Source organism: Plasmodium malariae (assembly GCF_900090045.1).
Source record: "Plasmodium malariae genome assembly, chromosome: 3".
NCBI lineage: Eukaryota > Apicomplexa > Aconoidasida > Haemosporida > Plasmodiidae > Plasmodium > Plasmodium malariae.
The window spans coordinates 1,234,291-1,306,379 of record NC_041777.1 but is presented as its reverse complement, the minus strand read 5'-3'; the positions used below and the strand labels follow the sequence as shown (position 1 = coordinate 1,306,379).

At 18.8% G+C, this 72,089-nt stretch overlaps 10 protein-coding genes and 3 pseudogenes across 10 annotated transcripts, besides 3 other annotated features; 3 read left to right on the top strand and 10 right to left on the bottom strand.

The window, feature by feature from the left end:
• Window positions 1-7,276: 7,276 nt before the first annotated feature.
• Window positions 7,277-9,005, top strand: PmUG01_03035600 (PIR protein; the record flags this gene model as incomplete). The annotated part of the gene is made up of 3 exons (XM_029003093.1): window positions 7,277-7,303; window positions 7,445-8,716; window positions 8,841-9,005. 3 exons carry the CDS (start codon window positions 7,277-7,279, stop codon window positions 9,003-9,005), a joined length of 1,464 nt encoding a protein of 487 aa, XP_028859561.1.
• Window positions 9,006-9,886: 881 nt separating this feature from the next.
• Window positions 9,887-10,876, top strand: PmUG01_03035550 (annotated as a pseudogene).
• Window positions 9,887-10,876: a sequence feature (tryptophan-rich protein, pseudogene).
• Window positions 10,877-14,834: 3,958 nt separating this feature from the next.
• Window positions 14,835-15,740, bottom strand: PmUG01_03035500 (fam-m protein; the record flags this gene model as incomplete). The annotated part of the gene is made up of 2 exons (XM_029003092.1): window positions 14,835-15,515; window positions 15,654-15,740. The coding sequence occupies 2 exons, from the start codon at window positions 15,738-15,740 to the stop codon at window positions 14,835-14,837; spliced, it is 768 nt and encodes a 255-aa protein (XP_028859560.1).
• A 3,229-nt stretch (window positions 15,741-18,969) lies between these two features.
• Window positions 18,970-19,983, bottom strand: PmUG01_03035400 (fam-l protein; the record flags this gene model as incomplete). The annotated part of the gene is made up of 2 exons (XM_029003091.1): window positions 18,970-19,767; window positions 19,897-19,983. 2 exons carry the CDS (start codon window positions 19,981-19,983, stop codon window positions 18,970-18,972), a joined length of 885 nt encoding a protein of 294 aa, XP_028859559.1.
• A 9,995-nt stretch (window positions 19,984-29,978) lies between these two features.
• Window positions 29,979-30,818, bottom strand: PmUG01_03035300 (fam-l protein; the record flags this gene model as incomplete). Its single annotated transcript, XM_029003090.1, has 2 exons — window positions 29,979-30,560; window positions 30,699-30,818. 2 exons carry the CDS (start codon window positions 30,816-30,818, stop codon window positions 29,979-29,981), a joined length of 702 nt encoding a protein of 233 aa, XP_028859558.1.
• A 4,467-nt stretch (window positions 30,819-35,285) lies between these two features.
• Window positions 35,286-36,171, bottom strand: PmUG01_03035200 (fam-m protein; the record flags this gene model as incomplete). Its single annotated transcript, XM_029003088.1, has 2 exons — window positions 35,286-35,963; window positions 36,088-36,171. 2 exons carry the CDS (start codon window positions 36,169-36,171, stop codon window positions 35,286-35,288), a joined length of 762 nt encoding a protein of 253 aa, XP_028859557.1.
• An 8,264-nt stretch (window positions 36,172-44,435) lies between these two features.
• PmUG01_03035100 (fam-l protein) lies at window positions 44,436-45,420 on the bottom strand (the record flags this gene model as incomplete). Its single annotated transcript, XM_029003087.1, has 2 exons — window positions 44,436-45,206; window positions 45,334-45,420. 2 exons carry the CDS (start codon window positions 45,418-45,420, stop codon window positions 44,436-44,438), a joined length of 858 nt encoding a protein of 285 aa, XP_028859556.1.
• Window positions 45,421-48,006: 2,586 nt separating this feature from the next.
• Window positions 48,007-48,894, bottom strand: PmUG01_03035000 (annotated as a pseudogene).
• Window positions 48,007-48,894: a sequence feature (fam-m protein, pseudogene).
• Window positions 48,895-52,381: 3,487 nt separating this feature from the next.
• On the bottom strand, window positions 52,382-53,359 carry PmUG01_03034900 (fam-l protein; the record flags this gene model as incomplete). Its single annotated transcript, XM_029003086.1, has 2 exons — window positions 52,382-53,146; window positions 53,273-53,359. 2 exons carry the CDS (start codon window positions 53,357-53,359, stop codon window positions 52,382-52,384), a joined length of 852 nt encoding a protein of 283 aa, XP_028859555.1.
• A 2,723-nt stretch (window positions 53,360-56,082) lies between these two features.
• On the top strand, window positions 56,083-57,220 carry PmUG01_03034800 (annotated as a pseudogene).
• Window positions 56,083-57,220: a sequence feature (PIR protein, pseudogene).
• A 2,735-nt stretch (window positions 57,221-59,955) lies between these two features.
• PmUG01_03034700 (Plasmodium exported protein, unknown function) lies at window positions 59,956-60,833 on the bottom strand (the record flags this gene model as incomplete). Its single annotated transcript, XM_029003085.1, has 2 exons — window positions 59,956-60,627; window positions 60,747-60,833. The coding sequence occupies 2 exons, from the start codon at window positions 60,831-60,833 to the stop codon at window positions 59,956-59,958; spliced, it is 759 nt and encodes a 252-aa protein (XP_028859554.1).
• A 2,966-nt stretch (window positions 60,834-63,799) lies between these two features.
• Window positions 63,800-64,787, bottom strand: PmUG01_03034600 (fam-l protein; the record flags this gene model as incomplete). Its single annotated transcript, XM_029003084.1, has 2 exons — window positions 63,800-64,573; window positions 64,701-64,787. 2 exons carry the CDS (start codon window positions 64,785-64,787, stop codon window positions 63,800-63,802), a joined length of 861 nt encoding a protein of 286 aa, XP_028859553.1.
• A 4,434-nt stretch (window positions 64,788-69,221) lies between these two features.
• On the bottom strand, window positions 69,222-69,989 carry PmUG01_03034500 (fam-m protein; the record flags this gene model as incomplete). The annotated part of the gene is made up of 2 exons (XM_029003083.1): window positions 69,222-69,758; window positions 69,894-69,989. 2 exons carry the CDS (start codon window positions 69,987-69,989, stop codon window positions 69,222-69,224), a joined length of 633 nt encoding a protein of 210 aa, XP_028859552.1.
• Between the last annotated feature and the right edge of the window lie 2,100 nt (window positions 69,990-72,089).

Below are 72,089 nucleotides of genomic sequence, written 5' to 3'. Positions count from 1 at the left end.
ACTTAGTCAAAAGTAAAATATTCTTACAAGTATATAAAACAAGAAGAAGCAATATATATGAGGAAAACTCTCTCCTATTTTAATATACCGTATTCATAATATAAGAACTATGATTAATTAAAAAAAAAGTATACAAAAATAAATGAAGCAAAAAACATCTTTATTAATTATTATAATTAAAAAAAAAAACTTACAATAAAAAAATTATTTTAAATAATATAATTTAAAACACAAAAGGATATAGATAAAAAATACTAAACCATAATATATAAAATAACATATAATATAATTTAGGAAAATTATTGATACTTTATATTACTTTTTGACAACTGTATTGAGAAGGTAATAATACATGTATTTTCTGTTAATATGTAAATAATAAATATTCCAATTTATACATTTGGTGTTAACTCTTATATAACAAAAATAAAATATATATAGATGAAATATATCTATAAGTGTAGAAATATTTATATTTCATATTATTTGTTGAATATAGTGAAAATAGATAATTATAAAAATATAACACTCTAAATGTATTATAATAACTATATGACAATAAATTGATGTTAAATTGTGTAAGCAAATTGATTTTTTAAAATATAATTTATTAGAAAAGAATATGTAAAATCTTTAAATTTTTATTATGCTGTATAATACCCAATATCCTAACGTATATCAAAAAATTAATATAATTATTTTTGTATTTTCAGTTTTCACATTCATATAGTATAGATATTTATATATATATTAATACATATATATTTAAAAAGATTTTTCGCTCTTGACTTATAATTTATTAAATATAGCTGTTACTTTTCAGCGTTTGTTACTAATCAAATGAAAAAAAATTAAAGCGTTTTTCTATTTGTTTAATACATTAAATGTATTTCTAATACATTAATATAATTTTAAATTTTACTATATTTAAAGCATCAATAGAAAATATGAATATACACAATAATCCTTTATAAACTTCTGAGCAACATAAAAAATTTACAAACAAATAATACATGTACATTTCAAAAGAAAAAAAAGCATTATTTATATAAAATTCATCTCGTTCAATTATCTATTAAAAAATGCATAAGCAAACTAGAATTTTAAATATATATTTCAATCGCTTATATATTTCAAAATATTTCTTAAATTCATTTTTGTTTATATATTCGGTTAGTTATAATACATTAAATATTCCTAGGTAAAACAGAAGTCACCTTTTATATATTAATTGTAATTTTATGATATATTTCTAATATATATCAAATCTTTCGAATTATAATTTATATATAAATTATGTTAAGTGTACTCTGCTTTATCTTTTTATATTATTATTATTTTTTCACTGTATAAAGAAAAATACATATCTACGAATGCCCTTTTTTATTTTTAAGATCATATAACCTATTTTTATTCAATTTATATATATATAATATTGTTTTATTCCACTTATTTAAAATAATTTTCTTCTTATATTCAAAGCGTTTCCTCTATTTTTAGCACCATTTTTAGATGGTTATATGGGAATTAATACAGTAAAACAGCTGTAAATGTAAGAGTAAAAACTGAAATAAAAGACATAAATCATATATCCATTATATATTATACATTAAGTTTGAATTCAGATTGATTTTTACAAGTTAATCCTTAAAGAATATTTCTGTACTTCACATCATTCATTTAAAATTGATATTCCATAAAAAAACGATCTACTCAACAAGCTATAATTTAGATATATGTAAAATGCATTCAGATATCGAAAAATATTTAATAAAAAATAATCATGAGATTAACAGTTATCTAAAATTATTTACACATTTATGACAACTTATATCTATGGAAAATTCAACTTATTCTGTATATTATATATTTAATACATTTTTACAAAATTATACATGCAATTCTTAAGTTATATTAAAAATTCTAAATAATAATAAAATGTTTATAATTTCAATTATTCTTCTATTTCCATTATTTGTATTCCTAATAATGAGCTTGTAGAACACATAAAAACGTAAAATGCATTAGTTTTCTTACTTCATTAATATAACATAATTTGTAATTATATATACTTTATATTTTTTTATGATTTATAGGTTATTAGAATAACAACATATATTTAAATGCAGAAAATCTTATTTATTTTTATACATATAAAATATAACTTTTGTATATTATTAAAAAAAACAATCAAAAAAAAAATTAATGGAAAAATCTAATTACTTTACAAAATAAAAAACAAAGTAAATATAGATGATTCTCCATTATTAAAAAACAGAATATGAAAGTTGAACTTGAAATAGAAAAAATAAAAATTATTCATTTTTTATTTATATTCTTTTTTTTTCCTTTACATACTAAAGATAATTAAGAATTATTCAATTTTTGCATTATTCTTAACATATTTCTAATACTTCTGATATATTTTTTTCTATGTCCATAGGGAGTTACGTGGAATAACAGGATATATATATTTGACTTATTCTAGAATTACTATGAAATATATTTTTAACATCCTTTAATATTTTTTCTGTTGTACTTATTGAATATTATATATACTTTTTTCTTTTGCGAAAAGTCTACTACTAAACCAATTTTCAAATAAATTAAACTGACATATATATTAACAATAAAATATATATATATTTTAATTTGTTTCTAAAGTACAAATTATTAAGAAAAATAGCACGCAAATATTTGAACAATTTATTTGTAATTATAAAGGTATATTATTTTTTAGAGAAAAGGAAAAACATAAAAAAATTTTAAGCAATGAAAAACCACCTAAACCGACTGTGTAAAAAGGACCTCTAGCTAATCTTTCTTTTTTTACTAATGTTCTTATTATAAACAATTAAAAATTTTATTTTTTATTTCTTATATCATCAATCTCAATAAGTATAGCTTCATATATTTTTTCTTTGCTTTCAATGGGTTTTTTATATATATGTACAAATTTATATAAGATATTATATGGATAATATATTTCATTATATTTGAAATAATTTTAACATTTTTATTTACAAAGTTAATTGTGTCTCTCAAAACAAGCACATTATACCCATAAATTATTTCTATATAATATGTTAATATATATAAAGTACGTGAAATTCATATTACAATTATTATTCTTACTATTCCTAGTAGTACATTTAATTCTATCGTAAGAATTTTAAAAATGTTCGTGCAAATATTTCTCTTCTTTTTATCCTTTAATGCTAATTATATCAATGTAACAATGATATGATGCACCTTATAAATGTTTTATATTAATATAATTTATTTCTGTACAAAATGTCTTAATATCAGCTTAATTACCAATTTTTTTTCCATTAATACAAAAAGTTTCCATTATCATATATAAGAAACAATACGTTGAAAAATAATAATGGTTTAGAAACATTCCTTTTTATCCGCTGTATATCATTTTTTAAAGTCTGTTGATACTTTTTTACAAAAACTCCTAATGTTTTTATTAGTTATATGCAACTCAGTATATTAACCATTAATATTACTTATATTTTGTTGTTATTATCCTTTTCTTTTTGTTTTATATATGAAGACAGTTCTGTTAATATATATAAATGAAAAGTAAATATAAAAAATGAATTGTATAAACATATAAATTCTTTCGTTCATGAAAGGATTTATATATTTCACTTCATTAGTAATATAATACATAAATGATGAAACATATATAATATTTATGATACAAAATGTACTCACTCATTCCCTAATGAACTGTCCTATATACTTAAAAATATAATAATTGTGTAAAGCTTAATACTTGTTACAGAATTATGAATATATGTAATATATAATGAGGTCTAAATTGTACAAATAAATTTCATTTTCCCATATTACAAGTTGCAAACAAATACATATTATTATGAATAACTTATTAATTATTCTTTAATATATAATTGTAGTAGTACTAGCGTTATCACACAAAATAAGCATTTTCCATAATGAAAGAAATTAAATGAAAATCAGGAGTCAAATTTCCTTATATAGCGAAGCATTATACGACAATTTATTTGTCTATAAAATTATAATTTATTTTAAGTATTTTATAAAAGACTATTAATAATATATAATTGAACAAAATGTTTATATATTATATAATAACAATATGTATTTTGTATTAAAATGTTTATCTAGTAATACTATTTAATTATTTAAAAAAACATGGACACAAATTTGTATCATGCATAAAAAATATAATTAATATATTTATCTAGAACTAAAAATTGCCCAATTTCAAATATATAGAATTATAACCATTCTATTTAGTTATATTTTAATTTTATAAGAATATATATATATCATTATACAATTTTGACTTTATTTTTATAGAAAAAGAAAATAAAGAGTAAATATTATTATAAATTTGTAAACATAGTATAATATAAATAACTGCTATCTGATTACATAAAAAAATATTTATTAATATGGAAAATTATTAATTATATAGTTACTATTTAGAATGTATACTATATTTTATTGCAATAAAAATGTTTTTTCTATTTATATTAATGTTAACATATCGCTAAATCAGTAAAATTACTTTATTATGTAATACTATAGTCTCCATTTAATATATGAACTTGAAATGTTAGTATTATCAAATATGTATATTCAAAATAAGTTCGTACTATGAATTAATGGGAGTAAAGTAATATTTTAAATTAATCCCCAAATTATTCTTTTATAAAATTAAAAATAATGATAATGAAATTTTATCCTTATACTTCATATAATAAAGATATATTGTGAAATATGTATATAACATAATAAAATAATTTATGAAAAACGTATATTAAAATTTATTACAATTATTTTTTTTTCATTGACTAAATAGATATAATGAATAATTATTTTATTATATTCTTTAATAATATATTTTCACATATTTTATTCGTTAATGTTACACGCTATAATAATAAAAGTAAATAATATTATATCATTCAAAAAAAAAATGGAATAATATTTTTAAGATTATATTATTTTTTTTAACTATGTTTCAGATGAAAAAATACCAGTTGACATTGTACAATAAATATTTATAATATAATAAGACGGCTTTTATTCCATCTTAATTGTTATCCTAATTATAATAAAAAATTAAATATATTTTTTATGAATTATTCAGAATTATATCTATTAAAAGTATCATTATCTTCATTTTATCATTCAACAGAATAATATAAAAAAAAAAAAAAAAGTATCAATATACGAATTAACGATCTTATTTTATATACATATATTATACAGAAAAATTTAACATATTAATCACCGAAACATTTCACTAATTATAAAAAGAATTAATCACATTATAACACTTAAATAGTAGTTATGATTAAAATTAGTTAATAATGTTGTTAGAAGTTATTAAAATAATCATTCAAATTTCATATAAAAAAGATAAGTAAAATGAAATTCTTTCTAAAATCAATAAAACAACTTTTTAACGAAAATATTTAATAAATAAAAGATCTAAAATGTAATACTAGTACAACTTGGTCTGCATTATTATCAATTAAATGATTTATAAAAATTCTCTTAAATTATTTAAATAAATAATGGCCTCAAATACAAAAATCATTGTCTTAGTCTAATATACATTATAAAAAAAATAATGGTAATGAAAATATAACACAATATACTTGAAAAAGTATATATAATAATAGTAATTTCAAGTTTGATACATACTATTTGTTAATTACAATATATTTTACTTATCACAATATTTTATCAGAAATCATTTATTTGTAAATTTTCATAATATACTAGTAATCTGTATTATAACAAAATAAACAGTAAAATATAATGTTTAAGAAAAAAAAAAAAAAAAATTACATAAAATTAAATATACATTATCCTATTACTTATTTTGAAAAATCATTTAATGTCATTATGTCATGAGCAAAACTCCAATAAGATAGAAATTCATGCTGTTTACATACATAATGCTGATGGTATCTTACATAATATTTTTATTCCAAAATATTTTAAGATATTATGTGATTATTATACGAAACATATCTTATTTTAATGCACTCAAAACGAAAAATTTCTATTGCAAAAAATTACCTACAAAAAAATGAAAAAATAAAATTTACTATAATTCTATTATATTTTGGGATTAATACAATTTTAAGTAGCAGAAGGTGTATAAATAAGATATCATAAAACTTTTGTGAATTTCACAATTCCATTATAACTCTTTTCATAATTATTTTATATCCTGAACACAATAAAAATAATATTTGGCATATTTTAAATCTTTAATTTATATGATATCAGTTCATTTTAATATCATTATAAAATACCATTATTATTATGATAAAAATATAAAAGTGTTTATTCTTTCCTTTATAAATAATAACTTTTTACCTCATAATATAATGTAATATACATTCTTGTTATGCTCATATTTTTAACACTTTAGATATAAAAAATTTTATATGTTATTTAAAGTAAATAAAAAAAAAAAAATAATTAAAATAATAATTAATATAATGTATAGAAATTCAAAGAACCATTTTCTTACAATAAATTCATGTACAATTCTTTAAGTAGAGCAATGATAACTGCTAATATTATAGGGATAATTATTTTTTTATCTAATTTTAAATCAATTGTTTTTTATGATTCATATGTATATTCTTATGTGATAATTCTGTCACATTTATAAATGAAAAATTTTATGTAGTTATTCAAATAATTTTGACGAAAAATTTATTTATAATACTCTAGAATCCAGAAGAGTTTCTACAAAATAATTATATTAAAATAGTAATAAACGTAAAATCCATAAAATTATTCATACTGAAGATATAGTTATTACGTGGAAATTTGTATATTGACAAAATATTTAAAGTACAAAATTGATAAATACTATTATTAAAAGACTAAAATAATGAAATAATTTTGTATTATGTAACATATTAATAAAATAAATAAAATATTTACAAATAATACATTAACTTTTAATTCTATAGTTTTTACAGTATAATTTTAAACTCATTATTTATTTTATTTGATTGAAAATTAAAAATTAATATTTTATTAAATGTTAGAAGCGTTACGGAAAATTAATCCTTAACCAGAATTATCGAATATGTCCTCTTAAAAAATATTTATTTATTTTATATAATTAATACAAAACAATATATAATGTACCATTAATAGGTATGCCTTTATTTTTTATATTTGGATAAATTAATATTTAATGTTATGATTTATTTTTATATTTTACTTTTGTCAAACAAAAATGTCAATTTCAGGCGATATCTCATGGGTATATATTAAATCAAAATTAAAAAGTTTATTAATTTCTTATAGTTAAAGTACTATATTCTACGGAAACATGTGTTGAATCATTTATATAAAAACAGCTTATAAATTTATATCTAATTCACTGTGTCCTCTTAATTTTCAGGAAAATATTTTAGTAGGATCATCTTCACATCATATATATAAAGAACTCAATAATGATGTTGAGGGAACGAGTTACAATAATTACTGTAGTGAATTCAACAATTCAAAAGATAATACTGACAATGCAAATTATAATCTCTGTAAAAAAATTGCAAGAAATGCAGATAGATTATCTAATTACTTTAATACAATTGAGTATATTACTCAGTGTGCACATTATAAATACTGGACATATCTTAATATAAAAAAAAATTTAGGAGATAATACAAATGATGATAAAGCCAAACCTATAACTGAAAAATTCTTGCAATCTCAAAATAAATTTAAAGATAATTTTAATGCATATTATTGTCAATATGACTTTAAGACTGATATTGTACAAAGATTAAATAATATGGTAGAAGAGAAATATTTATATGATTATTTTCATAATTATGACAGTATTAAAACATCTGACACATGTAAAGTTGTTACACCTGATAAATATGAAAATTACCTTAAATATATTATTACATTATATAATAAGCGTAAAGAGGAGGATGAATGTTGCTATGGTTCATTCTTGATAGACTGCGAAGATTATTTTAAATGCGATGAAGAATTTGATCCTAACCAACTTCTGTCTACATTAAAGTCTAACGAAAGTAAAAAGTGCGATAACTTAATAAAAGCTCAGAAACCTCCAACATCAGGTAGTATAACGCATTGGGGCCATTCCCTAACAAATATTACAGGATCAATTTATTATATCAAGTGCACAGATATACCAAATGAAGAAATTACACATGCAACACAAGAAGGTGGAATACGTAATTGTCATGTGTTTCGTACATCTGATAATTCTCATATTATGCCACTATCACCTTCTCTTCAAGCTACTTCTGTAATTGGTCCTTTTACAACCTATGGACAAAGAGGAATTTCTGTATCTACAAAATTACTACGTGATAATTCAATATCAAGAGGAAACAAAGAACAATCAAGCCAATCATCCTCTTTACAACAATCACATGTACCTGAAGATAACAGCAGTGATAAAAATTCGCCTTGTAAAAATCCACTATTATCAAGAGATACATCAGGGAAATGTATAGAACCAGATGTACGTAAAACTAATACTATAGGAGTAAAATTGGACGTGTTTGCTCCAGGAAAAAAAATTAAAATCAGATTAAATCCTAATTCTTATATGTTCAAAAACAAAATTTTTCGCGGTGGAATCGCATTTACTCTGATAATGGGAATAATGTTCACTATTTTCCTTTTTTATAAAGTAAATGAATGTTCCTCAATAAAATCAAAAAATGTATTAATTTACTATTTTTAATTTCCATAAAATTTCATAATTACAAAAAAAATATATTCATTATATTTATTATTATTTATTTTTATAATAGTTTACTCCTTTTGGAAGATGTTTTCATAAAAAAGTATCAAGGAAAAAAAGAATTGACGATTATTATGAAGATCCCTATATGCGGCAGTTTATTATCCGCGCTCCAAAATCGGATAAAAGAAGAACTGGGAATAGGGGATTACAATTTTCTTATTATACTAGGTGAAATATTGTTTAATAACTTCAAATAAAATGAAAAAGTGTTTAAAAAAAGCATATTGAAAAGTGGACCTAAGTAGGTAATACTCGCACTTACACTTATAAAAAAAATTAAAAAAAATGAAATATATTCAAATAATACATAAAACAATTTTACTAAGCATACAATGAGTAAGTGAAGAATTTTCCAACCATAGATATTATATATAATTATAACTCTGTAGTAGGATATATAAACTGAAAAAAAAATTAAATACAGAAAATGTGTATATAACATGATACACATAAAAATGTACTATAATACATATAGTTAACGAAAAAATAGTAAATATTGCCTCACATATAATAATTAAAAAAGAAATTATATATTACATGTTAAACAAAGTAATATATATATTAGTAAAATTTGAAAATATAAAATGTATTTTTACATATAAACGCAAATGCAAAAATTATTATGCTATATTTAACTATATAAAAAGCTCATTTTAAAAGAAAAGTAAAATATTAAAAAACAACTACTTACATACATATCAAGAAAATTTAATAATCAATAAAGACAAAAATTTGTCTAATATAAAGAAAAACTAAGATACCTTTGTCAAATTTACATGGGAATATTTTATTAAAGAAAATAACTATATTTAGGAATTATTTTTATATTTTTAAGTTTCTTTATATACCTAATTTCTTATTTAAACTTAATAAATAATATTCATTAATTTATTTTAATATTCTTTTTTATATAATAATTTAAATATATTTTATAAGACTTTATCTATAGTACGTATTATATTTGCACTTTTTATTTTAGAGCGTTTGCTTTTGTAATATAATATATTTTATTGAAAAATATATATTATAAAATAAAACTATATATTATTAAATATGAAAGCAATAATCCTTTTCATATCAGCATCTTCCGTTATATTTAAATTATGTTCTGCCACTGAAAATGATAATTGTTACTTTAAGGGGGTAGTATAAAATATTTCAAATAAATAAATTTAGGTTTTAGTTAATTCTATTTAAAAATTATATTACTATAAAAAATATGTTTTTTTTTTAATATGTTATTTAGTTATATACTGGAAAAATAAAGACTCCACTTTGTAAATCTTATAATGGTCGTGAAATTATGCCAAAAGTGTACTTAAGGCAAAAAATATGTTAATTTATAGTGTTAGTAGAAAATAAAAATAATAAATGGAAATTATGGTTAATGAAACAGAAAAAAGAAATGATAAAGATTTTAAACAGTAAAAGAATACTAGGATTAGAAACAGAAATGAGAAATTTAATAATTTTGCGTACATTTTAGAGGAAAAATGGTCATATTATGTTCCTGGTATGAAAGAAGATTATCAATCAAATTTTTATGATGTATTCTCCAATTGCAGTGACTACGATTGGATACGATGGTTCAATACACACGGATTATATTATATAATATCATATTTTTAAAGGTGGTTCAATGAAAATATATTCTTCTACAATAAAATTGTGATGTCTAAATTGAATAAATTGAATAATTGGAATGAAAAGAAGAAACATTAATGGGATTCACATTCGTATATTTTATACGAGGTTAATTGCTGGACACGTTTCTTTAAAAAATTATTACTTGGAGATTCAGATATTTATATAAAAGTCGAAGCGTATCAACAATGAGACGAAAGATTAAAAAATGAAAAGTATTTGTGGAACTCTTTAATTAAGCGTATTAATAAAAAATATATAGATAACATAATCACGACCGTGACGAAGTGATATAAAGAAACTATGGCAGACTATAACAACTTGATAATATACTTTTATAGAGATTGGATAGAAAATAAACAATGGAAAGTATGGCTTAAAGAAAATGTAATAGACTAATGAATAAAAACAATAAATATCATATTCAAATGAACGGAATGTAATTAGAAATTTTTCATCTATTTAATTTCCAAGGTAGATATTTCATCATGTATAAATGAAGACTAAGGAACATAAAAATATGTATAGTAAAAAACACATAAAATAGAGATAAATAAGTTAATTATTTTTCTATATAGATCTACGTGAAATAAACGTATTATATTTTTCTTAAAAGAAGAGTATGATTATTGGAAAAATAAAAATAATAATAGAAAAAAAATGAAGCTTGATCACTAAAAAAAAAACTGAAGAGATCAGTATTTACAACTTAAAACTCACCTTAACTCAAATCATAGAATAGTTATATAATGGTGACCCTAATCTTCCACTAATAATTAAAAATTTACAATTGATTTTTCAATTTATTTGAATACATTACATTAGTGTTTAAATAATGTTTTCGTATACACATTATTTTTTGCTATAGAATTTATATAATATATGAAGAATATTATATATTAATAAAGTACTTTTGTTTTTTTCTTGTAATACATAAAAATATTTTATTATTTTAAACAGAAAGACATTTCTTAGTTGTTACTACATTTATTTTTATTTATCATAATAATAATTCTATAATTAGGATAACTAATATAATTAAATATTTTTATTTAGATTTTAATTTATTAGTGAATATATGAACAATTCATTCTTCAATTAAAATTACACTATAAATATAAAATTCTTTATTAGGGTAAATTTTTTAAAGTTTTTAATATTATATAATAACTGAGTATAAAGTGTACTTGATTTCATTACATAACTCGAGCTTCATTTGTTTAATATATAACAGTAGAGATATGATATTGCCCTTAATTTATTGTCTTAAGAGTTATTATATTGTTACCACTCAAAAATGAGTTAATAATAATTTTTTATCTTAATGTTTAACATTATCCCATTTAGTAATATTATTCATAAATATATATTTGTAATTTTTGTATTATTTATTTCATATAAATTGAAATGATAGCACTCTATATATTTAACTATTATTATAAAAATTTAAAATATTTAAATATTTTCTAGTGAGTTTTTATACTATTATATATATTTTTTTTTTCTCAGGAGATTCTCAAATGAATCTATATTTATTTTTACCTTCTACATTTCTTTTATGTATATTATCTAAAATTTTATAATTCCTTTTCTTTTTATTTCTTCTAAGTGTTCTTGTAAAAATATTTTTTATTGTTTTACCGTTTTTTCACACAGATATATATTTCTTTATTCTTTTTACTTTTTTAATAATAAAAATAGGAGGCACTAAATTTCCATTGTTCTCCTCAATTTCCAACACATATTGTAACGTAATATTCCATATTAACAAAAAATAAATAATTGCATAATTTAATATATAAATAAATATATTCGTAGACAAAACACTTATATCATGAATTCACTTATATATATATACCACGTATAACGAGTATAAAAGGTTGAAAAGTTGGTATGATATGGGAATGGCATGTAATGATAACTTTTATACATTCATATGTCAAAAATGATTGATAAGTGTAGAAATAGTGCATAAATAAAGGAAGTAATAGAAAAAACATCTAAGAAAATTACAAAAGTTGTATTTACTTAAATATTTTGAGCGTATAAAAAAAATGCAAAATGGGTAAACTCTTTTACTTAATAATTGGAAATATTCTTTTATTAAAAAAATTGTAAATAATAAACAACAAAATTTATAGTTCAATGAATGAGAGGATATAAATTAGAATGAAAGTAGAAATAAATCAAACAAATGATAAATCTAAGTATAAATCCTAAAACATTTATAAAATTTTCTTTTATTTAAATACTAACGTTAGTACACTTCATAGATACATTATTTAGGCTTTAGGCTTACGTTTCTGTACTTAAGTTCCCGATTTTATATTATAATAACATAAGGAATAGAAGTTATAAATTAGGGCCTTTAAAGATGTACTAAACTGTTATATTTTTTATTAAACATTAATCATAAAAATTCATTGTATTAAAACGAGTTATTATAAATTTAAAACAATTTAAAAATAATTGAATTTATAATAGCACTTTAATAATATGTGCATAATTAAAATTAGGTACCATAGTTATTTAGTAGATACTAAAATAAGCATATTATTCTTACTATAATAATAGGGTAATATAATAATGCTATCCATAAACTCATCAAAAAAAAAAAAAAATTAACTAATTTACGTAAAAAAAAAAGAGATACGATATATTATTTATAAAATAAGCATTTCATTATTTTTAATTCAACAATTATGTTGCATTACTTATATCAAAACTTTAATATATATATTGTAAATATTATTTAAATATGAAAGTAATAGTAAAGAAACTATCAGTAATTGTTATATAATTTTTGAAATATTTAAGCAAACATTCATTAATAATCTTTTTGTTAGTAGTAAAATATACATAATCTATGAAGTTTATATATATCTTTTATGTAACTATCATTTCAAATGCCTAGATATAAATCTTTTTCTATAAATATTCACCCATGGAAATAATAATTAAGATAAAATAATATATAAACAAAATATAAGTGATAAAATATATTATGACCATTAACCCCTAATATGTTTGATGTAAACATAAAATATATTTGACCAGGCTATAATTATTAATAATGCTTTTATACAATTGTTAATTTGAAAACATTAAGTATATGTTCTAATTCTACTTTTTACAATTACTAATAAAAATAAGATATTTTATTATTATAAAAGACTAATGGAATAAACACAACAATTTTTTATCAGAGTATAACACAATGATTATATTGCCTTAAAAAAAATAAATAGAAAATTAAACAGAATTACTTTTAATTATATTTTCAGTAACGAACTTATATATATTTTATATACTTCAATTCTTTCATAAAATGTAAAAATTTTATATTCTCTTAGTAGAGTTTATAATGTTAATTATTACATTTTAATTAAATAAAAATATTACCTATTAATATTGGATTATATCTAATTAATAAATTTAATTTTTTAATAATTTAAAAAATAAAAGCTACAAATAATATATTTATATATTTTCAGTATAACATAAATTAAAATAAATTAAAAAGAAAAGGATCAACGATATATATAAGAACAATAATAATGTAATAATTTCTTTTTTTCTTCAATTATTTATGAAGTTTCATAATACACTCAATTTTTAAACAATCATAAATCTTTCACATTCAAAAAGAATATTATTTCATTATATAATTGTATTTTCACAATTATACGATAAAAAAAAACTAAAAGAATTTTAAGAATATTTTTTCACTAAATATATTATGTTACATACTTTTCATAAAAAATAACATATAAAATAAATATTAGTGATTTTCTATGTAAAAATATATAATTACATATATATATCACTACAGCATTCAGTAATCACATAGGTTTACAAAATACTAGAAAAGACAAGTTTATTATTAATTTAAAACCAATAATATATTTTCATTTAATTATCTTAAGAAATAATAATTTTTTAATAAAACAAAGTACAGAATACAAGTCATTAATTGTTAGTTAAAATATAATTTAACAGAGTTCTATAAAATTTTATGAAAAATTCTATTATTTATTCAATTCAATGTACATATATATATTATTCATAGAAGTCTGTTTACTTATACAAATATTATCATTATAACAAGTATTTTTAGTTATCCTTAAATTATATATTAAAATACAAATTAGAAATATTTTAAACGTTTAAATACACAAAAAGCGATGAACATATATATATATTGTTACGTATCAAAACGAATAATTATACTCTTGAGAATTCACAATATTTTAGAAATTATATGCATTCTTATTAAGAATATCACTAAAAATACTACAGATATTACTTAATATTAAAGGCTTAATTACATAAGTATATACTCCTTTTATTACTCATTTTACTGGACCATCAATTTAATTTTATTATATTTTTCATTATTTCTTAAGATCTTGCAAATTCCCATTACAAGTATTATAATCAATATAAGCATAAGTACACAATATAATGTAATATAAATATATTTATTTACTGAATCTCCCCATTCATTTACAAAATCATATATATATTTCAATATATCACCCTCATTACTGGATTTAAAAGCTTTATGCAAAGGCCTTAATCTTGGTATTATGTCTATTGCTACTGCAAACAAGGAAAAAATGAAAAATATAGCAACTATATTTCTGTAATTTTTAAATTTTATTTTTTTTAAAAGTATATCATTAATTCTCCTTTTTCTTTCAAGAAAATTATCATAATCTATTTTTTTAATCAATTTTTTTTCAAAATGGAAATGTTTTCCATCAAACATTCCATTATTATAATCGACAATTTCTGTATAGTATTGCCCCTTATTTAATAAAGATCTATTATATTGCTTCTTTTCTTCCACGTTCCTTTTTTTTTTATTATACATGTTTTTTTTTTCATATACTCCATCATTGCGTGATATATTCTCATTTAACCCTGTTATATAGGAATTCTTATTCTGCTTATATTTTGCTAGTAATCTACGAGCTCTTGAAGCTAATTTTGTACCAACGTTACAATTGTAATTTATAGATGTAGTGAAAGTACACTAAAAAAAAAAGAAAAAAATAACAAAAATATTTTTTAAATAGTAGAATAAATAAAATAATGGAGAATAACAGTGTTAATTTAAATAAAATACCAAATATACAAAAAGTACAAATATCCTTAATTAATATTTTCATACCACAACATTGTTAAAATAACATAACCAGTTTAAAAGTATAAACAGAGTAATTTTAATAAATAAGATTGACTTAATATTTTGTTCCATGATATAAATTTTTATTGTTATATTATATATTATAAGGAAAATAATAAGAATAATAAGATATTCTTAGGATAATAAAAGCTAATATATTATTTATGTAATTTTGTTTTATTAATTTTTATTTTTTTTTTTAATTATAATAATACATATATAACTACGATGAGCTCTACAATATTTACAAGTTAAAATAAAATAATAAATGCTTTATATATATTTTATCTTAATGTTATTAAAGAAAAAAAAATTATTTTTCATTACATAATATATTTTGTATTTATTCCTAAATATTAAAAATTTATAACTTAATTATTTGTTATGGCATAGAAATTAAATATTCTCTTTATTATTTCTGTTAAAAAAAATACAAAAAAAATACATATGTTTTCTTACTATATCGAAGTATTGACATCACGTAAAAGATAGAATCTAGAGAATATAGATTATACATTGTTCTATATATAATTAGAATAGTAGTCAATATTAATAATGCATTGCTATATATAATTCTATTTTTATAAATATTATATTTTTGATAAACTGTTAATTTATAATAAAATTTTATTTATTATAACAATATATTAATAAAAGTAGAAAACCATATAAATTCCAATTTTTTTTGTTATATTATATATAGTATTACATTAGTAACTACATAAACATATGTAATATTCTATAGTGTATTGTATATTTGTAAATTAGAATTAATATATATTTACTAATCTATGTACAAATATATGTTCTAAAGGTAAATAAAGATTATCCTTTTTTTAGGTCTATAATTTGTGAGAGATTTAATTTTTAATTCATTTTAATATATATAATAATTTCTATTTTAAAAATATTTACATTAACCCACTTGAATTGTTAAGATTTTTTAATTAATTATATAAATATTAAAAAGATATCAAAATAAAACAAAATAAATTAAAGGTAAAATTCGCATAGAAATAATGCACATAATTTGATTATTCAAGAATATATATAAAAATGAAATATATTTAATATAATAACCTATAGAATATAATATTCATATAACAAATATAAAAATATACCTGAATAATTTACTACGATTTATTAGTTAGTAATATTTCTGTTAAAATTTTTAAAATAAATATATTATCTTTTATCTATTCTTTTAGAAATATTTTATTTCAGAAAGATAATTTAAAGAAATGATTTAAACTGTTAACATAAATAAAATGATTTTTCTTAAAAAAATGCTTTTAAACTAAAGATGTTTTTCATTCAGATATTTATTTTCCTCATATGTTGTAACATATTACTTTATAATTATAAATGTATGAAGTGCTTTAAATTTTATTTTAAATTTCTAATATATAAAACCTTTTTATTTTTCATCTAAAATATTACTCATCAATGAAAGTAAATAAAAAATCATAGAAAAATTTTTTTTTTCCAAAATTAACATTATTATATTTATTTTCTTTTAAATTATAGTAATATTGCGATATTTATAAAGGCACTTATTTAGTTTTTTTATACTTTCATAATATAATTGCTAAAATATTTTACTCAGTTAATATTTTCATTTAGTATATATGTTAACAAATTTTAACAGTTCATAATAATACATATCCAACATATGAAAAATTCATCTTATATATAATAAAATTACAGTAAGTATTTACCTATATAAAGTATTCATATTTCTTAGAAATGTTCATTGTTTCTAAATATTTTTTTGCACTTTTATTTATTAATTATAAATATATTTATCTAAATTAGTCGTATTTTTTTAAACTTAGAATATCAAACGCAAGAGTTTTACATTTTTTTCCACATAGCTAATTATCTCATTAAATAACTCTATCGCGTTTTATGTTTATATATATATATATATATATAACAATATTACAATATTTTTTGAATACAATTATATATTCGATGTTATGTTAATTTTTGTATTCCTTTAAATATGTTATTTATTTTGGAAGTATTTAAAGTTTAATAGATGATTTGTTCAACGTTATACTTATATAATGTAAATCACTTTTGTTTCTTCAATATTTTTTTAAGAAAATAAAAAAATATTCTTCCTTCTAAAATACAAATTTATTTAATAATTTCTTTTATAATTTATAATCCTCTACTATTGTATTTATAAAAATTGTAGGTCTTTTTTTTATACCCTTAGATATAAAATATGAATATATGCTTATGATGGAATATATTTTAATAAGAAGTTTATGCTAATAAATTGTCATAATTTAATTCATGTTTCTTTTATATATCTATGATATTGAGTAATATATGGATCTATATATGTATGTATTTTTTTAATTAATCGATATTATACACTTTTCGTTCAAACATAACATAAGTTTATATTTGTATGTATAAGTTATTAGAAAAAATTATAACGTCCTGCTAATTTTCTCATAAATATTTATGCTTTCTAATCACAAAATTTTATATTTTCAAAAAGATTCATTTAACTTATGTATTATTTTTAAGTTATAATATTCTTATATACATATGAATTTTATAAAGTTTAAATGTATTATATATTACATTAAAGAATGTGCTCATATAAATATTAATGCATATTAGCGTAAATTATTTGTTCTTTGTCAGACGATATTACTCTTTGTATTAAAATATCCTTAAGTTGAGTTTTATAAGAATTCATATATAAAACAATAACTTCTAGAGTTTGTTTTAATGAAAATATACTTATATAAATGCAATAAAATATACTAACTTCATTTCGATGAATAAAAAATAAGACGAATTTGTTCAATTTAAAAGAATAATTTGTTGTTTAATTGTGTTAACAAATAATAATTCTAAGATGAAATAAAAAAACAAATAGAATGTGCTATTTCATATATTGCAAATATAAATTAATTCAAGACTTCATTAAAATTATATGAATTGTCATATTATATATTAATTATAATGCATAAATATATATTTTTCTTGAAATGCCTATATATTTTTAAATATATATATTAAACCATAAATATATAATTAATATTAAACAATATACTAAAATATATATTTAGAAATATTATAACATTAAAATTCACCAAGAACTGTAGAACATATTTTTTAACTATTATATACTAAAAAGGACATGTATATATAAGTGTAACTATAATATTTAAGGAATTATATGTATGACTAATAAATAAATATTTAAATATATTGCATTTGTTATATTAAATTAAAGACCTCGTTACATAAAGAAATATGTTTCACATTATATATTTTATCTTTTCCTCAATTTAATTACTTCATATTTCTTAACTTTTTTATGGTAATAAAAAACTCCTAATATAAGTGTGATACCTAATATAATAAAAGGTATAACATAGATTAGATAACCAAAAAAAACCGGCGCATAATTATATCCTTCTGCCTTCCCAGCATCAATAAATGTTCCCCTAACTTTCTCACTCTTCTTTAGAAGTTCTGGTACTTTTTTCAAAGGCTGGAATATCCATTTTATAGAAGAAGAATTCAGCATATTATTTAAGGTACGGAACCATCCACTTACAAATAAATTCAATAACTTAGTAATCCCATATATAAACCCACAATTTGCGGATACATCTAATATAAGTCCTATTGATAGCAAAAAAAACAAAAAGAGGATAGGTGAACTCAGTAGTGATCCCAATTTTTTTCGTATTATTTTTTTGTAAACTTTATTACTGATTGTCTTATTGTTTTTAATAAAATTCTCATAATCAAGTTCCTTGAATATTTTTCTTTCTATATAGGAATATTTTTTTGTTTCAAATATACAAGACTTATTTATTACATCTTTTTTGTGGACTTTTGCACCTTGTGATAAATTTCCATTTGATAATTTCCTTTTTTCTGTTGCCCATTTATCATTATTATATATATATTTTTCATCGTTTACTCCATTTGGTATCCCTTCTTTTAAACATACAATACTTGAAGCCTTATTCTTTTTATATTTTGCCAATAATCGATAATTTCGTGCATATAATTTTTGATGATTTGTATGGCATTTAGGCAAAATTTTGTTATGCATAACCTGAAAAAGCAAAAAAAAAAAAAAAATGGATCATTTCAACGAATCATCTCGCACTAAAAAGAAATACTAACAAAAATAAAGCACGAAGAATATAAGTCATACGTTTAACTTTAAATGATATTAACATACCCCATAATTATATAAATAACATATCCAACTTAAAAAGATAAAACTATAAATTTTAAAGAATAACAGTAACTTAACTTTTTTTTCCATAACGTAGATCATTAAAATGGTAATATTCTGAGAAGGGGTACTATTAAAAATAATATAATATTCTTTTAATTATAATGGACACTATTATTTTTTATTTATTTATATATTTTTTTTTTTTTGTAGAAACATAATAAGAAGTGTATAACTATAATTTTTTTTTACAACAGAGACAAGAAAAACTTTAATTAAAATTATATAAATTGAAATCATTAATAAATACTTAAAGCATACAAATTATTTATTTCATATAATAAAATAATTAAAAAAAATTTTTATTAATTCATTTTGAAATAATATATATGATTATTTAATATTCGAAATATTGATTATATTTGGAATATAGAATGTAGAGAATATAGATAATGCGTTCGTTTATACATTAAAAAAAATATTACTGATTTTAACAATGTTTTCCTATTGATGGTTCGAATTTTATAATTATTATACTCTTGAAAAACTTATTATTCTTAGGAAACTATTAATTATTATAACAATATAATAGTAGAAGTAATAGATGAAAAAAATATTTTTCTTAGATTTTTGTTTTATATTGCATTATTGCAATTAGGTATACTATAAATCTATTCTTTCTTTTTTCTGCTAGAACATATATAAAACATCAAATTTATAACAAACCATTTAATTAACTAAAAAGGTATATATTTTAAAAGGTAAATAAAGACTTATCTTTTATTTTTGTAAAATAACATTCGAGGGTTATAATATTTAATCAGCTGTAATATGTATTATTATCTATGAATGAAAAGTTTGTAAATTTATCAACTTATTTCATTTTCCTTTTAATTTAATATATATTTAGAAGAAATAAACTAAAATAATTATACATAAACAAATAATGTATAGAATAGTTGTTCAATAAACTTAATACTATCTTGATATAATAATGTAACTGTTTAATTCCGTTAGCAGTAGTATTGAATATAATTTTATATTCTTATATTTTTACATATATTTTTAATAATATTTATATAAAGTTTTAGTTCTAAAATTTATCTAAGATAAAAAGTGAATTAGGAACTATCCTTTAAGTAACTCAGATAAATATAAAGATTTATGTATTTAAAAGTTAATAATCTTCTATAAATAACTTATTTTTTAAAGGAGAGTTGTATTATTAGTTTTTCATAAATTCATATTTTAACTATGAAAAAAATATTGAGATTTATTAAAATATTCATAAATAAAATAAGTTATTAAACATATTATTATCATAATAAATTTTTCATAAAGATTATCTCTTATGTTTACCTTTAAATAAGAAATACATATAACAACAAAAGAACCCATGGTTTTAACTTTATTGAACGAAGAACTATATAATATGCTAAAATTAAAAGTAGTATATAACTAATTTTTAAAAAGATTTATCAAAATGCTTATTTACAACCATAAAAAAAAAGTTAAAAATTTTGAAAATATAAATTACTTTACTAGATCAGTGAAGTTATATAAATTGTAAAATTTGATATTAAATTAACGATCATGTATTTATTATAATAAAAATACTAATGAAGCATTTAGGACTTCCAAAAATTGTAACTAAAAAACATGCTTTTACTGTAACTACTGAGAAATATCATATCACATTTTTATGTATCCGAAAAATATATTACATCTATTTTTTGTGGCATGGAACCAAATTACCCTCCAAAATAAATTATAATACTAAAACAAATATAGAAGATGCAAACTATTATAAATATTTAAGACAGAATTGTTTGCTTTTCTGTATTAAAATATATTTGTATATTATATGTGTTACATAAAAACAAGTTGTGAATATGCAGTTAATATTTTTTAATCACAATTTTATTAATAATAAAGAAAAATTTTCATAGATCATTAAAAAAAATATTTCTCATAACAGTATACTAATTATAAGTAGCCTTTAATTTCATGTCCTCTTGCTTATAATGTTTATTCTAAAAATTTTACCGATACATTTATAAGCAGTAAAATATATAATAATGTAACTTACAATAATACAGATGTATATATCTCCTCCGAAGTAATTAATCTCCTTCGTAGTTCTTAACCTAGTATATATAGTGAATAACTCAATGGAATAAGAAATAAAAAAAGTAATAAAAACTTTAAAAAAACCCTTATGGAGTAATTGCTAAAGAGAATTCATACATGCTAAATGTTTTAAACCTTTCTTCTCGATATGATATCTACGTTCCTGTATATATGTATAGGATTAAATCCTATATATAATATTTTTTCAAGAAATATATATGTATCTCTTCCAGTGAATTATATATAACATACGTCAATATTTTTTCTAATTTATTGTATACAAATCCAGAATTATCAATAATTTTAACCAACCTTTTTCATCATAATCTAATTCAGCATTATCATAATAATTGTCTAAATCATAATATCAATTTCCAAATAATATATTATTATTCCCATATAAGTTCCCCCTTATTTTCTAATAATAATATATAATTTGTTGAGTCTAACGTTTCATCTGTACCGTTCTAATTATCTAAAGATTTATCAGAGGTACACAACAAAGAAAAAATAATATTTTTATTATTTATAATGCCAAAAATTTACTCCCACATAAGGGAAAATTTCTTATAAGTATATATTTGTATATACAACATGAAGAAGATAAAAATATATAGAAAGCCTTCTTCTATATTATATTCATATAGCATTATTAAAATAAGAATTTATCCAAATAAAAAGAATAAATGTATATGTTTTAAATAAAATATAAGTTTTTTCCCTTTACTATGGTATTAATTTTAAAACGTACATATGTAGGTACAAATTTTGATGTATATATGCAAGGTATTGATAAAAGGGTATAGTTAAATACTTTGATATTTTATTTAGTTAAAATTGTAGTAAATTCACCAATAAAATGCATACATAAAGGATAAAAAGGAAATGATCATATTATAAATATTATTTTAAATATTTCCAATAAAGCTCGTTATAAAAAAGCAACATTAAATATAATAATTTCTAGTAGAACTAATTTTATCAGTAAATACTCAAAAAATGTATATATATCATAATAGTTTAAAAGAACAATTCTAAATTTTTGTTATCAATACTTTTCCAAAAAAAAAATAAAATAAAATAGTTTTGAGCATACGTTAGTAATTTTTTTTACAATTAGGATAAATAAAATATATGCTAAAAGAAGTGGTGCATTAGCATATATTAAGATTATAGTTATTACTTTTTGTCTAAGGTTCCTACTAATAATATCTGTTATTTTTACAAGTTATGCACTTTATAAATTATTTTATAATTGAAAAATACAAGAATATTTTATAATGTATAATAGTATTCTAGGAAAAAGAAAATAAAGAAATAAGACAAGTTTTTTCTTACAGCATAAATTATAATTTAACATGTGCGATATACCTAGGACATATAAAATATTTATACAAGAAAAATTTCGAAATGATATTATAGGATTTAGTTTGCATACACAATATTAATTTTTTAAAATGTACTGTCTAATCTATCTTTTTTATATACTCCTAATCATATTGTTTATATGGAATACTAAAATTTATATTTAATAAAAAAAGTATATTTTTTTATAATAGCTAAAATAAATTTTACTAAATTTAACAAATACTAAATTTATATTTTCTTTTTTCATTTTTTTTTGAAAAAAAAAATAAATTTATAATATTTATAGAAATGATAATTTTGAAAAAAAGAATAAAAAAGTAATTGCAGACAGAGAAATGCAATTAGTAAATGTTATAATTTAAATAAAAAAAATTACCATAAAAAAATACTTTAAAATAATTTAGAATATAAAATTATATAGAGAAGATATATTAAAAAAATATATAAAAAATAACATATAATACAATAAAGGAAAATTCATAATTCATTATTTTCCTTTTTAATAGCATTATGCAGGAATTAATAGTGAATGTATTTTTTATTAATTTATAAATAAATATTACCACAAATCATATATTAAACTATAGCTTTTATGTAATTGAAAAGAAATATGTAAAATCTTGAAATTTATAGTATGCCATATAATTTTTATCATATTACAGTATTTCACAATAATAAAAAAGTTATTTTTTATTTAGTGTTTTCATAATTATACAGTATATATATATTGGTATATATATAATTAAAAAAAAAATTTTTAAATTCCTTTAAACAATACCTTCATATGGGTGTCCATTACATCGTCAAAATTTACAATTTTGTGATTATATAAAATAATACTATAGCGCTTTTTAATAAATAATAAAAATATATATAACATGTAATAATAAATATTATATAAACATATAAACGTCTATATATTTTCTATTTTCTAATATTCCGTGTATTTAATGGAATTAGTAATTTTTATAGCATTATATTTTTCCTATATTATTTTATCCATATTGTACTCATAAAAAAAATCAATGTAAATTTAAAACAGTTAATCATACATATTCAGTAAAATGACAGTATTAACTATAAACAATTTTTATTTTTCTTGAAATATTTAGTCATGTTATAAGTGAAGTCATATAACACAGGTGAATAGCGTTATTAAATATATACATTTAATTCATATAGTTATATCTATTAATTCATTTATATTTACATTAATGTATTAATATTTTTTTAGAATATTGTAGATATAATATCATTTGTAATAATCATTTCCCATATATATAACTTTTGTTTTCATAGATTAGGTTTGTTCTAATTTAGCATGTTCTTAATGATATAATAATATGGTATATGCCTTTTTTTATTTTAATATTTTTTTAAAAATTAATTAATTTGCTCTATACATAGGTTCAGCGAAATTATTGTTTTTCTATTGTTTCATTAAGTTATATTTTTACAGTCATCCTTATTATACAACTACTAAATCTTTTTACAAAACTATTGCAACCATGAAGTCTATTGAAATATGTCCACACAAACTTATATATGTTAATATAATCCCTAAAACTAGGATCATTACGAGTTTTATATATATGTATTTCATTCTACTCTAGAACTTTACAGATATTTATTTTTTCTAATTAATTTAATTTCTTCAAAACATATTTAACACTTTCTTACTACAGATAAGATAACATATGTATATCTAAGGGAATTTAAAAAAAAAAAAATATCTAATTATAATTTTTTTCTTTTTCGATGTTCCAAATAAATTCATTCATTAAAAGTAAACTTGCACATGTAATTTCCTTGTGCATACTATTTATTATTACATGTGTATATTTCTTTAGATACTATCTCAACGATGGTGTAAATTGTGAACATATGCATAAACATATAATTACAGTTCATGTTTACTTACACTTATTTACTTATGCGAAATTTTTTCTGTCATACCATGACGAACTATTTAATTTCGTTTATTCGCTTTTAACTTTACTTCTTATACTTTTGTATTTTTTGTATTCTTTTTTTTTTTTTTTTTGCTTCCTCTATGCTTACGATGAATGCATACATTAATTCCCATATAAATATCGTTAATAGAGCTAATCAAAAGTACGTTAACAATTTTGAAGTAATGTAAATTGGACTACAGTTAAATGAATTTCCTTTCTAAATAATTAATTTTAAAAGTTTACTGTTCAGGTGACTTATAATATATATCTATTTTTCCTTTTTCCTTATTAACATCCGTAAGAGAAGTATATGTTTCAATGAACTTCATGCATTGCTCTTACTTTCCATTGTCATTTATCTGAATTTTATCATCCTTTTCATACTCTCTTATGCACTTGACGTTATTCTAAATTGTTCATATCTATAACGGATGAACATAAGTTAGTAATATCAGTAATGACATGTAAATAAATTTCCAATAGGCAAAATTTTGTATACATATATATATTTGTACACATGTTTTACCCTTTATGACATTTGATCATAAATAATAAAAAATATACTAAGAAAAATAGTATAAAAAATGATATATATATTCGCGCTTGTCCTATACATAGAGAAATATATAATCGTGTGTAATACTACCCTATTAACTTCATAGATATGAATTCAGTTGTATACTTAAATTGTTTCAGTTATTGACATATAATTGTATTCCTATGATAAATACCTTATTTTATTTATCTTGCTTTAAACGGATTGAATTAGCATTAGTGTCTTTATAAAAATATTTTTCCCATGAATTTCTTTTGCCGGTCACATAAAATGAGTAAAACAACATAAAAAGAAATTTACATATATATGTATTAAGCTCAACCGTAATAAGGAATTTTTGTAATGATTTTATGAGATTAAATAGATAAATTAATCTGGCAAAGATATATCATATATGTTTTATTTGTTATTATTTTTAAGTGCCCTCTGTTTATATTAGACAACAAGCTTACATCGCCTCTTTTAATAATATAGTCAAATAATTTAACATGTTTTTACAAGTTTAAAAGTAACGATAGGTATTTTGAAATATAAGAAAGTACATATATTAAAATATGTAAATGGATATAGTACACTATGTAAGTATACATATGTGCACATACACTTGCACCTACACATAAGTACATACATACCTGCACATATGCTCATATTTATAGGCACACGTATATGTACACGATACAGTAGCATGATTGATTATTATAAATTCTTTTAAAACAATTTTTTTCAGCTCTAATACGTCGATGTCTCGAGAATATACAATTACTTCCTTATTTCGTGCATTTTATGTTTTATATACCAATTAAGGCAAGCAGGAATAAATAAAAAAAAAATTTGAAAACAGATACATTTCCATTTTTTTCAGTCTCTTTTGCATAAGACTTGCAAATGTAAATATATCTTCGTTTTTACAAAAGCATCTTTGTAATTGTTTTCTTAATATAGAAAAAAAAGGGGGAAAAAATTAATTTCAAAAGTTTACAATTATACATATATTTTGTATCATTATAAATAACATTTCATTTTATTTTACATTTTTATATATTTCTTATTTTCATTTTCTACGAGTTACGCATCGTTTCGTAAGATAGGAATTTGCTTACTCTCCATTTTCTACACCATCGGAGTAACATTCTTTCTACGTGAATAAGTTGTCTTGATAGAGATTCTTGTATCCTAAAAAAATAAATATAAATGCTTAGGATTATCATATAGATAATTCATACCCATACATATTGATAATGTATGCAGTTTTCACTTTTTACAATTATTAAAATTTTTTCATGCATACTCCATTAATATCTAAGCCTATGGTAAAAAATAGTATACAAAACGCAGAAAATAAAGTAAAATTTACAATTATAGTTACATTTATCATTCCAATTATTACAACAGGTCAGGGTAATACTCGCATTTCAGTGTCTCTTCACAACTGCAAAATGCAATTTATGCTTTACCTTAATTTAGAAAAGTATACACAAGAAATAATTCCATTAATATTTAATAATATGTTATTATTTTATTTTAATTTTTCGAAAACTAAATGCAAAAAAAAAAAGAAAAAAGCGGGGTAAAAAGGAGAAATATAAAAATGAAACGAAAGAGTCAATTTAAGTTGTTAAGAACCTTGTATGGATATATAGATATGTAATTTATATTTTTTAATCATATATGTTTGTATATATTAGAATATAATTCAAACTTATATAAAAAATAAATATATATACAATTAGAAGAATAATAGCTACAGGGAAAATTAAAAACCTAATAAGCAAAAGATTAAAAAAAAGTCTTTTTCTATTTTTTTTTGTTCATAAAAAATTTTACTTAATTATCAATGGCAAAGCGAAACCTGTTCAAAATACTCTACTAATATTCCTTCTTGGAATTACATTAAAACAGAATATTTCGTTATATAAAATTCATGTACGGTATAAAAGTACATATAAATGAAAAACTAATAATTTGAGGGAATAAAAATAAATAATTTACAAATATCTTCTTCTAATTGTAAGATAATTTCTTATTATTATAATTTTTCCTTTAATTTTGCAATTCAAATAAAAATAGTTTTTATATCTTATATTAAAGAATATTTTTGTAATATATACCTCATTTTTATGTATTAGGCATATTCTTTCTTTTATTTAATATCATTTTCCAATTTTCCCATATAATCTGTATATTTTTAAATAGTTTTTAATTATTAATATTATTAACTATTAATATATTATTAAAAAATAAAAGATGATAAATTTTAGTAAATTCATTTTAGAAAAATATAATATAATAAATTTTTTTAATGCTTAATAAAAAATAAAAATGGTTAAATAAGTTTACATTTTTAATATTGAAAACACGTACAGATACATATATGCGAATATAAATCAAATAATATAATATATATACTAATATATAATGTATTACAACTTAATATTTATTTATTTTATTTTTCTTATACAGCTAAATATGTAACAGTTTTAAATAATTCAACTTCAAATTTTTCGATTTTTTTAGAATATTCCCATTTTATGTCTTATAAATATTACTAAAACAAAATATCGTATTATTTAAAAAAAAAAATAATAATATCGTAATATAATTATTTTATATATATATATCGCAATAACAGAAGAAAAAATTTTAATAATATACAGATATAATTCATATTATATAAATAAAATACATATAAATATTTTATATTAATATTTTTATTATAAATTTCTTCCCTTTCACTATACACACTAATTCGCATATATAACTCTGCTATTATCTATCACTTTATTATATTTTTACAAAGAAAAAAACATGCATGTATTATTTTAATAATTAAAAAATACTTTTTAAGAGCAAGTAAATGTGATATCTAAAATGCGTATTAAAATTATATTGTAATTTTCATATGATTCCATTAAAAAATATTTATTATGTAAAATTCAGTCACGAAAATTATTAATAAAACATTCATTTATGAAATCATATACCTTACACTTATATAATTTAACGTTGTACAAAAAATATAGGGCTCTTAAATTCAACAAAATAAAACTTATGTGACCAAAAAAAAAAAAGTTATATACCTATGCATTATTTACAAATGCATAATAAATAGTTTTTTTAATTTCATTTTATTTAGATATGAGCGTTATAAATATTAATGCATTATTAATTTTGAATAAAAAAATATATTCATAATTATATATATTTTTAAAATTATAGTAGCTCCTTCTTCCTATCGTTATATGCATGAAAAATAGAAAATATGTTCAAAAAAAAAATTAAATATATATTATTATATTTTAATAATAAACATATATATTTTTTGATTACCAATAATGATAACATAGATTCATACAGACATATATAAAATTTTATTACTATAAAACAAAATATGTATACATATCAACAAAACAAAATATATTAACTTTCTTTCATTATATAGCAAAGAGCATACATTTATTGATAATTTAAAACTAATAATATATTTTCTTAATAACCTGAAAAAATAATAATTTTGTACTAGAACAAGATATACTATAGAAATCACTTTTTAGTTAGAATAAAAAATATCAAAAAAATTCTATAAAATCATTTGAAATTTTCTATTATATATTAATTTTTATGTACAAGTATAGGGTTTTTATAAAAATGAATCTAAATAGGAAAAAAATATATTTATTATGACATATATATTTAACATAAAAAATACATTATGATAAGAATTCAAATACATTAAAACGTTAAAATTCACTAAAAAGATATGAATGTATTTTATTTTTGTGTGTAAAATATGGCGTGTATATGTAGGAGTAATTGCAAAATTTAGTTAATTATAGTTATTTTTAATAAATATATAAATAACGATATTGCGGATATTACTTCATATAAATTATTTCCTTATAAAAATAAATATATAATCTTATTTACTTATCTTTTCCTGAACTTAATTTTTTCAAATTTTTTAACTTTTTTATGGTAGTATATAATCGCTAATACAAGTGTGGTACCTAATATAATGAAAGGTAAGACATAAATTAGATAAATCATAAAACTGCTTACATAAGATTCAGTTATGATCGTCACAGTCTTACTTTTACCACCACCATTAGAAGTACCATTTTTTTTACTTTTTCCATAGACTTGAAGAAACTACCTAAATAAGAAGTTCTCAGAAATTTATGTAAGTTCTTGAACCAATCAGGTGATAAGAGTTTCAATGCCTTAAACAACCATCTTTTAATTCCGTAAGAACAAGAATAATCCAATATAAGTGATATTAATAACAATACGAATATTAATAGAGGTAAAGCATGTCGTAATCCGTATTTTTTAAGTATTATTTTTTTGTAAACCTTATCACTAATTGTCCTGTTCCTTTTAAGAAAATCCATATAATCCAGCTCTTTGAATATTTTTTTTTCTAAATGGGAATATTTTTTTGTTTCAAATATACAAGTTTTATTTTTCATAGACTGTTTATTATTTACTTCATCTTTTGATAAAGCTCTATTTGACAGTTTCATTTGTCTTGCGACGCCCATTTCGTAATAAGATGTATCATTTTTCTCTCGTATTCCATTATTTGGTAACTGTTGCATTAATCTTACACTTTTTAGAAAGTTTATTCTGCGAACACTTTTCCAATAATCGATAATTTCTTCTATCCATTTTTATACCAAAATTGTGCTTTTCTTCCAAATATTTGTTAAACGTAATCTAAAAAATTAAAGCATATATTCGTAATTTAAAACAATAATTAAGTTCATTCTAACAAAAATTATTAACAAAAAAAAGCATACAAAATTCATGAATAACACAAATTTATTTTTAAAATATTTTCTTACGAAATCATCATAAAATTGGCAAATAAAAGTTAAAAGGAAAAACGCGACAATTATAATAAATAGAATTAAATTCATTATTGTTTTTTTGAGTCTAATTATTTATATTTTAATATATCCATAAAAGAATAAATTGACATTATTATAATATTAATTTAATGACAATGGAGAATTTTTTATTTATTTTTTTATTATTTTTTATTTATTTCTAAATACATAACACAACATATATAAATATAATTTTTTTTTTTTTTTTGACAATACCAAAAAATAAAAATAGCTTTAAATATATATTATACAATTTCTATCTTAATTTTATTTTTTAAAAGATAATTTTGTTTAAAACAAAAATATTTTAATGTATTCATAATAATTCAGAATATATTATTAAATTATTTAATAGAATAATTAAATAGTTCTTTCTATTAGATCTTTTAAAAATAAAAAAACATATAAAAGTTCTTTATATTTCTAAATATTGAGATGATGTAGAATATGACGTGTAAATAATATAGAATATGTAGAATATATAACGTATATAATATACGTAATACGCCATTCTCTACATTGAAATGAAGACTAATTTTGACAATGTTTTGTTATTATTATTATTCTATAAATATTATATATCAGAAAAGACTATTATTATTGTGTCATTTTATTAATAAAGTTATAATAAGGATAAATGTAAAAATCAAAAATTTTTCATAGCATTATGTGATATATTAATTATAAAAATATCGTTCATAAAAATTCCGTAATATATTTAAAATATTGAATCTATAAAATACAACAAAATGTAAAAAACTATTTATATCTTAATGGTATATAAATTATAATTTTTTATTTTTTTAATAATTTTTTAAATTTTTTGTTTTAAATAATATATAGTTTATACTATTTAGCGTAAACAAAATATTTTAAAGCTATATACTTAATTTATTATTTTATTTTTTATAAAATATATATATATATATATAAAAGAAATATTAATGTAATCTGATGAACAATATAATAAACTTCAAAAAATAAAGTTATTTTTAAATATATATAATATTATTATTATTATTTTTTCAAAACATAATTAAAAGTACTTTTCCCCCAAATAATTCAGTTCTTAGGGATACGTTTTTACATACATTAGTCATAATTTTTTTTTTTTTTATTTTGTCTCCATCAGGAATCGTATATAGACAATTTATACCATAATTTCCTTATGTTCTTTCCGCTCGAATATTTTCTTATACATACACCTTACTGTACCTTTCTCGATTACCTAATAGTTTTTTCAATAATAACTTCCCCTTTAATTTATATAAATTCACTTTTTAAAACTAAATTAATTCTTCATTACAATTATCACACTACAAAAGTATATTCTCCTTGACAAAGGATTCTTCTATTATATATATATAAAATTATTTCTGTTCATTATGTTTAGAATAATTCCTATATGTCTTCCATAGCATCTGAAAGATTTTTATTTTTATCAATATATTCTAATCTCTTCATATGTTTTATGGGTAAATATAAAAACAATTTATTTGTTCAGCGTATATGCTTTATTAATGCATTCTTCTAATATTATTATATATATCATTACAAATATTTCCGTTGTTATTTTTATTTTACAACTATGTAATTCTTTAAAACCTCATTTATCTTCGAAACTTCCTATAATTGTCGTTAACATACTTTATTGAACTCCGTTATCACTTATATGTATTTCTCTCTTATATATCTTAATTAATTAGTTAAATCATTCATTTAGGATATTATTCCATCATGAGTACTTCCTGCATTATCCATTTTTTTCATGTATATTTTTACATTACTTTTATAAAATGTAAAGGAGTTGTATTTACAGTTATTAACTTTCTTTTGCCCACATTAATATCTATATGTTTTCTTATTTAATCTTTCTGTGTAATCTTTAAAGTGTGTAATTTCCCTTAATTTTTCATGATCATTTTTTTCCATAGTTCGTTTTATATTTGAACAATAAATTAATATTCTATAACTCATTTTTTAAATTCAAATTAAACTCTCTAAATTATTCATAGTTGTTTTTTCTTTACATTTTGCAAGGAATACCACATATATTTCAAAGAAATGTCTCTTGACAATCACTAATTTATCATTTTTGTATTTATCTAGTACTTTCATATGTACATCCATATTACGTTATTTGTGCGTTTTTTTTTCCTATATATATTTTTATATTTATATATGGCCATATCTCGATTTCAGCTACTTCTCTAATATCAACAACATGATAAACGTTTGGATATTTTCAAGCTTTTTCAAAAGAACATTATGCACTTATTATTAATAAATTATGATATTTTTATCTTTTTTTAAAATTCTTTATTAATTATAAGAGTAAATAATGAACTTAATAATTTCTGGTTAGATTTTTATTTAGAAGAGGTTTTTTATATAAAGTATTCTATAAGGAGCAAAATTATACAAAAGCTCTTATATTATGTTAAAAGCACTGGAGAATTTTATTTTTATACTTAATAGTATGTAAAAATATACATTTTTTTATTCTTTAACATTTTATATTTAAATAAAAGATACTAATATAGAATAAATAATATACATTTTTCCTTTTATAATGTAACCATACCTTAGGGAATAACATATGTACTAAAAAAGTAAATTAGCATTTGTTCTGAAACAATGTGTTAATATAAATTAATTAATTTACAATAAAAGTTTAATTTATATTTTTTAAATAGAAATGTATTGATCATATTTTATGCACTTTCATATAACATATGTCAATCTTTATATAAGTATAATTATCTACATTGTAAATGAAAAAGAAATATTAATACATGAAAAAATATATCAGACAAACCATAAATAATATTATATTAATAATTATTTCATGAGAAAGTATATGATAGGTGATATTTTATACATACGTACATTTAAAAGGAGAAAAATAATGATTATTATGTATCTTTATAAATAATTAGTAAACTTATAAAAAATTTTCAAAGAATCATATGTAAATAATAAAAAATACTAAAATAAAAGAATGAAAATATAAAATTAAAGATTACTAGAGCTTTTAATAAAATGAAAATAATTCCTAAAAATGTGCAGCATGAACTATTATAATTTATAGTATACAATTACAAGGATAATTTCTTTTTTTAATTACCATCAATAATTATGCATAATAAAGGGTTTATTGAATTAAGATAAAAACAAAAAATATAATTATTAATATGATTAAAATTCATATTATTAATGAATTAAAGTAATTCTTAATTTATCCTTATAATCAAAAAGATATATATTGTAGTTATATAATTACTTAATGTAATTGTAGAAGAGGCATTTTAAACATACCTTTTTTATTAAAAATAAAAATTCTGCCTTATACGAGAACAAAATACCTATAATTTTTTTTTATTGATAATATATTTATTCATTAGTTATAAAATTGTTTCTAAGAAATAATAAATGGTAATTGCAGTTAATTTAAAATTTCTATTAATTAAATAAAAAGGATTTTAATTATACCAATGAGATGTTATACGACGGATAAATAAATAATATTAAAAAAAAAAAAAAAAAAGTATTTCATAAAATGATCTATAAATATCTGAATACAATTAATTCATTAATTTAATATATTAATGATACAAAAAGATAAATTAAATAGATAGCTTATTTATACAGTTATTTTCAGTATAATATATATTTAAGCTATTAAAACAAAACTGAATTAATTGCAATATTAATAAAAATAATAAAATTATAAATTTTCTTATGTCTTCATTTAATTTAAATATTTAAGATCCTCAAGTTATTAAGCATTTATAAATAATTTATTATTAAAGACTGTGTTTATATACATTTATAGCATGAGTTTTACACAATGCTAAAAAAACTAGCACTTTGAATTATTTTTAAAATAAATATGTTCTGCTGAATATTTCTCAAAAACTGAATTTTGTATAATAAATATTAAGTTTTTTTCTATTAATATATATATATATATATATATATATATTTTTTTTTTTTTTTTTTCCAATGTACCAATAAACACTCATTTCCTTATGTAGAATATAAGTGAAGGCACATCTATTTTTAATTAAAAATAGTTAATAAATTTTTTTAAAAACCTGAATAAATAATAAAATTAGACCAAAATAATATATGAAATAAAAAGAACAAAAGTTTATTACAAATACATATCATAATACATCCACAAAATTGTTTGAATTGTACAATTATAATTCATTTTGAAGCATAAAACTATATATCCAAAGAAATATATTTAAATATACAAATATATATATTATAACGTAATATTTATCTATGATGCAACATATAATTAAAATACAAGTTCCAAAACATTAAGACATTCAAATAAACAAATAAAAGTAAAACATATATTTCTATTATCATATATTAAAAAGTTCACGTGTATACGTTCAGTTATAGTACAATAGAAAATATTAAAATTATTTCGTCACATTGAGGAATACTTTACAGAAAAATATATATTTCTAATTATACCTTTTACTCCGTCATTAATTTAATTTTATTATATTTTTCATTATTTCTTAAAATCTTATATATTCCAGTTATAAGTATAACAGATAACATAATCATAATTACACTATATATTCCTAAGTAAATATAAAAACGTTGATAGTCCTTCAAACTATTTAAAGTATCATACAAAGTACCTAATAATGAGGAGCTTTTAATCTTCTCCCCCACACTACTCCAAAACTCAAAAGTTGGCAATACTGCTAATCCTACTCCAAACAACAAAAAAATAAAATATTGAGCAACTCCGAAACCGTAACTTCTAAATTTTATTTTTTTTAAAGCTATGTCACAAATTCTTCTATTTCGTTCAACTAAATTATCATAATTTTTCTTTTTTATCCATTTTTTTTCAAAATGGAAATGTTTTCCATCAAACATTCCACTATTATAATCCACAACTTCTGTATAATATTGCGCCTTATTTAATAAATTTCTATTATTTTTTTTGTTCTTTTCGTTAGCCCATTTTTCACAACTAGATACATAATTTTTTTTGCACCTTTCATTATTTATTGAATCCCCTTTTAAATGCGCAATATTTGAATCCTTATCTAGTTTATATTTTGCTAATAATCGATATTTTCTTATACCTAATTTTCTATCATTATTGTAGTTGTCATAGAAATATTTGTTAAACTTTCCCTAAAAAATTAATGTATTTTTAATTTAAATAATAAATAATTTATGTTATAGAACAGTATTAATAAAAATAATATAGTAAGAATATTTAAAATAAATATTTCCTTATATATTATTTTTTTATTACGTTATTGCTAAGATCACATATCCAAGTTAAACCTATGAGAGCATATATTTTAATAAACAAGAATAACTTAATTTTATGTTCCATAATAAAGGTCTTTAATATACTAATATATAAAGCAAGTAAAAATTAACAGTATTAATAATATATATTTTTAATCATAAAATGCATTATTAGTTTTTATAAATTAAATTTGATAGTCCTTTGTAAATACCTAATAAAATATATTAAGTGTAATACATTTTATTACAAGGACAAAAAAAGTTTTTAGAACATATAATAAATTATTTACATAATTTTATTTTAATGTAAATAATTTATTCAATAATAAAATAATCTTAGTTCATTGAAAAATATTCAAAAATAAAAAATAAAATAATTATGTAATATAGTGTAATAATTAAATAACTTTATTATTAAAACATTTTAAAATAAAAAATGATTTCTAAATATTTATATAGAGAGAGTTTATATAGATTATAGATAATATATAACATAGATAATTAATTCGTCCTTATAGTAATAGAATAATTACTATTTCATAAAAGTTACAAATTAATAACTTTTATTTTATATAAGTTATGTTTTTGAAATTTTTTTATTATTTCATGAAATGTATTAATTATTATAATAATAGATGAAAATATCAACATATGACATATCGTTCTGTGTTATTAGTATTACTGCCATCGGTTACTAGGCGAAAATATGTATTCTTGTTTGTTTTATAACATATTTTAAAATAATAAACATAATAAATAATATATGATAAAATATATATTTTAAGACTAATTAAAGATTCATCTTTTATTATTACAGTATAAATTTTAATTATATTTATTTTATACTATAATTTTTAAATTAAAGATTTTTAATTTTACAAATATAATTTTCTTTATTTTATTTACATATATATATATATTTATATTTATGTGTATTTAGATGAAATTAGATTAAAGTAAAAAAGTGACGATATACATAAATTATTTTATAAAATATAAGAGCATCAAAAAGTTCTTAAGCTAAATATGTATTAGTTTAATTCAATTACGAATAAAAATACATATTTTTTGATTAGTGAATTATTTTATACTAAATTGTTAAGTGATTCCTACGTAGTACAATTAAGCAATTGTAACAAGAATGTAATATATGTATTTAATCTTTCATTCATTAGTAGAAATCTGTAATACACAAATTAATAATATTCTACTAACGTATCCCCTTGAATTTAAAACTGTACTAAAGAAAATTTTTTAATATCCTTCCTTTAGTCATAATCCTAGGACAAAATACTTACGTATGTATATATATCAAATGCATAAAAAATATTATTTCGTAAAATATCATAACTTTATATATTTATAAAGAGAAAAAAAATTAATGTTCTTACTACAATTTTCATTAACAAAATGATCAATATTTCTTTTGTATTTTTATGCAAATATTCAATTCAAAATATCCAGTTTCAGCTCTGTATATCCGAATAAATGGAATACTTAATATTTTTCTTGTATAAGTAATATATTTTCAAATTTACGTACCTCATGCTTAACAAGTTTAATAGAAATCATAATTTAAGTTTTATTTTTGAAATTACGGGAAAGCATTTTTGGAAATACTATAATTATTCATACTAAAATACTCATATATAAATATCACAAAAATTTATATAACCTATCCTTATGTAAGTAATCCTTATATACATAATAGAGAGTAATATTTTAATTATAACATATAATAGCTTATAAAATTAGTAAAATAATTATTGAACATGTATGAACTATATATATATATATATCAAATTACTATTGCAATAGATTTATATTTTTAAAAGGAAGTGTAGTGTTTGAAAAAAATCTTAGTCATTAATATAAATTAATTATATTTTTCCATATATATAAGTTTCCATTAATTCCCTATTAAAAGCATAAAGAAAAAATTCATTGAATAACAAATGTATAAATAATCATCTATATATATTGATCTCATAAGTACAAATAAAATTTATCCTTAAAATTTACTTAAATATTATATTATTAATAACTTAATTACATTATATATATTTTACTCATTTTAACTATATACATGTAGTTTCAGAAAGAAGAAAATAGGTAATTTATGTATTATGCATTTCAATATTAGGCTAACTCTGGTTCAAATATATATTAGCTACATAGTATCGATAACAAATATTTATATTACCCGTCTATTATATATATATAAGTAATATTTATTAAAAATAATTAACATCATATATAATATAACATAAATAATAAGATATCAATCTGCATATAAACCACTCATTTAATTAAAATATATTATAAATTATTATATTATTAATGAGCTATTAATATTAAATTCTAATAAGTAAAATTATATTATTACATATGAATATATCCTAATTAAATTATCGAAAAAATATAAACATATAATGTAAATATTTTTGTATTTAGTTTTATAATATTTATTTCTCATTATAATTTTTATTTCAAAAAAGTGCTTGTTAAAAATACATTAATATAAAAAATAAATATGAAACAAAAAAAAAAAAAAAAAAATTAACAAAAATAATAGTAAAATTTTCTCTATTCTGCTCTATTTTGTAAATGAATTAATTATTTATATACATAATTACATGACAAAATTGTTTGTGTACAGTCTTCATTAATACATATATACATTTCCTAATGTGCTTATTTTTTGGTGTAAAATATTATAAAGATGGGTATCTACGAGTAATTCCACGTCAGAATAATTATACATATATTCATATATAAAGGTTGCTACTTCGATTTAGACTAAATTAACTTTTACATTTGAATTTATACTTTTGCATTTTTTACATTCTTGTTTCATATTTCCCAGTTCTTACAATAAATGTACAATATAAAAAACCCTCTAAAAAAATCATCTATAAATGTATTCAAAAGTTTACAATTTTGACTCAATATAGAATGGGGATACACTTGAATTATTATTTTTTACGAATTAATTTAAACAACCTCCTGTACAGAAGGATTAATGTATATTTTTGTTCTTAATAGTTTTAATTATTAACAACATTAAGAGAGCATCTCTTTCAATAAACTTCATGCATTGGTGATATTCTCCTTTTCGTTCATAAGAATTTTATCATATCTTTTATTCTTTCCTATTCACATAAACTTAGAATTACATGCAAATAACTAAAACGGGGGAACATCAGAAAGTAGTCAGAAACTTAAAGAGTGAATAAATTTTCAGGACACAATATTTGTATATATATATATATATTTATTTATTTACGTGCTTCCTGTTATGACTTTTCAATATAAACACTATAACACGCGCAAGAAAAGCTAGTACATAAAAAAAAAAAAAATATATATATATATATATATATACATGCTATATGCATACTTAAGCGTACATCTATGAATAATGATATTCGATGAAAGTACACAACATGAACGTAATTGGTAACCCATAATTTTTCATTTATTTATATACTTAAAATTACTTAATGACTTTAAATACCTTATTCGATATATTTTATTTTAAATGATTTTAATATGCATTGGTTTCTTTATAAAAGTATTCTTCTTATGGGTTCCTTCGTTCGTTTCACATATGTACAGTGCAAAATAAAAAAAAAAATCTACATATATATATATGAAGATCATCCATCAAAAGGAACACCCACAATGATTTCATAAGACAAAATAGATAAATGAAGTTGTAAAAAATATATTTCATTTGTTTTATTAGTTATTATTATTTTTGTGTACTGTCTGTTTATGCAAGAAAACACACCTCTATCAACCGTATTATAAATATAGATAAATAATTAAATATATTTTTCACGTTTAAAAAAAAAAGATACGTCTTTTGAAATGTAGAAATATACATGTATTAAAATATATAAATGGATACATTATATTGTGTAAGTATACATATTTATATATAGGCACGCGCCTATACGCATTTACATACATGTATGTTCATCGCCAATGCATATATACATGGCATATCAGAATAGATGACATATATAAATTTTTTGAAAACAATAGTTATCAACTTTTATATCTCTAATTCCCAACAAATTATATAATTAATTGCTTAATTTTTATATTTTCTCCCTTTCATACATGCTAAGGAAAAAAAAAATAATTTAGGAAAATGTTGTAAAGAGATACACAACCATTTTATTTCAGTCTCTTTCTCATAAAACACTTGTGTGTATATCCATTTTCCTTTTTAGAAAAACATCTTTGTAATTCCTGCTTGAACTTAAAAAAAAAAAGAAAAAAAAATTATCTTAAAATATCCAACTATACATATACATTGTGTACCAGTATTAATCATATTTCATTATATTTTACTTTTTATTATTTTACTGGAGCCACTTTTCCATGGCCTTATCAGATAATGTTTATCTCCTTTTTTATTCCTCCTTTTTTAACATAACCTTCTTTCAGGATGATTAATTTATCTTGATAAAGATACAGTTAACCTATAAAAAGAAAGCGTATTATTCATGTACACAGCGATAATTCCCTCAATTCTCATATTTTATATTTATTAGAATTTATGAATTCACATTTCATTAATAATTAATCCTACAATGAAAAGCAATATATCAAGTGCAAAAAATAAAATAAGTATACCAATCAGTATTACGTATATTAATACGATTATTATAACAGTTCTATCTTATACTTACCGTACATCGACTTTTTTACAATTGTAAAGCTAAATTTATAATTTATCTTATTTTTGAAAATTTATACACAAGGAAATACTATTATAATTTAATAATATATTATTTTTTTATTTTAATTTTTTAAATACTACAAAAAAAAAGAAAGACAAAGAGTTTGGTTAAAGTGAGATAAAAGGGAGAAATGAAAATTTGAAGTAAAGAAAATTTTAGGGATATATATACATGTACATTTTATATTATATCCTCATTCATACATGTATATACATAAAAAAAGTTCAAAAAAAATGAAATAAAAAAAGATAAAACTCTATATATAAATTGAAGAGACTCCAAAATGAAACAATATGTATATAGTAAAATCAAACAGAAATTAAAATATACACATCGAAGTATATAATAGATATGAGAAAAAATCTAAAAGAACAAGAAAAAATCAATCGTTACTAAATTTTTATTGTAAAATACATAAAAGAAAAAAAGTGAAATTTTTTTTATGTTTATACCTTGTATTATTTGCATATTCTTCAATTTATCGTTATATTTAAAAAAAAAAAAAACTTATTATAACATTAGAACAATGCTATATATTGACATACAATGTTATTTTATATATAAAACTTTCATTAAAAGAGTGTATTATATGTTGTTTTTTTCATATGGTTATATATGACAGTTCAGTAACTTATATGTCTGTCTATATTAAAATGTAAAAATAAAAAGAAAGAATATTTTTAAAAATTCATAATATATGAATTGAATTCTTATATAATACTCTAATAATACATATGTAATTTGTTCACAGATTTATATTTTATTTATTTATTTATTTATTTATATATTTGTTCTCCTATACTAATTTTTGTATATTGCAATTCTCCATAATTAACAATTAAAAAAGTTCCTTTTAAATATCGTTTACAGCTGTTTTTTAAATAATATACTTTATACGCTTTGCTTAAATTAATGTATTACTTTATTTCGAAATGTCACATTTTTTTAAATTATAATATTATCTAAATTTGAAAAACATCATAGACGAATATAAAATGATTGTGCGTTACTATAGTAATCCTGTTTAAAAGTCAGTGCAACTAGAAATAATAAATATATGTAACTTTGTTTTCATATAATATAAAAATATAATTTTTATATATCAATATCAGTTGACACAAAAGGAACCATAAAAATCATAATCAAAAATATATTACACCACATCATTTATAATTACAATAAATAATAATATTTTAATTATAGTATTCTTTGAAATATATATTCTATGAATTAGGTGGAAACGTACAAATAATTACAACAAATATGACTTCTTATGTGTAATGTTCCTTTTCTATAATTTTCATCCTATATTCAATTAAAATAATTATATAAAAATATAGAAATATTCAAATTGTTCTTTGATTTATCCACAGTATCTTATATTTACATGGTTGTCTGTAATAACCTTCGAAGTCTAGTATATAATTATAATTCTGATAATATTATTTTATAGAATATTTGTGTAAAACTCGTAAAATATTTTAAACAGTTTTTATAAATTCATAAATCATTTTTATTATAACATATAATCTAAAAGAATTTTAAATTCATGTATACATCAAATTATTATGAACAATATAACAATAAATATATAGGTTATTTTATGACATAAAAAAAATGAAACATTTGTAATAAATTTCATTTCGATATTTCTTCTCAAATTTTTAAGTAAATAAGTATCGATATTCTCAGTTTTTACATTGCTTTTAATTAAACAATAACCATATAAAATAGAATCGATTCTAATTTAATTATTTATTTTTTTTTAATATAGTTGTAAAAGTAAAAGTAAAAAAATACATTATCACAATAATTTATGCCATATATATGCTTATATTATATTCATAGAAAAAGATATTCTATTCAAATAAAAAAACATTTAATGTTAATAATATATATATAAATATATATGTTTTTCATTTAAACAATAATTAGAAATATTTTCTCTCTCACACAGAATTTTCTATATATGATGTTATTATGATCTTTAATATATAAGTATGCATTTATATAAAATGGTATATTTATGCGTTATTTAAGAGATTAAACGATATATTTTAAAATTTATTCTATTATTGTAACTAAAATATATATTAAAGTTATATTATGAGTTTTATTAGAAAATACGAAAAATCAAATTTAATATGTGAAATTTATTTATTAAATTTACTCGAAAATTGTTGAGAGCAGAAACATATTCTGTAAATTTTTTAACTAAATAGTAAAAAAAATAGATTAAATTTTGGATTATACCTTATTTAAAAATATATAACAAATATAGAAAATATTACTCATTTACAAGTTATATATTAAAACAAAATATTCCTTAACATTTATTTTGTTTAAAAATTGTCATTATTTTTTGAATATATTATTAATTAATATAAACATTATTATTATATACATTTAAAATTATTTTAAAAATTTACATCATATATTTATGGAAAGAGCGTAAAGAGTACGAATATGTAATTATTTATTTACAAATAATTACATGTCTTTACAATGATATTATATATATTTTCATTCTATTTAATGAAAATTTTTATTTTTCCCCTCATACAGGTATTTTTCTAAATTTACTATCATGAAAAAGCCTTAATAATAAGACTAAATTGCGATGTATTAACTAATACCAACGAATTAAATTCAGTTCACTATTTTAATCATTCAACGACATATGATATATAAAAAATACTTAATATATTTATAAATAAATTTTCAATATAATATATATAAAAACAGTTTTGAAAGAATTAATTAATGATATAGTAAATCATTATAATAATGAAATATATGTTTTTAACTCTTTAAGTGCATATAATTAATTTTACAACGATAGTAAACTATTATAGATTATTCATATTTTAATATGACATTTTTTTTTTTATATTTTTAATGTCTACATTATACTAAGCATATAAAATTAGCAAACATATATTAAAATATTTTTTACAATAAATATATTTTATAATACGTTTATTATAAAACCTTATGGAATAAATATCATGTTTTCTTAAAAGTAAAAAGAAAAACATAAAACTATATATATGAATACATCAAAATACTTTCACCACATTACTTTAAACATATAACAAGATACATTCATTTTTATCCAAAAAGTAAAGACAAATATTTTTTATTTAGTCAATAAATAGTAGTTTTACTCTGGAATATTGAAAATTAAAAAGTACAATATTTTATAATTCTAACATGGATTAACACCCTATTTAAAGACAATTATATAAATTGTCTTATTATATATGTATTATAATATAGAAACATATATTTTTCATAAAAATCTATTGATATACTCACATATATATATATATATATACCAATTCATGATCTATATTTAATAATTCTGTAACAATTGCAGAATATACATGTTTAGAAAAGAGGAAAATTTTAAATTCACAAAAAAATTAAAAACATATACTTTAACTATTGTACCCTAAAATTACCACATGTATATGGGTGCAATTATAAAATATAAGAAATTATGGGAATTTTTATTAAGCATAACAATGAGGATAATACAGATATTAGTTCAAATTGAATATTACACAAACGAACTTATTACTTATTATAGATTTTACCTTTTCTTGAACTTAATTTCTTGATATTTTTTTACTTTTTTATGGTAGTAAAAAATTCCTAATATAATGGTGATACCCAGTACTAAGAAAGGTATAAAATAAATTATATAACCTAGAAATGGTTTAGTTATAAATGTCCATGGTGTAGGAGTTGAAGTTCCATTTTTCATAACATTGACCTTAGATGTATACCACAAAAAGTCTAAATTGAGTTTCTGCAAGAAAGCACGTAAGGGTTTTGACCATTCTTTTTCTAGTGTTGTATTTAATATTTCTAACAACCCCCGAATAATTCCATAGCCACAAGAAAAATCTAATATTATTGAGAATGATAGAAAGAAGAATATGAATAAAAGTAAACAAATTCGTACTTTGTATTTTTTAAATATAATTTTTCTGAAAAACTTATCACTAATAGTTCTGTTGTTTTGAAGAAAATCTAAGTAATCTAATTCTTTGAATATTTTTTTTTCTATACGAGAATATGCTTTTGTTTCAAACATAAAAGATTTATTTTTCACATGTTGCTTATGACCTCCTTCATTCACTGATGCGCTTCCATTTGACTGCTTTTTTGTTTCCGGGTTTTTTTCTTCATTATTAGATACGTACCTTTTTTCGCTTGATCCATATTTTTGTATATATTCTTGTAAATATACAGCACATGAATCCTTATCCTGTTTATATTTTGCTAGTATCCTATATGTGCTTGCATCTATTTTTTTTTCAATCTGGTAGTTATCAAACTCAGACATCTTAAATATACTCTAAAAAAAACAAAGTAAACATTTGTTATTTAATAAATGAAATATTTTATGCTAAAAAAGCTTATTAACAAAAATAAAACACTAAAAATGGTAATAACAAAAATATTTTCTAATAATATTTTCATACTATGTCATTTTTAAAATAGTATGTCCAGGATAAAAGTATAAACGCATAAATTTTAATACGTAAAAGTATCATCATTTTTTTTTCCATGATATAAAATTTTAATACTATAACTTATTCAAGAAAAAATAAATAAACAATAGTATAATATTCTTTTAATGGTAAAAAATAATTAATTATATATTTAGTATTTTTTTCATTTTTCTTTTATGTATTTATGATACGATAAAAAAAATGTACATATAATATCATTAACAGTAGACACAAAGAAAAATATCTTTAATAATATATAATAAAATTTTTATTTTTATTTTGCTTTTAAAAATTTATTTTTTATTAAAAAAAAATAATTTGAATACATTTATAAATATTTAAAAAATATAGTTTAATTATTTAATGTGGAACAATAATTAAATATTTTTTTATTGATAACTTATAAATATGTTAAAATAGAAATAAGTTTACTAAATATTTCCAAACATATATTTCATGTAGTAGCATATAGAATGTAGAGAATATAGGTAATGAATTTTCCCTGTATTTAGATAACCAATTTTAGCGATATTTTTATTCTAATAATTCTAATTTTAAAAACCATTTGTTTTCAAAAATTGGAAATTCATGTTATATAATATAAATTATTATAATATTCTAATAATAATAAGGTTAAATAAAGCATAGTTACTACAACAGTTTATATTATATTAATTGTGGCGCTTTAATTATTTAATAAACTATACAGTATTTAGAAAAATATAATTTACTAGATATTACAAATTATATAGTTTAATATATATTTAAAAATTCAATAAATGAGAATTTTTTATTTTTGTATAATAATTTTTGTAAATTACGATTTTAAATTAAGTTTAATTCATATACTTGTAAATGAATTGTTTTAAAATTCTACTATATAATTTATTATTTATTACGTTTTCTAAATAAATAAATAAATATATATATATATATATATATATATATATATATATACTTAAAAGAAATTTTAATATTATATAATAAAATAAAAGTAATAATATATATTAATACTTGCATAACTGCATAATTATTAGGATATCATTGTTTCAATAATATATTTTTTTATGCAATAAACAATAAAAACACATATATTTTATTCTTTACGTTTTATTACATTAAGCAAATATAATTAATAACTATAAAATAGAATTAATTAAGGAACTACGTAATAGTAATAATAAAATATTAAAAGTACGTATAAACTTATATATTATAACAACATTGTCATACACCATATTAATAATAACACACATGCATTTTATAGTAAAAATGAAATTACACTAATTTGTGTTGAACAGTTCTTAGAAATAATTTGAATACTAACTCGCGAATCTAAACCAAAAATATATTTGTATATATGAATTGTATATAAGAAAACAGTTTGTGTTTTTTGTTTTGTTTTATTTCATTTACAAAATGAGAATTTAAATATAAGTGAGTTCTTATTAGTGAATATGAACTATATGTGTCATTTTGCATTCTTGAAATAATATTAAATCTTTACTTGTATATTTATAAAAGACCATAAATATAGTACAAATATATAAATAAATACCTACATATGATGAAATGCTTGTACAAAATATATATTTATTTCGATTACTATTGATGATAATTTAGATTTTTACAAATACATATATTGTATTTTTATCATTGTACAATTATTAGAAATAAAATCCACCCCCAAAAAAAAGAATTTTACATATTTAATAATAATATATGATTAAAATTAATTCATTAATATAATCATAGAATAACATAAAAAATAAATTCATAATATATAACTTAAGTTTATTAAATTTCAAATTAATATATATTTAATAGATTTTCACTAAATTTAATTAACACTCCAATTTGGAATATTAATAAAATAATTGGTGTTAACTCCTTTCATACCTGTTATTATATTGAATCCCTCAATTAGTAAGAAGTTATAAGCATAATTAAAAAATATAATTTTATTTTATACATTTTTAACTGTACATTAATTAAATCTATAAAAAATAAAATATCTGTTAAAAAGGCGTTTACAATTAATATATTTTATATTATATATTACACAAAACATATTTTATAGAATAAACATGTTTTTTAGTAAGCAATATATATGAATACTTAAATACATAAAAATTAATCTCTATATATTGGCTTCCTGTAATTAAGCTCAAAACAAGACTCATTTATTTTTAATTTAAAACTAATATTACATTTTTCTTATGATTTTAACAAATAGTCAATTTATAATAGAGTCAGATAATAATATAAAGAATCATATACTAGTACAAATATAAATTATCACAGATCTACAAAAATTATATAAAATATGCTAATATATATTCATTTAAAAACAAAAACATAAATATTCCTACAAATATATATAAATTTGCAAATATACAAATTATTCCATAAAATTATATTAGGCTACCATATTAATTTAAAATATAAATTATAAAATATTAAAATATTTAATTTCAAAAAAAATGAATATAATATTTTATTGTTAGATATCAAAGAGATCACGTAAGAACATGTGCATTTATAATATATTAGAATTATATATATGCTTCTTAAGTATATCACTGAAAATATTAAGGCTATTTTTACTTATTAAAGACGTTCTTACACATATATACATATTCTCTAATATAAATTTAACACAGTCATCAACTTGATTGTTTTATACCTTTCGCTATTTCAAAAGATCTTCTGAATTCTTATCAAAAATAGGATATCTGTCATAGTGATATGTATCCCAAAGGCCATTATACCAGTATAGGGTTGTATTGTGTATACATCTTCCAACATTACAATTAATTTTATAAGTTCTATAAGCTTCTCATTTACATTATTTAAATATTCCATTCCTCTTACTGTTGAAGAAGTTATTTCTAAGAAAAAAAAAATATATATAATAACTCCAAATCCATAGCTTCTACATTTTATTTTTTAAAGATATACCACGAAATCTCCTCTTTTTTTCAATCAAATCATCATAATTTCTTTTTTTAATCAATTTTTTTTTAAAATAAATGTGTTTTCCATCAAAAATTCCATTATTATAATCTATATTTTCTGTATAGTACTGCGACTTATTTAATAAACTTTTATTTAATTGTTTATTTTATCTTTTCGTTACTTTTTCGTTATGAGATATGTCTTTCTGTTTGTCAATTTCAGTATTTTGCAATCTTTCTTTTAAACACACATTATTTTAATCTTTGCCATATTTATATTTTTCTAATAATCTATAACGTTTTATATCTATTTTTCTATCATACATACAGTTTCCGTAAAAAGATTTGCCAGATATACACTAAAAATTCAAAGTAAATAATTAGATTTAATAAGAATAAATAAACTAATGGTAAAATATTGTAATGATTAATATAAAACAAAAAAATTACAAATAATAAATATTATACATATATGATATTGTTTTACCACATAATTACTAAAATTGCTTATCCATGTTAGAATGATAAACTCAGCAATTTTAATAAATATTATTATATTAATTTTGTGTCCCATTATATATATCTTTAATACTATATTATATTAAGGAAGATATTAACAAAAATATAATGTACTTCCAATAACAAACAGTTCTATATTAATGAAAATTTTTTTTTTTTATAATGCTCTCATAAAAACAAGATAAAATATATATAATTATAATTAATTATACTACATATAAATAGTAATATAATTTTAGAAATATATTGTATAACTTATAATGTTATATTAAAATAAAAATAAGCTTCATAAATATAAATTAACTATAATTTGTTCGTATATAATTAAATATATATTTAATTTAATGTAGTGTATTAATTAGGTAATGCTTTTATTAATTATTTTCGGAATAAAATAAGAAATAAGTGTTTTTATATTGTATTTAAATATTGAGTTTATCTACTACATAAAATGTGCCGTACATGTATAATATATCCTTCAATATATTAACGTAATAATTAATAATATTAAGGTTATTATCATAATAATAATTCTAAATTTGTAAATATTGTATTTAGGAAAATCTAGATATGTTTTATAGAACATTAATTATTATAACACTATAAAAATAATAATAACAAAATAAAACAAAAACTTTGTGTATTATTACAATTATAGTAGGGGAATTAGTTTCTCCTTAATGACAATATTTTATGGTGTATAATTCTTGTAAATGATGAATTTAATATATACTACCTAATCTATAAAGATATAGACACTATAAAGCAAATAATAATTCATTCTTTATATTTGAGCTATTATCTTTAAAAATTACAATTTTTAATTTTGTTTTATTCCATTATTTCTCAATGAAAAATCTCTATATTCGAGTACATTATACTTTAATTTTTTATTTATTATATATATATTTAGAAGAAATACTAATATGGTAGAAAAAGGATAAAGAACATATGTTGTTAAAGATAAAATGTTTAAAGAAATATTTAATGCAATTATATTAATTAATGAATATTCCAAATGAAATGAATTTACAATTAAGTATAATATGTATAATGAATAATTTGCACACAAAAAATAGGATAAGACAAAATAATTTACTAAAATGTATGTTTTAGTAATTTTTCTATTAATTTCAGAAGGTATATATTATTTTTTATTTATTCCTTTAAAAATATGTTATGTCAGGAGCAAATATTAAAGGTGTACTAAAATAAATAAACATAAACATAAAAACAAATAATCATTTATTAAAAAAATTATAAACAAAAAATATATTATACCCAAATATTTGCCTTCTTTATGTGGAACTCAAACAGTGATAATTATGAAAAAGTTATACTCACAAAATACTATTGTAATAATCTGAAATATATCGTCATATTGTAGTTATGCTTAAAATAAATTATTTATACAAGGTAATAAAAAACAACAGTAGAAAATGTTAAAATATTACAAAAATTAATATCATAATATTTTTATAGTTTTACATTATATATACTTTTACCTTAACATATATTCAACCTACTTATCTATCTTTTTATGTTACAATGATTTGAGTATTTAACGTTTTATATCACATAAAATAATGCCATATAAAATATAAGCCATTCCGTTTTTAAAATGGTTAAAAACAAATATATATGTATTATGAGATTATTTATGAAAAATAAATTCTCTATCTCACATATTCCTCTTAAACATTTAAATATAAATACAAGTTTTTTGTTTTTTCTATATTTGTGATTTCTAAACAATATTTTAGTATTTTCTTTTAAAAATAAATCATATTTTTTTTAATTATTTATGATTTTACTCAATTAAGCAGTAATATACAAATATATTAAGTTCCTTATAAAAAATATATTTTTGTCCTTAATATATATTTACACAATAAATAAATTATGCTACTATATATATGTAATAGTATAAATATCTTATTATATCATCATTCACCTCTAGATCCAATATTCTTCCTTTTAATCCTATCTTATAAATTTATTATGTATACCAATATATTTTATTTTTAGATGGTGTGTTCAACACTGTATGCAATTAGACTAATTCATTTTTTTCCTTCAGTATTATTGTCTAAAATGTAATAAACATATTTTTACTTTTATAAAGGAAATTTTAATATATTTTTTTCTTTTTTTTTAAACAGTAAGTAATTTATTAATATTTCTAATATAAAATTATTATACTTATTTAATGAAAACTTTTACAATAAAATATTGAAATTTTTTTAATAAAGCTAAAATAAAACATATCTAATTAAAAAAAAAACAATATAATATGCACATAAATTATCAATAAAAAAATAATGCTTCTTTTAATATCATTTTATCTAAAAATTTACATTATAAATATAAATGTATTAGTATTTGTCTATATAATTTAAATATATTTTTTTTATACACCTTTAAAATAATAATAACTCTTCAATTGATATATTTTTAGACATAACAAAAGAGGAAATAAATATAAAATATTACTTGCAAATTATTAGATGAATTCACAACAAATATATATTTATCCATGACACCTAATTATAATTCACTTCTTTAGTGAAGTATTGATATATTATAAATTTTACTATTATGAAAGGCAAAAAAAAAAAAATAATTCATATTATCTATTAATATATAAGTACATTTAATTCATTAATATAATCATTTTATATTTTAAAAAATAAAAAATAATAACTTGAACTATTTATAAATATTCAGTATAATATATATTTAAGTAATTTTTTAAAATTAAGCTCAATTATAAAAAATGAAAAGTGTTTAGCCATACATTAACTGATCATATGTAGAAATCCTAAGTTAATCGATTATAAATAAAAAAATATTTAATAAAAATAATAATTTTATATATATACATTTTTTCTCTTTAAACCATTAAAAAAAAAATAAATGTTTGTTAGAAGGACGTTTAAATAAATAAGTTCTATAACACATTATTAATAAACGTATTTATATAATAATTATTAAATATTTCCTTATATAATATATATGTATCAATACAACAATATGCATTCGCATTTAATTGTTATATGAAAAATGTAATACATCCTTTTTTAATATAAATCTAATTAAACATTTATCTAAATATATCAACATATAAACATATTAGATTAGAAAGAGATCAAATAAAAAGAAATCTTATTATAGTTAAAATATAAATCACCACAAAATGTTGATAAAATTGTATAGATAATCTTTTTATATAGTTATAATAACGTACAAAAACATATACTTATACAAATTTACTAGAATACATTAATATACCCGAAGCCATTATTTACATTAAAGCTCAAACTATAAACTACAAATAGAAATATATTAAAACATTCTTATTCACAAAAAAACTAAGATAGAATTTTTTTAACTTGTTCATCAAGAATTCCCTTATCTGTATGTTCATATACAAGAATTAAGCAATAATTGATATGTTTATTATGTATATTTATATATATTGTAATTATTAGTTCACATTGATTATTTTATTACAGAAAAAAGTATGTAACTCATTATTAATTTTATCTTTGTCTGAATTTTATTCTTTCATATTTTTTAACTTTTTTATGATAATAAACAACCCTTGATATAAGTGTTATACCTAATATTAAAAACGGTAAGCTATATATTAGGATTCTAAATAATTTTAATAATACATGGAATTCACTGATACTATTAGGCGTTTCTCCAATGCCTGTCCAAAAGCCTTTTACATCTTTCAGAGACGTATATACTGCATTCAACCACCCACTTTTTCCCGATTCTACTAAAATTGTCGAAAATCCTATTGCCTCCCACAATCCTTTTCCATCTACGAAACTCCATGATAAATCTACTATGAGCAGTACTGATAACAAAAAGAATATTAATAACGGTAAAACAAATGGTAGTACGTATTTTTTACGTATTATTTTTCTGTAAAACTTATTGCTAATTATCTTGTTGTTTTTAAGAAAATCCATAAAATCCATTTCTTTAAATATTTTTTTTTCAAAGTAGGAATAATTTTTTGTTTCAAACATACACTTGTTTTTTTTCATATATGATTTACAGTTTCCTCTAAATTCTAATGGAGTTCCATTTGAATGTTTTCTTTTTCCAGTGTACCCTTCCATATTATTAGATATATCTTCCTTTTTTTTCATTCCATTATTTGTCATTTCTTCTTTTAAACTTACGCTACTTGAATATTTATCTTGTTTATATTTTGACAGTATACGATATGTTGTTCCATAAATTTTTCTACTATAATTGCAATTTTCATCCAAATATTTATTAAATGTACTCTAAAAAATCCCGAAAAAAAAGTGAATATCGAACAAATAAATAATCGCACACTAAAATAAGTACTAACAAAAATAAAACACAAAAAATAAGAATAACATAAATATATTTAAATAATAATATCATACCATATAAATGTAAATATAACATATCCAACTTAAAAGGGTAAACTTAGGAATTTTAATAAATAACAGTGACTTTATTTTTTTTTCCATTATATAGAAATACACTAAGTAAGGATATAATCAACAAAATATGGTACTCTTTTAAAAATGAAATATACAATTACTTTTTATTTAATCTGTTTTTTATATTTTTTCGTAAAAACATAATGAAAACTATGTAACTATGATTTTTTTTACAACTCAGATAATCAAATGTAAATTTAAATGTATATTATAAATTTTTTATCTTAACTATATGTACATAAAAATAAAATTAATTAAAATGAAGTAATTTAAATTAATTAATAAATATACAAAATATGTAAATTATTAATTTATTACAGTATATTAAGTAAATATTTATTAATTATTTTCAAAACAAAATAAAAAACGATATATTTTAATTCTTAATACATCGAAATATTGAATATATAGAGAACGTAGAGAATGTATATAATGATTTGCTCTATGTTTTAATAAAAATATTACTGTTTTTATTGATACGTTTCTATTAATATTTTTAACATAACAATTGTATTTTTGTAAAACTTGTTATGCCTATTAAATTATTAATTATTATAACAATATAATAATAGTAGCAACAAATGAAAAAAACAATAAACTGTACGACCTTTTCTATCATGTTTTTAATAGCTGATATATTAGTTAATAGGTAAATTTATGCATTTCTTTTATGGACAATAATATATTTTAAAAATAAAATATAGAACATAGGAAATATTCCACAAAAAATACTTACTTTAAACGCAAATAAGAATTTATATTTATCGCTACTATATAATTTTTAAATGGAATAATTTTTAATTATATATTATTTATATTAACATTTCTAAATTCAAATTTTGTAAATTTAAGGATATTATTCAATTTTTTATTTTTTAATATATATATATATTTTAGCAGTAATATAAAAAAAAAAAAAAAAAAAAATATGAAGTAATTCCTATATAAAATATACTAAATCCTAATAACTTTGGTTCACTAATATATTTGCATATTAATATTTGGAATAAAAAGAAATTTTTATTTTTGTTACTAATTTATTTGGTAATAAATATTAAATTAATTCGTATATTATATTATTAAATACACTGTTATGCAAGTGTAATCAAAATATAATAAATGTATTTTTTCTTTGATTGGTAAAACTTCATAATAAGCAAATTAATTGTCTATCATGTATCTAACCATTACAAATTAAAATTGAATTATCAATTTTTGAATATATAGTACTAATAACTTGAACCTAAACCAACAAGAGTTAAATACAAGCTTATGTCATATAATGAAAACAATGTGGCTTCATAAAATATCATAACTTTTAATATTTATTAAGATAAAAATATATAATTAAAAAACATTAAAAGTTGTATTAACAACGTTGTTATTTTTGCTAAGTATATATATAAAAAATATTGATATTAAGGTATCAATGTCCAATTATATGTTTTTAAAAATGCTGAAATATTTAAGGTGTTTCATGTTCTAATTTATATATATTCAAAATTACTTAGCATATGATTAATAAATCTAATAATTATCTAAGTGGGACTTTCAATATGAATTTATAGTAGAGCAATTTCAACAAAATTAGAGATTAATAATGTTAAAATTCCATAAATAAATTTCTTACAAAACAGTATAATATATCTTTATTTATAATATAAAGATTTATATTTAAATTATAATATATTAGAGGTTATAGTATTGTCAAGACCTCTATAACAATTTTATGATGTACTTATGTATGTAATATTCATACTATGAAATACTTATATTATTTAAAAGTTAATTAAATTTTTTCAACTTTTATATTTGTTATATAATTATAATCAATTTAAAATGTAAAAATATTTAATGTTTCTACATATATTTATATATAGAATATAAAAATATATATTATAAAAAGTTAAATGTTATAAAGGTAAAAGTAAAACTTTAACTTCCATATACATTATGATAGAGAGAATTCACAGATTACTTTATAATTGTATGATATAGTCTATTTATCGAATATTACATTTATAATTGAAACAAGTTTTTACAGAATGTATATTCTTAATTTAAGTAATAAATTCTTGTTGTCACATACATTACTTACATTTTATTTAAAATTACTGTTCGTTTAATTAATTTTTAATTTTAGTAAAATTCGTGAAGTTCAGATTCTTAACCAGTGTATATATTGTTAAAACTTATTATAAATATTAAATGAAATAATATGAGAGTTATAATCTTAACAACAAAAACAATTATAATAAAATAAAAGAGAAACATCTATACTTTATATATAGTAAACATTTATCTATTTATATTATTTTAAAATGTCCAAAATATTCCTAAATTGATATTACATTATAATAGGAAATGTATATTAGAATGAACTGCAATTATTTTATTTATTTGTATAATATATCAGTACAAATATATGAGATTCATATAAATAAACAAACAGAAAAAAGCAATTTCCTCTAAAATTATTTTCATTTACAATAAAACAACCTTTTTTTTTCAAATAATTATATTGACTGTTAGAACAGTTTATTTCATATTTTACTAATTATGCTACTTTATTTTAATACTATTAAAAAGTAAAGAGGAAATTTTCCTGTGTATTTTGTTTTTAAAATTTTCTGTATGAAAAAAAGTTACAAACCACATATAAACATATTAATTATATTTTTTCATTTATATAAATATTAATATTACACCAATTTAATTTTTGCTATTTAATTCACGTAAATCTATATACAATGGTGACTAATAGTACGGAAGAAAACGCAAATTTTATTTTTATATTATAATTATTATATTTGTCATTATAGCCAAGCATTCATTTTTCTAGAAATGATACATAAATTTGTTTAATGAAAATATAAATTTGTCTATTTATATATTATTATTATACTTTTTTTATTTTTAGGAGAATACTGTGACATTATATCTTAAATATAGAGATGATTTTAATAATAAAGCTATATCAGATACATGGAATAGTAGTGGACTTGGTGGAAATCCTAGAATCAAATGTTCATCAATTAATTATGATAATTTTACCACTGTGTGTCAAGAGATTTGTAGATATTTAATTGAGATAAATAATTGTTATAAATTCCATAGCCTGAAACCTCTTAAATACTTAAATTACAGGATAATTTCTGATAAAATTTATAATAAAAATCCTTATTGGTTTTAGGGATATAATGAATTTTCGTCCAAAACAGAAAATATATGCAAGAAAGAAATAAAAAAACTTGACGATAATATTTAAACAAAACTTAATAACCTATACAAATTATATCCGAAATTTAAAAATTCTACATCTCAGAAAAATACATATACAAGTTGTAAAAATCCTAAAGGTTGTTATGAATTTTATATTGAGCATTGCAAGGAATATGAAGAGAATATATTGAACGAATTTTGTGAAGCGTTAAGAAATTTTAAGAAAGCATATGTTGAAACAGTGAACAATATAACGATTTGTCTTCATGTAACAAAAATTTTAGCTCCTCTAAAGAGTTTATTTTTCCTGCCAGTTTAACAACCTTCTTGTTACTAACATATTTTGCCTTATTTTTTTTATATGAGGTTAATAAAAAATTTACTTATTAGGGAGAAAATTCTACGACAATGCATATATTCAATTTTACATTTAATTACCAAAACAAAAAAATTATATTTTTAAGAATATAAATATTTTTTTTTTTTGTACAGTTTACTCCAATGAAATCATGGTTACATAGTCGTTTACAAAGGAAAAAAATAATTCAACTTATTGAAGTAGAAGAAAAAAAAAGAGAATCCTTAGTAAACACATGTGAAGAAGTAAGTAGAAATTATGAAGAAAGTTTTCATAATATAGGTTATCAATCTCAAAGAGTAGTTTAATACAAATATTACTGTATATATTATATGCATTAAAAAATCAAATATTTAGTGACATAAATGCTGCATATAAGTGGGTTATTCATTAATAAGTAAGACACACTAAATATAAGGAAACGATTGAGTGTGTATAAATATTACAAACATGACTGTATAAAATTTATAAAAAGAAAAGGATAATATAAATGAAATACTACTGTAAGAATCAGCAACACAAAAATAAAGTTATGCATTTGATGTTCTTTAAAATGCCAAACAAATAATTTTAAAACTTAAATAAATAACACAACACTATTCAACAAACTTTTATTTGCTTGCACAATAATATGAAGTAAAATTAGTTAAGTATTAAAAAAAAAAAGAAAAAAAAAAAGTACAAAAATAAATATGAAACAGAACACTTACAACATTATTATATAAAAAAAAAGAATAAATATAAAATAAAAATATTATTCAATAAATAAAAAATAAATGTATTTTATTTATAACTAAGTTTATTTTAAATTTTTATTATTACTTGTTTTCTTAAAATTATATACAAATAAATTTATAAAAAATTATACAGAACTTTTAACCTTGTAATCAAATAATATATCCTATGTATCTCACGGTAGTAGGAATATTGATAAATGATCATTAGTATATTATTTCTATCTTTGATCAATTTTTAACAGTAAGAATGCTATCCATTTTACATTAATTCATAAATACATTTTTCTAAAGTTCTATTCTTAATTTTCTTTTCTCTAAAATCCACTTTTTTATTTATGTTAATCAAGAGTAATAAAGAAATCTATATATGATAAATAAAAAACATGCATAACAATGCATTACCGTTTCAATATTTTCACCAAAATATAGTAAAATATCAACAAAGGATATTTATATTTCTTAATTTCATTTTAATTTACTTTATACAAAAGGAAAAATGCACAAAATATTTTATAAATATATTAGCAAGTAACATAATAATATATAAAGTATAAGAAAAAATTAAAGGTAATTTTTTTCTTCAGATATTTTAATATAATCCATTTTTTTTAATTTCCTTAGAACCCTTTATATATACATTTTAATAGAAGTTAAATGTTTTGAAATGGGAATCTCGTTATTCATCGTGGAATATTTACATATAAGGTTATAATTATTCAATTAGAAATTTCAGAATACTTAAACGTTTAAATTATTTCATATTACTATGCATGAACTTGGATTTTATTATATACCTGGATTTTAATCATTAATTTAAATATGCGATTTATTAGATTATACATAATACCACGTTCAGAATAATAAAACAAAAAAATATGTAATATTGAAATTATACATTATTATTGAAATATCGACATATTCATATAAAAAGTATATATATGAATATTTAGATGATAATTTGGTATTCAATTTTATTTTTAATGCCTATATATTTATAGTAATCATAAATTTAATACGGAAATAATTGCTCAGATTATTCTTTGTAATTCATATTAATATAAAGACATCATTTAAGTTTTTTTATTTTTTAATAATTTTTTTTTTTCTTTGTTTTAATGATCTATTAAACTACATATATATAGTGAATTTTATGATGAGATACAGTAAAAGAAAAGTATAAAATTAATAAAGCAATACTTCGTTAATGATTTATTTATGTAACATCAATTAAAAATATTTTTAACATAACTAATTTATAAGAAACATTTTCTTATTTCACGTAAAAATTCTACATATATTATTAATAATTTAATTATTATAAAAATAACAGTTTGAGTAATAAAAAAATTATTTTTATTTATATTTAAAGAAATAATTTTGAAATAAAAAATCAATTTTGGCATATTATAAAAATAATTTAATAGTTCAAATTGTATTCCTTTTAATCTTTTTTTTATTATGTATGTAAATAAAAAAATATTACAATTTTTCAAAATTTCGCAATTTATTCTTTTACTTTTTAAAAAAGAATTAATTGTATATTAAGCAACACACATAAGTTAACAAAATAGATAAAAGAAATTGAATCTAAAGTAAAATTAAAATATTTACCATAAGAACTAATCTCAAAAATCTATTTAGAAAGGATATGTTTATATATATATAACTTCATATTTAGACCATTCAAAAAAATAAAAAAAATATTAAGAAAGAATTTATAAACAATTGTATTTCATAATGTGTTTATCTTAAAGCTTATAACATATAATAAACATAACATTTGTTTTTATTTCTATATATATATATATATATATATATATATATATATATATCCATACAACTAAATACTGTTGAATCCTTTTCATCAGATAATAATCAACACATCATTACTTTTAATTAAAAACGAATAATAGGTTTTTTGATGTACACAACAAATAATCAGTTAATTTTAGAAACAGATAAAGCAAAAAAAAAATTAAGGCTAGTTTTTACAGTATACTCTAAAAATTAAGATAAGTTATCAACACAAACAATACAGAATTAACTTATATATATTTATATATACCCATATATATTTTTCAAAAAAATCTTAATAAATAAACAAATAGGTTTATGGACAATAACATCAAATCAAGGTCAAAAGATAAGTTAAAATTCAATGTAAAAAACATTATAACATTTAAAATAACAAAAAAAAAAAAAAGCATATTTATACTTTTGCTTATCAAAAAATCCAGATATACATATTTGATTTTATAAATTATAATTTTATATAGATATATTATTTGTGTATATTTCTTATGGAATTATATATTATAACTGCTATGAAAGATTTTACTAATAGAAGGATACGCAGTATTATGTATTTCACGTTTCTTATTTATTATCTTTATATACTTTGCAATAAACCTGAAGAGATAAATAAAAGATAGTATAACTATAAATGTAAATATAGAAAATGCTACAATTTCTCCATAATACCAAAGCTTTGAAATCATAATTTTACCTTTTACATTTTGGGTTGGTATTAAAAAACTTAGTATTATTCCACTTACTGCATGGTAGCTCAATAAAACACAAATAAGAACTGCTTTTTCTTTTGTAACATCTTTTAAAAACTTAAAATCTGCAATAGTAGAATTCCTAAGTGTATTTCTATAGTACATTTTGTCGAATTTTCTTTTTCCTAATTTTGAATTTCTTCCGTAGTGCACAGAATTTTTACTTCTCCCACCATGTTCATAACCTCCTGCATTATATAATGAACATTCATTTTGCTTTTTATTTATGCCTTTGTTTACTTTTATACTATTATAAGTATTCAATTTTTGGTATTCCCTGATAGTTGGTATATCACCTTTTATATGTACAATATCTGAACATTTTTCCTTCTTATGCTTTCCTAGTAATCGATATGATCTTGTAACTTTTTTTATATCAGCAAAGTACTTTTTATACAAATATTCATTATCGATACTCTAAAAAAATAAATATACATGGTTTAAAAAATATATAAATTTTTTCTAACAAAGTAATAATAATAATATGACGCAAAAAATATGAATAACACAAATATCATTAAATAATATTATCTTACCATATCATTATCAAAATGACATATCCAAATTAAAAAGATAAACATAAAAATTTTAAATAAAAAGTTTAATTTAATTTTTCGTTCCATGATATATATTAGTAAAAATTAAATATATGCAATAAGAAAAAATTTATCAATCTTATAATATACTCCTAATGATAAATGATATTTTATTTTATTTTTATTTTTTCATTTTTTCGTAAGAACTTAGTAAAATGTATATGACATTTCATTTTAAAACGTAATCAAGAAAAAATAACTTTAAAAATATATTATATAATTTTTATCTTAATATTATTTATAATAAATTAACATTAACAAAAATATTATAATTTATATTCATTCACAAATACTAATGATATATAATTCAATATATTTAAAAAATTAAATAAATTTATTTCCAATAAATTTAATAATTATAAAAAAATATATGATTTTTTAACATTACTATATACTGTTTTGACATAGAGTATAGAATTCAGATAATGCAGATAAAACATTTGTTTATATATTAAGAGAATAATTAACATTTTTATTGATTTTTTTCTATTAATAATTTTAATTTTGGAAAAAATATTTCTTTTTAGAAAAGTGATATTTTGGAAATAATATATTTATAATAATAAATGCAGGAAAATATATATTATACAAAATACTGCATTTTATTTTTTATAGTTCTTGCATTAGTAGTACATAACATATTAACACCTTTATATACAATGATATATTTAAAAATAAAAAATATAAATACTAACTAATGCACGAAACTCTATATTATTTAAAGATAAATAATGAGGGATCTTTTATACATTTAATATAATTTTTTAAAGTCATATTTTTTTATTATTTAATATTTATATCATTATTTACGAATGAAAATTTTGTAAAGCTATAGACTTAAATATTTTTTCTTTTTTTCCTAATGTACATGTTTAGAAATAATTTAATAAGAAGCAAAAAAGAAAAAATATATAAAATATATAAATGATGAAGTAATTACTATATGTAATGTATTAATATAATTATAAACTTGGATGAATATTATGTTCTTTTTATTAAACCAAATGTAAATATGAATATATATTTTTGTTATTGAGCTTTTTTATAATAAATATTTAGGTACTTTTTTTTAAATATAATTAAATTAACAATGATCCATAGTAATAAAATAATCAATCATACCTTTAATTTATTGATAAGTTTGTAAAATACACTAGCTTGGTAAATTGTTGCGCAAAATTATTAAATATTAAAATTATATTAATATATCTTGTTATTTCTTGCAAATATTTTAAATAATAATTGAAAATACCTTTTTGTACTAATACATAATATTAACTGAAAAAAACATTATTTCATAAATTATAACTTTATTAAACATTAACAAAAAAATAAAAATTATATTAAAATTTATTTAGTAATATTTCAACGATATTATTCAGAACAATCAATATATTTTAGTGTTATATTCTGCACATCTTAAATATATACATATTAAAAAAAATTATACACGTGCTATTTAATTTACTAAACAGTACCTTATAATATCTATGTAAATGTGATAACTGAAACATGTTTTAATATTATATTATAATTTTCATTTGAACCGATAAAGAACAAAATTTAATAAATTTAATCTAATAATGAGAATTACTACCATTACATTCTTATGTTAAACATATATATTACCTTTATTTAATTAATTTCTTGCTGAAAAAAAAAATAATTTTGAAGTAGAAAAATTAAAACTCAACTAAAAATATAATATTTTATAAGTAAGAATTATCTCAAAAATAAAATAATATATTTTTTCCAGTTTTATCTAAAAAATGAGTGTTATAAATATAATTGGATTATTATCTCTATATAAAGTATATTATGTGTGTCTTTAATAACATATTAACCCTTTATTAAATAAAAATGCATATATGGAAAATAAGATATATATATATATATATATAAATACCTGCAGAATATTGTATGCTCGTAGAAAAAACTTATACTGTTTTGTACTAATAATTCTAATATATCTTTTTACAGATATATATACATATTAAAATTTTACTATAATAAGTAAAAAAAAAAAAAGTAATTTACATATATTATCTATTAATATATTATTATATTTAATTTATCAATATAATATCTTAATAATGTAAAAAATAAAAATATATATATATTTTTAATTTATTTATATATTATAAATAAAATATATATTTAATTAGTTTGTACAGAATTTGGTTAACACCACCGTTAAGTACATTTATAAATAATTTTAAGTTTTCATTTTAATAGTAATTATAAGGAAGCAATAACCTGGTAAATAAATGTAAATAATCTGTACTTAATAACTATATTCTTTTATCGTACATCTCTCACTTTAAATTTATGACAAGCGAAATAAACTAAAAGTGAATTTAATTTGCTTTTACAATAAAAATATTTTATAAGATGTTTCTCACAAAACATATTTTATAGAATGAAATTTAAGTTTTTTAGTAAAAATACCTATAAAAATCCATAAATCTAAATACATTCACCTTCTTTCACTAAATTCAAAACATTACATATGTATTACTAATTTAAAGTAAATAATACATATTCCTAATAACATGAAAGAATAACTATTTTAGACTAGAACAATATATAAAGTAGAAATAAACAATCTTTAACTAAAACATAAATTAACACAAGTACTTAATAAAAATATTTTAAATTTTATGTTATATATTAATTTTATTTCACACATATAGTTTTTCTATAAAAATCTAATTAAATATAAAATATATATGTATATGATGACAAAGATATTTAGCTAAACTTGGAAGATATTTTATAATACTCATGAGAAAATATTAAAACGTTCAAATTCACTGAAAAGCTAAGAACATAATCTATACTTGGGCACTAAGGAGTTCGTGTGGGGTTAGGTGTATTTAAAATATTTAAGCAATTATGAATGTATTTGATAAGCTCATAACTATAGATATCTCGTGTGTTATCTTATATTTATGACTTAATTACAAGAAGAAACATAGATCTTTCTATGCGTTTTATTTCTTCCTTAATTTAATTTTTTCAAATTTTTTAACTTTTTTATGATAGTAAATAACCCCTGTTATAAGTGTGACACCTAATATAATGAAGGGTATGAAATATATTAGAAAACCAAATAAATTGCACGATACATGGATTTCCGTTACCCACTTATCTTTCTTCCATACTGACGCTTCGAAAAACGGTTTTAATATTTCAGACCAATACCTCCCTAAAAGTATATTCAATTTTGGTCCTAACGTTTTCCAAAGATTTGGGGAGAAGGCATTCAATACCTCACGCAATCCTCCTAAAAGTCCTGTACCACCAGAATAGTCTAATATTAGTGATAATAATAATAAGAAAAGGAGTAATAAAGGTAGGAGTAGTCGTATTCCGTATTTTTTAAGTACTATTCTCTTATATAATTTATCACTAATTGTCCTATTACTTTTAAGAAAATTCTCATAATCAAGTTCTTTGAATATTTTTTTTTCCAGACGGGAATATTTTTTTGTTTCAAAAATACAAGATTTACTTTTTTTATTTAGTTTATGACTTTCCTCATTATTTAAAGAACATCCATTTGATTTGCTCTTTTTTGATATGTCTCTCTTCACATTATTACATATATTTGTTTTTTCGTTCTCTACATTATATGGTATCACTTCTCTTAATCCTAAAATACATGAATTTATGTTCTTTCTATATTTTGATAGTAATCGATAAATTCTTGTGTCTAATTTTTTAACACCATTGTATTTTTCATCTAAATATTTTTTAAAGGTACTCTAAAATAACAAAGCAAATATTAGTAATTTAAAAAAATAAAAAATTTCTTGCCAAAAAAAATTACGAATAAAATTAAAACAATAACAATCTGAATAATGTAAATATTCATAAATATTATTATAATACCAGTTCACTTGTGAAGTTTCCTATCCAAGATAAAAAAATAAACATCGCAAGATTAATTAAAAACAATAATTTCTTCCTTTCATCCATTATATAGATATTTAATATTGAAATATATTAAATAAAAAGTTAACAATAGTATAATATTTTTTTAAAGATGGAGGATAGTATAATTATTTATTAATTTAAATTTTATTTATCCTTTTTTTTTTTTTTTTCGTAAAAAATAAAATGTATGTAACTGTAATATATTGTACAATATAGACAAAGAAATAGAACATTAAAAAAACATTAAAGTATTTTTATATTATATTTTCACTAAAATCTCATTTTTTATCAAAATGAAAAATCTAAATTTATCCTTAATATTAAATAGACATAATTTAATGTAGTAGTGTAAATAAATTATTTTTGTTATTAATTCTCTTTAAATAATATAATAAAACAAAACTAAAGATTACTTATTTTTTCCAAGTACTCTTTATGCAGAATATAGAATCTATAGAATATATAGAATATAGATAAATGGCTGTTTTCTATATTCAAAAAATAATAAATAAGATTAAGTTTGTTTTTCCGTTATAATTTATAATTTTATAAATAATACTTTTTGAAGAAGCAGGTTATTATTTTTAATTAATGATAATCATCATGACAACATAATAATAGTAATAATAAATTAAGAAATTAGTATTTTATTCAATTTCTCATTATACATTAATAATAACACTTTCATTCTCTATTAGTTTATTATATATTAAAGAAATTGTATTTATATCATACTATCAAATCTATAAATAATATATACTTTGAAGATGAATTATATATTTTTTTTTTTTATATAAAGATATTATAAAATTACACTTTTAATTAAATTTAATTCATATAATTATTTATAAATTTAACGTTTCTAAATACTTCTAATAAACTACTTAATCTATTTTGTTAAATGTACATATTTAGGTGTATTATTAATAAAAAATAATAAAAAAAAAAAAAAAAAAAATATTTCTAGTATTAAATGTACCATTATCATAACAAGCCTAGTTCATTAATTATTTAGGTATGTATTAAAAAATAAAAATTCATATACTTTTTTATTATCAGTTTATTATATCAAAGTTATTCAAGTAACTTTTATAAAACGGAATTTAATGAACAATAATATAATTGTAATTATATGATATTAAATATACTTACGTTTCATTTTATGCAAGAGTATTGTATTGCACAATATTAATAATCTAAAATATACAGTTATTATGGAAATCAAATTTATATTAATAAATGTAGACTGTTATTCACATCTAAACATAATCAGTTCCCTTAATATATAACGATAATTTTTATTATTTATAGTATATTAACCTAATATTCATAAATACTAAACATTTTTCTTAAAAAATTTTTTACAGTAAAATACAATATTATAACCTCGATAAAATAAATTTTTAAATATGAAAACAAGAAAAAAGAAAAAATACCTCAAAAAAATGTAAATATATTAAAAGTGATATTACAAATGTACGAAAAGACTTAAAAAAAATATATAAAAACTCGATATGCACAAAAAATAAAACAAATAATTTTTACAGATATATATTATTATTTTTACATATAATTGCAACGATTTTCCAAAAAGAAATATATGATGGTAAATATATTTATTAACATATATTAATAGTCATTTTATTTTTTTTAAATATATTAGTATATCCTTATATATATATCTTTTCTCTATTTCTGCTTTATATTATTATTCCTAAATAATACGTTATGTTTCTGTATCCATTTGGATTTATTTAAAGCCATAATTTTCATGTACTATTAGTATTAAATGTTATTCATTTTTTTTTCCAGTTTTTCTTACATGCATATCTAGTTACATAAAAAATTATTTTTATAATAATCCAAAGAAATAAAAACATTATTAACAACTATTAAGCAGTACTTATATACGTAGACACTAATACATTTAATCGTACATTCAATTTACATGGGATAATATAGCTAAAAAAAATTTTTACTATACTTTTGTTTAATTCAAAGAAAAATGATAATATTGTACATTATAATGCTTGAAAAATAATAACATGAAAAAAAAAAAATATATGCATGAGTTGATGTTTTGAACTTATATCTATAATTATGACTTTTATTTTTGTAAATACTTTAGGACATAATTTATTATAAGTTTTTTTCATGAAATGTATACTATTAGAAAAATCTAAAAAAAATTATTATATACTTAAATAACTTATGTATAATTAATATTCTGAACAAATTATTATAAGATTTTTATTTAGAACAATACATTATATAATATCGTTAATAAAGAATAAAATCATGTAAAAGCCAGTATTGTATAAATTATTATTATACTTACTTATTTTTATTTCTAATAGTACGCGTACATATATATATATATTTTAATTTTTTCTATACATATTCAAAAATACTTACACGAAACTCCAAAAAATAATATATATTTTCTTTTTTATATAAGTACTAGAATTTATGTGAATATATTTTTACCAAAAAATTAAACTGCATTTTATTTAAAAGTAGTACCATAATATAAATTAAAGGTATTTTAAATATGAATTTATTATTCTTTATCTGAATTCAAAAATATTATTAAATCCTTAAATTCATGAATTTGCATATATTGGACATTCATAAATTTAGAACTTTTTATTGTGTAAAAAATAGGTTGGAAGCATATTACTGATGAAATATTATAAATATAATTTTAAGAATTTTATTATATTTATATTAACGGACAAGAAAATAAGTAGATATGATATGCCATTTACGGATCTATACTTATAATGAAATAAAACTAATGTAATAAAATTTGTGCTTTAATTAGTTATCTTTTAACAAATTCCAAAAAATATGAGATACAATTTTTAAAAAACATATATAGTAAATTATACATGTATAAAATTAAAAATAAATGCATTTTTTAGTAACATAAAAATAACTATTGAAATATGTAGCAGGAAATGTTCAATTTTATAGATTATAAAAACAACGTTATTGTATTATTCTAAAAGCTCCATCAATCATGCACACTAAAAGGTACAATGAATTAAGTTAAATTAGAAATGAAAAATTTAATTAAAAGATAGATTAAAAATGTGAATTATATGATGAACGAGATTAATTAGTGATATTTTCTTAAATTGAAAAAAAACATATATTTTTTAATTATAAAATCATTTAACCATTTTCGATGAAGGGTAACGTGGGAAACATATCATTTTTTATTGGAACTAAAAGTTTTGTCTTATTCAAGAAATAAATACATATATTTTGCTTTATTTAATGACAATATTTTAACCCACTTACTAAAGAATTTAATCTGAGATATGTTAAATTAAATTCATGGGAAATTTATAATATCTGACAATTATTAAAACGAAAATTATTTCAATAAATGATCCATAAATATTTGATTAATTTTAATTCATCCGTTTAATCCTTTAATAATAAAAACAAACAAATAATATATATATATTATTCATTTAACGACTATTAGTAACATACATATTTTAGTAATTTTTATAAAATTGAGTTACTGTCTCATTAATAATAATAGTAAAATTATATATTTTTTTAATTTTTTATTTTATTGAAACGATTCAGTATCTCCAAGTTAGTAAGAACATATAAGTAGCCAATAATTATAAAGTTATGTTTTTTATGATATAAATTAAATTCATATTTATACAACAAAAAAAAAATAAAAGTAACTATAATTATTCTTTCAATAAATATGTTTTATTCCATGTTTCTAATGAAATACCCTTTATATAATAAATATTAATTATTCTTCTTAGTAATATATACATATATATATATATATGCATATATGTATAAATGTATCAAACAACATAAGATCCCTTTCATAATATATAAAAAAATACATATTTCTCTATTTAAAATCTACAATGTGTTTTCATAAAAACCTAAATAATTAATAATTTCAGACTAGAATGAGATGCAAAATAATAAGAAGAATTACTTTGCAGGAATATAAATTATCACAATTCAAAATAATTATATGAATTGTGGTATCATTTATTAATTTTAATGAACAAACATATTTTTATATAAATGTATTTTAATATACAATTGTTTATATTGAGTTAAATTAATAATTTAAAATACCTGTTCGAAAACATTAAAAAATTCAAATACACAAGAACATAAAAAATATAACTATTTATATTTTTATATCGAAGAAATCAGATATACACACCTGTTTATAATACGTTTGATATTACATGCATGTTTATTAAGTAAATAACTAATAATATCATAGTTTTTCATATTAAAAGTTTCTCTAGATAAAGATATATATTCCCTATTATCTATTTTACTCAGACATTAACTTAATTTTTTCATATTTTTCATTATTCCTTAAAATCTTATAAATTGCTATTATAAGTATAACAGATAATATAATCATGAGAAAGCTAAAGAATACTATTACAGAATATTTGTCTGTATATTCTGTCAACTTACATGTAACATTATAAAAAAATTACCTAATGTATTACTTTCAATTGTTTTCCATTCAACTTTCAAAAATGTTAATCCTGGTGATATTGGGATTCCTATTCCCAGGAATAAAAAAATAAAAAATAGAGTAAATCCAAAACCGTAATTCCTAAATTTTATTTTCTTTAAATCTATATCACAAATTCTTCTCTTTTTTTCAACAATGTCATCAAAATCTTTTTTCTTTATCCATTTTTTTTGAAAATGAAAATGTTTTCCATCAAACATTCCACTATTATAATCTATAATTTCCGTGTAGTATTGCTGCTTATTTAGTAAATTTCCGTTTGATTGTTTGTTTTTACCTTTGGTCAATTTTTCATTATTACATATCTTTATTTTCTTGCATTTCATATTATTTAATATATCTTCTGTTAAACCTAATGTATTTGAATCCTGATCCTTTTTATATTTTGCTAGTAGTCGATAATGTATTGCTTCTGATGTACTATCGAGATTCCATTTCACATTCAGTGATTTGTTAAACATGATCTAAAAAAAAAGAGAAGAGTAAATATTTGTCACATATTAGAATACAGAATGAAATGATAAAAAACATCATTAATTAATATATAAAACTAAGAATATAAATAATAAAATTGTCTTTATATGGAATAATCATAGTACATCACTGCTAAAATGATATATCGGAGCTAAAATAATAAACGCAAAAAATTGAATGCATAATTTCAGCTTAATTATTTGCTCCATGTTATAGACCATTAATATTGTGATATGTTCAGATAGAAATAAAATAATATTATTATAATATAATTCAAATTAACAAAAATACTACATTTGTTTAAAATATTTATTTTTATTATTGCTTCTTAAACACTTAATATAATGCAAAAAACTAAGTGGAGTTTTACATCTACAAAAAAAAAATTAAAACTTTATATGTATATTACAATATTTTTAACTTAATATTTTCAAAAAAAAGCAAAGTTTATTTAAAAAAAAATATAATATATTCATAAATATTCAAAATATATAATTTTATTGATTAAAGTAATGCATTGATAAAATAATTTTTTTTATTAAACTTTTTCATAATATAAAAATGAAAAAAAATGTTTTTTAAATATTTAGAAATATTGAGCTTATATAGAATACATAGAAGGTATATAATATATATATAATACATTTCCCTACATGTTGCAAAAATAATTACTAATTTTACGGATTTTACGATATTAATAACCCTAATTTTATTAACATTTTTTTTTAAAAGAAAATTTGATTATTCTTAAAAATATTATTCATATAAATAAAAAAATTGTTTTAATAATACATAAAAAAAAACATTATATATTACGTCAATTATAACGCATAATTTAGTTTCATCTGAAGCACATATAGTACTTTATACGCTATAATATAATTAAATAGGTATAATTAATTTTATATTATATAATCCATGAAAAAATGTATAGTTTAGTGGAAAATAAAGACTAATTTTTTATTTTTGCTAAAAAATTTTTCACAACAACTTTTCTTGATTATTTTTAACTTATATCAATACATTTAAATGAAATGCTTCTAAATTCTTAATTTTTTTTTTTTTGACTAAATATATATACTTAAAAGAACTATAATAAAGAAAAAAAAATAATTATTACATAATATACGTTATTATGCACATAATTTAGTTTTAGTAAAGTATTTGCCTAATTCTTTCTTTAATATAAATATATATAGCATTCGTTATGAATTTATTTTATGGTATATATTAAATTAATATTTATAAAATTAAATTAAATCAACAACTACGTAACTGCTCTAATAATATAATAAATATAGGTATCATTTAATTTATTTCTGACATATTTTATTACTCAGAATTAATAACCTTGTACATATATTATTACTAAAAATTAAAATTATACAAATATATCTTAAAATTTTTTATCAGTATTATGATACACAAAATAAAACCGTCTTTAGAAATATACGTATATAATAAAGAAAAGAATATAATTACATGAAGTATTATAACTTTTAATACTAACAAAAAAAAATATATATATATATTAATGTAAAATTATAAAAATAACAATTTTAGCACTTAATGTAGCATTAAAAAAATACCACTAAAACTTTACTCAAATCGAATAATGTACAATATAACATAATATTATCAAGAAAAAAGATATTTTAATATATAAAATATTAAATATTAAAGAATAATACACAGAAAATTCTTTTATATATAGATACTTTTTATTCGATTGTTATAGAGTTTAGAATAAATTATTTATAGCTTATTCATAAGCAAATATATAACTCTTAAAATTATTTGTAAAAATATAACTTGTCTTAAACTAAAATAACTGAAATAAAGGTTATGTTTTAAGAAATATATCTTCACAACAAGAAATATGCATATACGAATATTTTTATTGATCACTCTTACTTACGCTAACTAGGAATAATTATAAAAATATAATATATTAAACATATTACTTTAATAATATAATAGTAAATTTATAATAATTTTCCTAAAAAAAATACTCCTATAAAAAATATTTAAAAAAAAAAAAAGTTTTAGTTCTATAATATATATATTTAATATTTTACAACTATTTATATATTTTGTTTGTTTTATAGTTTTAGTAATATAGATTTATTATGCAAATTTATATTTAGATTAAATTTTTTTATAGTTATTCATATTATTCACTTTTTCATTAAATCATTTTTCTTGATATATTTTTCATTTTTTATTGCTTATACATTGTTAATATACTAATGTTATATTATATATTTGCTATGATCATGTATATTTTAAACATTAATAATATGGTATTATATTCAAAAATA